Source organism: Zea mays, chromosome 1 (assembly GCF_902167145.1).
Source record: "Zea mays cultivar B73 chromosome 1, Zm-B73-REFERENCE-NAM-5.0, whole genome shotgun sequence".
NCBI lineage: Eukaryota > Viridiplantae > Streptophyta > Magnoliopsida > Poales > Poaceae > Zea > Zea mays.
Genome location: NC_050096.1, coordinates 27,147,052 through 27,219,140, shown reverse-complemented (window position 1 = coordinate 27,219,140; position 72,089 = coordinate 27,147,052). Strand labels below are relative to the sequence as shown.

The following is a 72,089-nucleotide window of genomic DNA, read 5'->3' as shown; positions in this document are numbered from 1 at the left end:
GTAAATTTCAGATTACGCCTATTCACCCCCCTCTAGGCGACTTTCAATTGGTATCAGAGCCAATGCTTCATTAAGAGTCTAACCAACAGACGAGGGTTGCAATCAACCCCTCTCAAGCGGTCCAAAGACCCACTTGAATACCACGGTGTTTTGCTTGCTTTTTCTCAATCCCGTTTGCGAGGAATCTCCACAACTTGGAGCCTCTCGCCCTTACACTTGAAATTCACAAAGAACACGGAGCAAGGGAGGGATTAGCAACACACACAAGACACAAGAACCAGAGTGTCAACACGCACACAAGTCGCAACAAGAGCTCGCAACACAACTCAATGAGTTCACAACTCCACTAGAGCTCTATATGCTATCACAATGAAAAGAATGCGCGAAATCGATGTCTTGGTGCTTAGGAATGTTGTAGGAATACTTGGTGTACTCCTCCATGCGCCTAGGGGTCCCTTTTATAGCCCCAAGGCAGCTAGGAGCTGTTGAGAGCAATCTAGGAAGGCTGATCTTGCCTTCTGTCGACTGGCGCACCGGACAGTCCGGTGCCCGATTTCCTTCCAAAAATGGCGCAGTTGACCGTTGACAGTCTGAGAGCCGTTGGCGCACCGAACATGTCCGGTGCACACCGGACAGTCCGGTGCCCTCTTCTAGCCGTTGGCTCGGCCACGTGTCCCGCGCAGATCGCGCGGCCGACCGTTGGCCCGGCCGACCGTTGGCTCACCGGACAGTCCGGTGCACACCGGACAGTCCGGTGAATTATAGCCGTACGTCGCCGGTGAATTCCGGAGAGCGGCCACTTCGCTCGAGCCATCCTGGCGCACCGGACACTGTCCGGTGAACCACCGGACACTGTCCGGTGCACCATCGGACAGTTCGGTGCTCCCAGACTCAGCAGAGTCTTGGCTGCTCGAGCCAAGACATTTACAATTGGATTTTTCCTGTTTCCAGCACTTAGACACAATACATTAGTCCATAAAACAATGTACTAGGTCTGAGAAACATACCTTTATCCTTGATTTGTACTTTGTCCACCTTTTACACTTAGGCACTTGTGTTGGACACTAAATCACCAAAATACTTAGAAATGGCCCAAGGGCACATTTCCCTTTCAATCTCCCCCTTTTTGGTGATTTATGCCAACACAACATAAAGCAAGTAGAACAAGTACAAAATCAATTCAAATAAGAACTCAAATTGTTTTGATTCAAATTTGACATATATGGATCACTCTTTGCCACCACTTGGTTTGTTTTTGCAAATCAAACTCAAATTTCTATCTCTAAGTCAACCACACATGTTAAGACATAAAGAGAGTTATTCCAAGAGAAATTGATTCAAGATTTCAAAAACTCCCCTTTTTTTCATAATCAACACTTCTCCCCACAAGAAGCCATCTTTTGACACAAGAGAGACAATAAAAAGTTTTGACAAACCAAAAGCTCTATTCTACTATTTTCAAAATTTCTCAAGTGGTAACTGATCCATTTATCGCTTTGGCCTTTATTTTCTCCCCCTTTGGCATCAAGCACCAAAACGGGATCAATCTTGGCCCTTTAACCCCATTGCCTCACCAAAATCTTCAAATAAGAACACAAAGGCAATAAGAGTATAAAGATGAACTTGGAAAAGTTACTCAATTCATCGGAGTGCAGTGGAAGTCTTGCATGGTCCAAGTCCACCTTTTCCCTTTCAATTCTCCTTGGAGACTAAAACAACCAAACTCAAGAACATGGTTAGTCTCAAAGGGTCAAGTTGTAGCACAGCTCCCCCTAAATATGTGCATCACTTGCAAACAGGACTTGTGAGGTCCAGGGAGTGTTTGTACAACTTGAGCACCACAATAAGCCACAACATGCAGAATGAACATGATCAAAGGCATAAACACATGTATGCTACATTTCAATCCAAGTTCCGCGAATCTAAGATATTGAGCTCACTACGCAGCCTACAAAAGGTCTTCTCATCTAGAGGCTTGGTAAAGATATCGGCTAGCTGGTTCTCGGAGCTAACATGAAACACTTTGATATCCCCCTTTTGCTGGTGGTCTCTCAAAAAGTGATGTCGGATGTCAATGTGCTTTGTGCGGCTGTGCTCAACAGGATTTTCCGCTATGCGGATAGCACTCTCATTGTCACATAGGAGTGGGACTTTGCTCAGATTGTAGCCAAAGTCCCGGAGGGTTTGCCTCATCCAAAGTAGTTGCGCACAACACTGTCCTGCGGCAACGTACTCGGCCTCAGCGGTGGATAGGGCAACGGAAGTTTGTTTCTTAGAGTTCCACGACACCAGGGACCTTCCTAAGAATTGGCACGTCCCCGATGTACTCTTCCTATCAACCTTACATCCAGCATAGTCGGAATCTGAGTACCCAATCAAGTCAAAGTTAGACCCCTTTGGATACCAGATCCCGAAGCAAGGCGTAGCGACTAAATATCGAAGAATTCGCTTCACGGCCACTAAGTGACACTCCTTAGGATCGGATTGAAATCTAGCACACATGCATACGCTAAGCATAATATCCGGTCTACTAGCACATAAATAAAGCAAAGAACCTATCATGGACCGGTATGCTTTTTGATCAACGGACTTACCTCCTTTGTTGAGGTCGGTGTGTCCGTCAGTTCCCATCGGCGTCTTTGCGGGCTTGGCGTCCTTCATCCCAAACCGCTTTAGCAAGTCTTGCGTGTACTTCGTTTGGGAGATGAAAGTGTCGTCCTTGAGTTGCTTCACTTGGAACCCAAGGAAGTAGTTCAACTCGCCCATCATCGACATCTCGAATTTCTGCGTCATAACCCTGCTAAACTCTTCACAAGACTTTTGATTAGTAGAACCAAATATTATGTCATCGACATAAATTTGGCACACAAAAAGATCACCATCGCAAGTCTTAGTAAAAAGAGTTGGATCGGCTTTTCCAACCTTGAAAGCATTAGCAATTAAAAAGTCTCTAAGGCATTCATACCATGCTCTTGGGGCTTGCTTAAGTCCATAGAGCGCCTTAGAGAGCTTACACACGTGGTCGGGGTATCGTTCATCCTCGAAGCCAGGGGGTTGCTCCACGTACACCTCCTCCTTGATCGGCCCGTTGAGGAAAGCGCTCTTCACATCCATTTGGTACAACCTGAAAGAATGGTGAGCGGCATATGCTAGCAAGATACGAATTGATTCTAGCCTAGCCACAGGAGCAAAAGTCTCCTCAAAGTCCAAACCTGCGACTTGGGCATAACCTTTTGCCACAAGTCGAGCCTTGTTCCTCGTCACCACCCCGTGCTCGTCCTGTTTGTTGCGGAACACCCACTTGGTTCCCACAACATTTTGCTTGGGATGAGGCACCAGTGTCCAAACTTCATTGCGCTTGAAATTGTTGAGTTCCTCCTGCATGGCCAACACCCAGTCCGGATCTAGCAAGGCCTCTTCTACCCTGAAAGGCTCAATAGAAGAGACAAAGGAGTAATGCTCACAGAAATTAACTAATCTTGAACGAGTAGTTACTCCCTTGCTAATATCACCCAATATTTGGTCGACGGGATGATCCCTTTGGATCGTCGCTCGAACTTGGGTTGGAGGTGCCTGAGGTGCTTCTTCTTCTTCAACTTGATCATCCTGTGCTCCCCCTTGATCATGCGCCTCCACTTGAGGTACCTGTTCGTCATCTTGGGATGGGGGATGCACCATAGTTGAGGAAGACGGTTGATCTTGCTCCAATTGTTCCTGAGGCCGCACATCTCCAATCGCCATGGTGCGTATCGCGGCCGTTGGAACATCTTCTTCATCTACATTATCAAGATCAACAACTTGCTCTCTTGGAGAGCCATTAGTTTCATCAAATACAACGTTGCTAGAGACTTCAACCAAACCCGATGATTTGTTGAAGACCCTATATGCCTTTGTATTTGAATCATAACCTAATAAAAACCCTTCTACAGCTTTGGGAGCAAATTTGGAATTCCTACCCTTCTTCACTAGAATGTAGCATTTACTCCCAAAAACACGAAAGTACGATACATTGGGTTTGTTACCGGTTAGCAGCTCATACGACGTCTTCTTGAGGAGGCGGTGAAGGTAGACCCTGTTGATGGCGTGGCAAGCCGTGTTCACGGCTTCCGACCCAGGGGGTCTTGAACTCTCCAAGCATAGTCCTCGCCATATCAATGAGCGTCCTGTTCTTCCTCTCTACCACACCATTTTGCTGAGGTGTGTAGGGAGCGGAGAACTCGTGCTTGATCCCCTCCTCCTCAAGGAACTCCTCCACTTGAAGATTCTTGAATTCAGACCCGTTGTCGCTCCTTATCTTCTTCACCTTGAGCTCAAACTCATTTTGAGCTCTCCTGAGGAAGCGCTTGAGGGTCCCTTGGGTTTCAGACTTATCCTGCAAAAAGAACACCCACGTGAAGCGAGAAAAGTCATCAACAATAACTAGACCATACTTACTTCCTCCTATGCTTAGATAGGCGACGGGTCCGAAGAGGTCCATATGCATCAGCTCCAGAGGTCTTGAAGTGGTCATCACATTCTTGCTGTGATGAGCTCCTCCCACCTGTTTACCTGCTTGACAAGCTGCACAAGGTCTATCTTTTTTGAAATGTACATTGGTTAGACCTATCACGTGTTCTCCCTTTAGAAGCTTGTGGAGGTTCTTCATCCCCACATGTGCTAAGCGGCGACGCCACAACCAGCCCATGCAAGTCTTAGCCATTAAGCATGCATCTAGAGCAGCCCCCTCTTTTGCAAAATCAACTAAATAAAGTTTGCCGTCTAGTACACCCTTAAAAGCTAGTGAACCATCACGTCTTCTAAAGACAGAAACATCTACATTTGTAAATAGACAATTATATCCCATATTACATAATTGACTAACAGATAGTAAATTATATCCAAGAGACTCAACTAAAAACACATTAGAGATAGAGTGTTCATTTGATATTGCAATCTTGCCTAAGCCTTTCACCTTGCCTTGGTTCCCATCACCGAATATGATTGAATCTTGGGAATCCTTATTCTTGACGTAGGAGGTGAACATCTTCTTCTCCCCCGTCATATGGTTTGTGCATCCGCTGTCGATAATCCAGCTTGAACCCCCGGATGCATAAACCTGCAAGGCAAATTTAGGCTTGGGTCTTAGGTACCCAACTCTTGTTGGGTCCTACAAGGTTAGTCACAATTGTCTTAGGGACCCAAATGCAAGTTTTATCACCCTTGTATTTTGCCCCTAATTTCCTAGCAACTATCTTCCTATCCTTTCTACAAATAGCAAAGGAAGCATTTAAAGCATGATATATTGTAGATGGTTCATTAACTTTCCTAGGAACATTAGCAACATTTCTCCTAGGCATATTATGAACAACATTTTTCCTACCAACATTTCTATCATGCACATAGGAAGAACTAGAAGCAAACATGGCATGAGAATCAAAAGCATCATATGCATTATAACTCCTATAAGCATTTCTATATTGTCTCTTGTCATGATACATAAAAGCATGGTTCTTTTTAGCACTAATAGCCATAGGGGCCTTCCCTTTCTCCTTGGTGGAGATGGGAGCCTTATGGCTTGTTAAGTCCTTGGCTTCCCTCTTGAAGCCAAGTCCATCCTTAATTGAGGGGTGTCTACCAATCGTGTAGGCATCCCTTGCAAATTTTAGCTTATCGAAATCACTTTTGCTAGTCTTAAGTTGGTCATTAAGACTAGCTACTTCATCATTTAATCTAGAAATTGCAACTAGGTGTTTACTACAAGCATCAATATCAAAATCCTTACACCTAGTACAAATTATAACATGTTCTACACAAGAATTAGATTTATTTGCTACTTCTAATTTAGCATTTAAATCATTGTTAACACCTTGTAAAGTAGAAATGGTTTCATGACAAGTAGATAGTTCATAAGAAAGCATTTCATTTCTTTTAACTTCTAAAGCATAGGATTTTTGTGCCTCTACAAATTTATCATGTTCATCATATAACGAATCCTCTTGCTTTTCTAAAAGCCTATCCTTTTCATTCAAGGCATCAATCAATTCATTGATTTTATCAATTTTATTTCTATCCAATCCCTTGAACAAGCTAGAGTAATCTATTCATCTTCATCACTAGATTCGTCCTCACTTGAAGAATCATAAGTAGAGTTTCGAGTACATACCTTCTTCTCCCTTGCCATAAGGCATGTGTGACGCTCGTTGGGGAAGAGGGATGACTTGTTGAAGGCGGTGGCGGCGAGTCCTTCATTGTCGGAGTCGGACGAAGAGCAATCCGAATCCCACTCCTTGCCAAGATGTGCCTCGCCCTTTGCCTTCTTATAGTTCTTCATTTTCTCCCTCTTGATCCCTTGATCCTGATCACTATCATTGTCGGGACAGTTAGCAATAAAATGACCAAGCTTACCGCATTTGAAGCATGAGCGCTTCCCCTTGGCTTTGGTCTTGCTTGGCTGTCCCTTGCGACCTTTAAGTGCCGTCTTGAATCTTTTGATGATGAGGGCCATCTCTTCATCATTAAGTCCGACTGCCTCAATTTGTGCCACCTTACTAGGTAGCGCCTCCTTGCTTCTTGTTGCCTTGAGAGCAAGGGGTTGCGGTTCGTTGATCGGACCATTCAAGGCGTCGTCCACGTACCTCGCCTCCTTGATCATCATCCGCCCGCTAACGAATTTTCCAAGGACTTCTTCGGGCGACATTTTGGTGTACCTGGGATTCTCACGAATATTATTTACCAAATGAGGATCAAGAACGGTAAAGGACCTTAGCATCAGCCGGACGACGTCGTGGTCCGTCCATCGCGTGCTTCCGTAGCTCCTTATTTTGTTGATAAGGGTCTTGAGCCGGTTGTATGTTTGTGTCGGCTCCTCGCCCCTTATCATCGCGAACCGTCCAAGCTCGCCCTCCACCAACTCCATCTTGGTGAGCAAGGTGACGTCGTTCCCCTCATGAGAAATCTTGAGGGTGTCCCAGATCTGCTTGGCGTTATCCAAGCCGCTCACTTTGTGGTATTCATCCCTGCACAACGAAGCTAGAAGAACAGTAGTAGCTTGTGCATTCTTATGAATTTGCTCATTAATGAACATGGGACTATCCGAACTATCAAAGTGCATTCCACTCTCTACAATCTCCCATATACTAGGATGGAGAGAGAACAAGTGACTACGCATTTTGTGACTCCAAAATCCGTAGTCCTCTCCATCAAAATGAGGAGGTTTACCAAGTGGAATAGATAATAAATGAGCATTTGCACTTTGAGGAATACGCGAATAATCGAAAGAAAAGTTCGAGTTAACCGTCTTTCGTTTGTCGTAGTCGTTGTCATCGTTGTCCTTGTGGGAAGAAGTGGACTCATCACTATCGTCGTAGTAGACGATCTCCTTAATGCGCCTTGTCTTCTTCTTCTTCCCATCTTTTCGTCTATGACCCGAGCCCGAGTCGGTAGGCTTGTCATCCTTTGGCTCGTTGACGAAAGACTCCTTCTCTTTATCGTTGATCACGATACCCTTCCCCTTAGGATCCATCTCTTCGGGCGGTTAGTCCCTTTGTGAAGAGAACGACTCTGATACCAATTGAGAGCACCTAGAGGGGGGGTGAATAGGTGATCCTGTGAAACTTGAAAACTTAAGCCACAAAACTTGGTTAATCGTTAGCACAATAATTGCCAAGTGGCTAGATAGGAATCCTCAACAAAACACAATAACCAATAAGGATCAATCACAGAGATGGCACGGTGGTTATCCCGTGGTTCGGCCAAGACCAACGCTTGCCTACTCCACGTTGTGGCGTCCCAACGGACGAGGGTTGCAATCAACCCCTCTCAAGCGGTCCAAAGACCCACTTGAATACCACGGTGTTTTGCTTGATTTTTCTCAATCCCGTTTGCGAGGAATCTCCACAACTTGGAGCCTCTCACCCTTACACTTGAAATTCACAAAGAACACGGAGCAAGGGAGGGATTAGCAACACACACAAGACACAAGAACCAGAGTGTCAACACGCACACAAGTCGCAACAAGAGCTCGCAACACAACTCAATGAGTTCACAACTCCACTAGAGCTCTATATGCTATCACAATGAAAAGAATGCGCGAAATCGATGTCTTGGTGCTTAGGAATGTTGTAGGAATACTTGGTGTACTCCTCCATGCGCCTAGGGGTCCCTTTTATAGCCCCAAGGCAGCTAGGAGCCGTTGAGAGCAATCTAGGAAGGCTGATCTTGCCTTCTGTCGACTAGCGCACCGGACAGTCCGGTGCACACCGGACACTGTCCGGTGCCCGATTTCCTTCCAAAAATGGCGCAGTCGACCGTTGACAGCCTGAGAGCCGTTGGCGCACCGGACATGTCCGGTGCACACCGGACAGTCCGGTGCCCTCTTCTAGCCGTTGGCTCGGCCACGTGTCCCGCGCAGATCGCGCGGCCGACCGTTGGCCCGGCCGACCGTTGGCTCACCGGACAGTCCGGTGCACACCGGACAGTCCGGTGAATTATAGCCGTACGTCGCCGGTGAATTCCCGAGAGCGGCCACTTCGCTCGAGCCATCCTGGCGCACCGGACAGTCCGGTGCTCCCAGACTCAGCAGAGTCTTGGCTGCTCGAGCCAAGACATTTACAATTGGATTTTTCCTGTTTCCAGCACTTAGACACAATACATTAGTCCATAAAACAATGTACTAGGTCTGAGAAACATACCTTTATCCTTGATTTGTACTTTGTCCACCTTTTACACTTAGGCACTTGTGTTGGACACTAAATCACCAAAATACTTAGAAATGGCCCAAGGGCACATTTCCCTTTCAAAGATGCCAAGAGGGAGATCGTGACCGGCGACAAGCCTGCAAGCTCGGGGAGGACTCCCTCAAGGGAGTCCAGCAACAAATACAAGGAGGAATCCTCTTCCTCCATCAAGTCCCATCAGAAGGGTGATAAGAAGAAGATGAAGAAGGTGGTCTACTACGAGACCGACTCTTCGTCACCCTCCACATCAAGCTCCGAGTCATCCATCGCTTCTAAGCGCCATGAGCGCAAGAAGTATAGTAAGATGCCCCTTCACTATCCCCGTATTTCAAAGCACACTCCTCTACTTTCCGTTCCCTTAGGCAAACCACCATATTTTAATTGTGAAGATTATTTTATGTGGAGTGATAAAATGAGGCATCATCTAACCTCACTCCACGAAAGTATTTGGGAAATTGTTGAGTTTGGAGCGCAGGTCTATACAAGGACTACGACTCGGATGAGGCGACCCAAATTAGGCACTTCAACTCCCAAGCCACGTCTATACTCCTCGCCTCCTTATGTCGACAGGAGTATAACAAGGTGCAAGGGTTGAAGAACGCCAAAGAGATTTGGGACGTCCTCAAAACCGCGCACGAAGGAGATGAGGTGACCAAGATCACCAAGCGCGAAACAATCGAGGGTGAACTTGGTCGATTTGTCCTCAACAAAGGAGAAGAGCCGCAAGCAATGCACAACCGGCTAAAGACCATGGTGAACCAAGTGCGCAACCTCGAGAGCACCAAATGGGATGACCATGAAATGGTCAAGGTTATTCTAAGATCTCTCGTATTTCGTAATCCTACTCAAGTTGAATTAATATGTGGAGATCCTAGATACAAACAGATGTCCCTGAGGAGGTGATTGGCAAGTTTGTGAGCTTTGAGCTAATGATCAAAGACTCCAAACACATTGTCAACTTGGAGCAAGGCGCCACCTCAACACCCAAGGTGCAACCCGTCGCATTCAAAGCGACGGAAGAAGAGAAGAGGGAGTCTACACCAAGTAGGCTTTCAATCGACGCCTCCAAGCTCGACAATGAGAAAATGGCGCTCATCATCAAGAGCTTCCGCCAAATCCTCAAGCAAAGGAGGGGGAAAGACTACAAACCCCGCTCCAAAAGGGTGTGTTACAAATGTGGTAAGCCTGGTCATTTCATTGCTAAATGTCCAATGTCAAGTGAAAGTGACAGGGACGATGACAACAAGGGGAAGAAGAAGAAGTACTACAAGAAGAAGGGTGGCGATGCCCACATATGTCGGGAATGGGACTCCGATGAGAGCTCCACCGACTCCTCCTCCGATGAGGACGCCGCCAACATCGCTGTCAACAAGGGCCTCATCTTCCCCAACGTCGGCCACAAATGTTTCATGGCTAAGGACGGCAAGAAAAAGAAGGTATACTCTAGAGCCACCCAAATATATAACATCTAGTGATGAGGGTAGCTCTAGTGAAAATGAAGATGATTTACTTACTCTTTTTGCCAACCTCAGCATGGAATAGAAGAAAAAACTAAATGAATTAATAGAAGCTATTCATGAGAAGGATGAACTCTTGGATAGCCAAGAGAACTTCCTTATTAAAGAAAACAAAAACATGTTAAATTGAAAAATGCTTATGCTCAGGAAGTAGAAAAATGTGAAAACTTAACTAAGGAGCTTAGCATTTGTCATGATTCAATTTCTAGCCTTAGAAATAAAAATGCGAGCTTAGTTTCTAAGGTCAAAGATTTAAATGTTTGCAATGATTCTATTTCTTATCTTAGAGATGAGAATGTTAGATTAAATGCTAAGATAGAAGAATTAAATGCTTGCAAACCTTCTACATCTACTGTTGATCATGTTTCCATTTGCACTAGATGTAGAGATATTAATGTTGAGGCTATAGATGATCACCTTGCCATGATTAAAAAACAAAATGATCATATAGCCAAATTAGATGCTAAAATTGCCGAGCATGAGCTCGAAAATGAAAAGTTTAAATTTGCTAGAAGCATGCTCTATAATGGGAGACGCTCTGGCATTAAGGATGGCACTGGTTTCCAACAGGGGAGCAATGTCAAGCTTAATGCCCCTAAAAGATTGTCTAATTTTGTTAAGGGCAAGGCTCCCATGGTTCAGGATAATGAAGGCTACATTTTATATCCTGTTAATTATCCTGAGCACATAATTAGGAAGATTCATGCCAGGAAACCTCATACTGTTTCTCACCATGCATACATGTATAAAAATGAGGCATCTAGCTCTAGGCAAACCACTCATGTTAAATTGCCTAGAAAGAAAATTCCTGTTGCATCAAATGAGCATAACATTTCATTTAAGACTTTTGATGCATCTTATGTTTTAACTAACAAATCAGGCAAAGTAGTTGCCAAATATGTTGGGGGCAAACACAAGAGCTCCAAAACTTGTGTTTAGGTACCCAACGTGCTTGTTTCTAACGTGAAAGGACCCAAGACTGTTTGGGTACCTAAGAACAAGGCCTAAATTGTTTGCAGGTTTATGCATCTAGGGGTTCAAGTTGGATAATCGATAGCGGATGCACAAACCACATGACAGGGGAGAAGAGAATGTTCTCCTCCTATGAGAAAAACGAAGATCCTCAACGAGCTATCACATTCGGGGATGGAAATCAAGGTTTGGTCAAAGGGTTGGGTAAAATTGCTATATCTCCTAACCATTCTATTTCCAATGTTTTTCTTGTAGATTCTTTAGATTACAATTTGCTTTCTATTTCTCAATTATGTAAAATGGGCTACAACTGTCTTTTTACTGATATAGGTGTTACCGTCTTTAGAAGAAGTGATGATTCAATAGCATTTAAGGGAGTGTTAGAGGGTCAACTATATTTAGTTGATTTTAATGAAAACAAAGCTGAACTTGACACTTGCTTAATTGCTAATACTAATATGGGTTGGCTCTAGCATTGCCGACTTGCCCATGTTGGGATGAAGAATCTTCACAAACTTCTAAAGAGAGAACACATTTTAGGACTAACAAATGTTCATTTTGAGAAAGATAGGGTTTGTAGCGCATGCCAAACAGGAAAGCAAGTTGGCGCTCACCATCCACACAAGAACATCATGACGACTGACAGGCCGCTCGAGCTAGTCCACATGGATTTATTCGGCCCGATCGCTTACATAAGCATCGGCGGGAGTAAGTACTGTCTTGTTATTGTGGATGACTATTCTCTCTTCACTTAGGTGTTCTTTTTGCAGGAAAAATCACAAACCCAAGAGACCTTAAAAGGATTCTTAAGACGGGCTCAAAACGAGTTCGGACTAAGGATCAAAAAGATAAGAAGCGACAATGGGACAGAGTTCAAGAAATCACAAATTGAAGGGTTTCTTGAGGAAGAAGGGATCAAGCATGAGTTCTCTTCTCCCTACACACCTCAACAAAATGGTGTAGTGGAGAGGAAGAATAGAACTCTACTGGACATGGCAAGAACCATGCTTGATGAGTACAAGACACCGGACCGGTTTTGTGCGGAAGCAATCAACACTGCTTGCTACTCCATCAATCGGCTCTATTTTCACCGAATCCTCAAGAAGACATCATATGAACTCCTCACTGGTAAAAAGCCCAATGTTTCATATTTTAGAGTCTTTGGGAGCAAATGCTTTATTCTTATTAAAAGAGGTAGAAAATCTAAATTTGCTCCTCAGGCTGTAGAAGGCTTTTTACTTTGTTATGACTCAAACACAAGGGCATATAGAGTCTTCAACAAATCCACTGGATTGGTTGAGGTCTCTTGTGACATTGTGTTTGATGAAACTAATGGCTCCCAAGTGGAGCAAGTTGATCTTGATGAACTAGATGATGAAGAGGCTCCATGCGTCGCACTAAGGAACATGTCCATTGGGGATGTGTGTCCTAAAGAATCCGAAGAGCCTCCACAAGCACAAGATCAACCGTCATCTTCCAACCAAGCATCTCCAGCAACCCAAGATGAGGATTAGGCTCAAAATGATGAAGATAAAGATCAAGAGCATGAGCTAGCTCAAGAGGAGGACAATGATCAAGGAGGAGATGAAGGCAATGAAAACAAGGAAGATGATCAAGAGATTCAGGGTCAAAGACCGCCACAACCAAGAGTCCACCAAGCAATTCAAAGAGATCACCACGTCAACTCCATCCTTGGTGACATTCATAAGGGGTAACCACTAGATCTCGAGTTGCTCATTTCTGTGAACATTACTCTTTTGTGTCCTCTATTGAGCCATACAGGGTGGAGGATGCACTAAGAGATCCGGATTGGGTGCTGGCAATGCAAGAGGAACTCAACAACTTCATGAGGAATGAGGTATGGCATTTAGTTCCACGTCCTAATCAAAATATTGTAGGTACCAAGTGGGTACTCCACAACAAGCAAGATGAGCATGGTGTGGTGACAAGGAACAAAGCCCAACTTGTGGCCAAAGGTTATTAACAAGTTGAAGGTTTGGACTTTGATGAAACTTATGCACCCGTAACTAGGCTTGAGTCAATTCGTATATTACTTGCCTATGCTACTTACCATGGCTTTAAGCTCTATCAAATGGATGTGAAAAGTGCCTTCCTCAATGGACCAATCAAGGAAGAGGTCTATGTTGAGCAACCTCCTGGCTTTAAAGATAGTGAGTACCCTAACTATGTTTACAAACTCTCAAAAGTGCTTTATGGGCTCAAGCAAGCCCCAAGAGCATGGTATGAATGCCTGAGAGACTTCCTGATCACTAATGGCTTCAAAGTCGGCAAAGCCGATCCTACTCTCTTTACTAAAACTATTGAAAAAGATTTGTTTGTATGCCAAATTTATGTTGATGATATCATATTTGGGTCTACTAACAAATCAACTTGTGAAGAGTTTAGTAGGATCATGATACAGAAACTCGAGATGTCTATGATGGGGGAGTTGAAGTATTTCCTAAGATTTCAAATCAAACAACTCCAGGATGGCACCTTCATCAGCTAAACAAAATACATTCAAGACATACTTAAGAAGTTTGGAATGAAGGACGACAAACCCATCAAGACACCATGGGAACCAATGGGCATCTCGACCTTGACACGAGAGGTAAATCCATAGATCAAAAGGTATACCGATCGATGATAGGATCTTTACTCTACTTATGTGCATCTCGACCGGATATTATGCTTTCAGTATGTATGTGTGCAAGATTCTAGGCTGATCCTAAGGAAGTTCACCTTAGGGACATGAAGAGAATAATGAGGTATTTAGTTTACACTCCTAAGTTTGGGCTTTGGTACCCCAAGGGATCCACTTTTGATTTAATAGGATATTCTGATGCCGATTGGGCAGTGTGTAAAATTGATAGGAAGAGCACATCAGGGACTTGTCAGTTTCTGGGGAGATCCCTAGTGTCTTGGGCTTCAAAGAAACAAAACTCTGTAGCTCTTTCCATCGCCGAAGCCGAGTACATTGCCACAGGTCATTGTTTTGCGCAATTACTTTGGAGGAGGCAAACTCTCAGGGACTATGGCTACAAATTGAGCAAAGTCCCTCTCCTATGTGATAATGAGAGTGCTATCCACATGGCGGATAATCCTGTTGAACACAGCCACACTAAGCACATAGATATTTGGTATCACTTTCTGAGAGATCACCAACAAAGGGGGGTATCGAAATAGCTTATGTAAATACCAAAAATCAATTTGCCGATATCTTTACCAAGCCACTAGAAGAGAAAACCTTTAGCAAACTTAGGAATGAGCTAAATATACTTGATTCTCGAAATTTTGATTGAAACATTGCACACATAGCCCATTTATATACCTTGATCATGTCTCTTTCATTCTGGTACAAATGCATATCTCTTATCATTCTTGTACCAAGGGTACGACTAATATGTTTTCAAGTGTATTTCTATACTAAGTCGTAGATTGAAAGGGAAATGGAGTCTTCGACGAAGACAAGGCTTCCACTCAACTCTAACGGTATCATTTACCCTTCGTCGTCACTCCACAAATCTCTCAAATTGGTATAATCCTTCACTCATATTTCCTTTACCAAAGGGGGAGAAAATATTCAAAGGGCTCTCAAGGTCTCCGTTTTTGGCGGTTCATGCCAAAGGGGGAGAAAATATTTAGCCCAAAGCAAAAGAACCACACCACCTTTATTTCAAAAAATTTCGAAATAAAGTTTTAATTGATATATTTCACATTGGTATCTATGCTTCACTTGATTTGTGAAAGTGAAATTTCAATTGGTATCTAATTTACAATTAATCCTTCAATTGGTATCCATTTCAAAAACCCTCTTGAAAGCTAAGAGGAGAATTTCATTCAGGGGGAGTTTTGTTTTAGTCAAAGGAAAAGTATTTCAAACAGGGGGAGAAATTTCAAATCTTAAAAATGCTTCCTGCAATCTTTTTCCTATACCTTTGACTATTTGCAAAAAGACTTTAGAAAGATTTTCCAAAAGGATTTGCAAAAACAAAACAAGTGGTGCAAATGTGGTCCAAAATGTTAAATAAAAGAAAAGCAATCCATTCATATCTAGTAAGATTATCAATTGGTTTAATTCCAAGTAACCTATGCACACTCCAAAATACAAACTAGTTCATTTCTGCACTTTATATATTTGCTTTGGTTTGTGTTGGCATCAATCACCAAAAAGGGGGAGATTGAAAGGGAAATAGGGTTAACCTTTTCCTACAATTAATTTTGGTGGTTGAATGTCCAACACAAACATATGGACTAACTAGTTTGCTCTAGAACTCATGTATTACAGGTGCATAAGGTTCAACACAAACCAATAAAAATTCAAGTTAGGGACTAAATTGAACCGGAGCAAAGGACTTGAGTGTGCTGTGGTCTGGCGCACCAAACTGTCCGGTGTGCCACCGGACAGTGTCCGGTGCACCAGGGCCATACATGAGCCAACCAGCCACTCTTGGAAAAATGCAAGCGCGCCCCGCTTTAATTCATCGGACTATCCGGTGGGCCATCGGACTGTCCGGTGGGCCACCGGACTGTCCGGTGAGCTAGCGGGCAATGGCTCTCCAGCGCGCAACGGTCGACTCTGACAGCAGGAACAGTGCAACGTAGTACGCAGTAGAAGTCAGAGCAGCTTGTCAGAGGGGCATCGGACTGTCTAGTGCACCACCAGACTGTCCGGTGCCACAAACAGACAAAGGCGCCAACGATCAACTGCTCCAGAACCCTAACGGTTGGGTGACGTGGCGGCACACCGGACACTGAACAGTGAGTGTCCGGTGGCGCACCGGACTGTCCAGTGTGCCATCGACAGCAGCCTTCCCAACAACTACCTTGGTGGTTGGGGGCTATAAATACCCCCAACCACCACAACTCCAAGCATCCAAGTTTTCTGAACATCACATTCAATACAAGAGCTCTAGCATTCACTCTAAGATGCAATACAAAAGATCAAATCCTCTCCGAGTCCCAAATTCACTCCAAACACTTAGTGGCTTGTGAGAGAGATTTTTGTGTTCATTTGAGTTCTTGTCGCTTGGATTGGCTTTCTTCTTTTCCCATTCTTACTCTCAAGTGCTTTGTAAGCAAGGCAAGAGACACCAAGTGTGTGGTGGTCCTTGCGGGGTCTTAGTGACCCGTGAGATTAAGGAAGAAGGCTCACTCGGTCTAGTTGACCGTTTGAGAGAGGGAAAGGGTTGAAATAGACCCAGCCTTTGTGGCCTCCTCAACGGGGACTAGGTTCTTTGGAACCGAACCTCGGTAAAACAAATCACCGTGTTCATCCGCTTGTTTCTCATTTGATTTGTTTTTGCCCTCTCTCCTGGACTTGATTTTAGTTCTAACGCTAACCCTGGCTTGTAGTGTGTGTTTCAAGTTGTAAATTTCATATCACGCCTATTCACCCCCCCCTCTAGGCGACTTTCATAGACAAACCAACGAAAGGAGGAGGAAGACAGGAGCCCCATCGCCAAGCCAAGACTTAGTTAGGACTCCAGTTCTTTAGCCCTTACCTCCACCTCCTCCGCATAAGAGACTTCGGTAGTGCGAGCATTGGTCAACAAAGGCGTCGGTAGTGCGAGCTACTAAAGACTAGATGTAAGGACGTTCTGCCCAAAACAATATAAATCTTACGCCCACCGCGCACACCGTTCTGAGCCCAAAACATGCATACAAATTTACTTGTCGGATCTAGGTTCAAAACACCGACAGTTGGCACGCCAGGTAGGGGCATTGTGTGTTCTTGATGAGCCCTCCAAGCTTTGGATGGCTAGTGACAACAGCGGCGCAGTTTGGACCCAAGAGCGACCATCCACTTTGGGAGTCTTGACTTCATCGCCAACAAAGAGGGGACAATAATCAGGGCCTTGGAAGCCCTAGCCTCTTCAACGAGTGGCCTGCCATATGTTGTTAGAGGTTTCAGCAACCTCTGGCTCGACCCCCTCTTAGTAGGAATGCGGGCCATGAAGCGCATTGCGACCCGCTCACGCTAAGGTCATAGGGATGTTGGACCCCATCTGGGACTCATACCTCGACATCCTCCTGTTGGAATCGAAGGACAAACTCACCTCCTCGCCCAGCGAGGCGAGTTGCAACCCTAGCTAGTATTGCCTTGCAACCAACACAACGGGGGACCGCTTCTCCCTCATGGAAAGCTCGGAGGGGACTTTACAATTGTTGAACGGGACAATTGCTCAATATGTTGAGTGTACTCACCCTTGCTTTACAACACCAACCCCCTAGGTTGTCCACACTACAACCACTGCTCAGGAGAAGATGAAGTCATGGTGGAGGATTTCTAGGAGTTCCAAGACTATGAGGAGTTCTAGGGTGGGTTAGCGGCAAACCCCCAGTTGCTTGCCTATGAAGGTCGTGTTTAGCTACATTTCATTTTCGCACTTTGATTTATGTTAATTACTATGTGGAGGTCTCGAGCATCATGATGTAATCAAACTATTACCTCTTTTATGTTATTATTTGAGTACTGTGTGATTATGTTCGGTTATGTAACTGTTGTGTACGTGAATTGCTGATCCTGACACGTACATGGTTCGTATTCGGTTTTCCTTCTAAAACCGAGTGTGAAATAAGTGGTATCAAAGTCGTGCTGACTGTAGGACCGCTAACCTAGAGTAGAATGGTCATTATAAGGATTATAGACCCCTATTCTCACCTTGACCTTGGTGTCACTTCAAAAGTTGGTCATCTCGACTAATTCTATGTTCTACTATATATATTGTACCTTGCTAAACTTTTTTATTTTATTTCCTTAATTTTTTATGGTTTACTTGTTGGTCATATTAGTTTTGTTCTTACTCTTATGCTTACGGTGTTTTTTGTAGATGGCTTGTCTTAGACACATGGCATAGAAATCAGCCATTCCTTTCTTGCCCTCTCGTCTTGCGAAGCGTCCTCTTCGTCGCCTAGTGACTGGCTAGTCCAGCCACTTGGAGAGGTTGCACCACCAACTGCACGCGGAGCAGGAGCGTCGGCGATAGGAGCTGGAGTAGCAAGGCTCTTCCTCCTCGCCTTAGTGGGAGGTAGAGTTTGCAAGGCATTACTCCCCTGTGCCCCCGCTAGAGGCGTCCCCTGCACCACCACTGGGCGCCCCGGCCGCTGGAGTAGCTGCTAGAGGAGACCCTGACGATGGACACGACGACAACAGCAGCTCGAGCCACAGCACCGACCTCTCAGAGGAGCAGGAGCTGGAGGGATGGGTCGCCCGACCCATCACTCTTGACGCCACTCACGGGTGTCACTTCCATGATGCGCTCGACACCTTGCTGTGTCGCGCACTTGACCAGCACACTTGGTCCATCGAGTATCGTTGTGTGGTCTATTAGCACAGTCGCGGGGTATACCCGGACGCTGGGAGGCAACTTGCTTGGTGCGCCGTTGGGAGGATGGTCTCTGGGCTGTGGAGGTCTACTCGAAGCATTATTCTATCTCTGAGCAGGACTCAGCTAAGGTGGCCATGCATAATGCAGCACGACGTGCGCTTTTGCACTACTGCGTAGTGCTCGGTGGGGTGGCCGATGGTCTTGACTTGAAGTATTACCCCCGCCGTCCATCTGGCAGCATTAGAGGTGTGGTTGTCTCACCTATTGGTGAGGACAATCCTAGGTTGAGCAGCTGTCATGCACCCGGGTTTTAGGGGCACCAGACCTGGGCGTGAATGTCACATTTGATGACTCATGGTACAGAAACGAATGTCACATCATTAATATATAACGGATTTATGTACAAAATAGTTAAGTAATTACATCATACAAAGACAACGATCTAGCAACCCAAAGTTGACTGGGAGACGATGGCCTAGACCACTCACGAACTCATCGTGACATCCTTCACGCGCCTCATCCTGTGGTACCTGTCCTTGACCTAGGGGGATGTGAGTACAACAAGGGTGAGCTCACATACGTTCATCGCTCAACAAGTTATGGGGAATAATGTACATGAACTCACCAAAGGTGGGAGCTCATGTGAAGTGTAAGGCTTACCAAAGGAGATGGTTAAAGTTGAGCATTGCTTTTAGAGTTGGTCAAAAGAATTTCAGCAGTTACTAAGTATAAGTAGATACCAACCCGAATAAGTAAGAGATCAAAATTAATAACAACACTCGCGATGCAATGCATATGACAGATTAAGTTTAGTTCCATAAATTACTCATATGAGGGTCCGAGCTGCTCATGACCGTGAGCATGACTGATATACCAGTTTTACACTTTGCAGGGGTTGCACATCTTTACCCACAAGTCGTGTATCTCGTCTAGCTAGGGTTTGCAAGGCCCTTAGACACTTCCGAGGTGAATGGCTAGGGGTCCACTATGAGGCCTTTACAAAGTTCCACTAGCTTCAAAAAATCTGCTACAGTTTCTGAGAAGGGCAATATAGGATTCCCTTGTCCGAAAAGCCATGGCAACATGATCGACCCGAGAACCTCCCTATATGCAGCTCCTCTACCGCCCTTGCCCCTTTCGGGTAAGGTAGTCCTTGACTAGCTTTCCTAATTAGTCAGCCAAGGGCGTCCCATACCACCCTTGTGGTAGCACTGTTTTCCCGGGTGGTTCTCCATGTTCCAATTAGCATAATGATCTTATCATGAACAATAATTAAAACAACAGCATAACTCGAACATGATCATAATGTAACATTAATTTTCCAAAACCAGGTAGAGCAATAGCAAAAACTACCCAATAGTTCTTTTATCTGTAAGGTGTGGGATAAACAATGCTAGGAAAACCTATTAGGTCTCATCAAATTAACCTGAGCATGTCGCAGTGATTAATAGGAACATTATTAGGTAAAGAAGAGTGATCAAGGGCACAACTTGCCTGTAACTCGAATTTCCAGGTAATTCACCAAGTTGGTCTTCGGTGACTCGTAACCTCGCTGCTACTCGTAGCAATACATATAAATAAACAAGGAGTACATAAAAATAACATTACACCAAACATGAGAACAAACCACGTAAGAATATTGTACACGTTGTTATGAGGTCGTAGGTTCGAGAACCACTAAATTTAGAGTTACGATTAAGAGGATATGATTTTTCAAAGATTTAGGTGATTAAATAATAAAAAATAAATTATATGTTAATTAATATAAATCATGTGAAATTAATTAAACTTTAATCCGAGATATAATTTGATTATAGGTTGTATTTTTAGTCGGGTTATAATCATGGACAGTTAACTTTGATTAGCAAGATAAATCAATAATCATAGGATAAACAATATAAAAGTAATATGTTGTAAATAATGTTGTTATTGCGTAGAAAAATTTAATACGAGACTAACACAACTTGAACGGACTAAATTTGAGTTAAAATGAGCAATATAGGGATTAATTTAGTTTTCGGTCATTTTTATAATTAAATCGAGCTCTAGGGACTTATTTACAATTCTCAGGGACTGCTAGGTAATCATCTTACCGCACAGGTGGACGGCGGGTTGATTAATATAGAGCACAGGGTCTCATTTGCAAAAGTAGACGGGCGAAGGAGTATGGGCTTTTGTGGATCGTTGGATCAATAGTCTACGATGCAGATTAGATCGAAGTCTCGGTCGTTGGGTCGGAGATCGACGATAGAGATTTTATGATATCAGACCGAATTTCCCCCGCCAAATTGGATTGGACGGCCCACGGTCTTGGCCAAATCGGTACACGACCGATCCCATCACTGTCGTCGGATCTAATATCAACGCTCGAGATTAAAGGATCCCACGATCTGATCTCGGCCAACAGAACTAAGATCAACGACTACGATTTTCAATCACGATGGGGTATTTGAGATTCAATCGTGAGCGCTCATTACTGAATCGATGGCCAGGGTCGTTTCTCCCCCGCACGATCCTATTCACGCCGGAACGGGGCTGCGGCATACTACCCGCGCTGGCAGGCCCACCGACGAGTGGTGGCTGCTGCGAGGCTATAGATGAGATGAGTCTTTGATTGATAGTTTGAGGTGTTATGGTGGCATGTATTTATATAGGCTGGAAGGTGGGTGGTTACATGATAGATCTAATCTGGTACTTATCTATTACAATCATATCCTATATATTAGGAACTTTAACAAACTCGAACCTAAAACTGTTACATGATAGATCTAATTTGGTACTTATCTGTTACAATCATATCCTACCTTTTAGGAACTCTAACAAACTCGAAACCAAATTGTTACATGACAGATCTAATATGGTACTTATCTGTTACAATCCTATCTTAGGTGGGTGGTTACATGATAGATATAATCTGGTACTTATCTGTTACAATCATATCCTATCTGTTAGAAACTCTAACTTATCTCTTTTATTCTAATAATATTATTGTTAATTTGTACTAATCATATTAGACCTTAAATTTAAATAAATCTTAGAATATATTTTTATTTAAATTTTTAAATTAAATTTTTAGGTGTTATACGCGAGCTGAAAGGAGTACTTTCTTAAATATCTTATTATGATATCCTAATTTGTATCGACATTACCTAAAGGAGGTCGTGCACAAACAAACCAACCAAACATACATCAATCCATTATATTAGCTTATATTTCTAATTTCTGCTTTCTATTTTAAATTTTAAATTCAAGTCTAATTTAGAGCTAAGTTAAATTTTAATATTTCAAACATAAATTGCAACAAACAAAAACTCAACATAATTTATACAAAGCATTTTTATTAATTAATTTATCCATTTAAGCAAATGAAAATTAGTATGAATAATTTATGTAAGATGTTTTACAATAATAATTATTGAAGAAAATAATTCAAACACATAGCCACATTATAGAAGTATAATAAAATAAATCTATAATCTTCACATATTTATTTAAAAGAATATAATTTCTTATGTAAACTCTATATTAAGAGATAGTTTAACTTAATTCTTTTTTTAAATATATCTTTAATACAAAGAATAGTTAACATAATAATATTTCAGGTAATCTATTATTTGAAAATATATTTATTTAAATCACGAAATAAGTTTCCTAATTTATGCAGAATGTGATTTTGGAGTGTTACAACAGCACAGTCAACCTAGCCACCGTGCTAAACACGAAGCTAGACCACGCTTTAGATGAGTTGAGTAGGGCTCGTGCTGAGATCGCTTAGTTGCGGGCTGAGCGCGTGGAGCGCTGTCACCTAGCGGATGGCTCTCCCACCGCCGTCGGGACTCAGCACCCTTACTGCTCGCCTCGGCGTGGACATCATGTCTATGGCAACCCCGACTGCAGGACTCAGATAAATTTAGAACCATAGCGTTAGATTTTGTAATTAATGCTTAAAATAGAAGTTTAGTCTTAGTCTTAGTCAGGATAGTTTGCTTATCATGTGTTTTTATGCTTGTCATGATGAACTATAATGGATTTGGATCTTTGTAATGACTGTCGCCAGAGTGTGGGTACCCCTGCATTTTGGTTTAGCTGTTAATATTAATGAAATTAGTTTTTTCTCGAATACGTAGGAGAGCTGCGTATCATTATATTAAGTAGAATAAAGATGGGATGAGGTGTTAAAGAACCTCATACAACTCTACACACCACCCAAAAAAAGAAAATGAGCAGGAGCACCAGAACACTAAGCATACTAGAGACCAAATCCTCAATTAGTATGTCGAGGTAACAGGATATCAGATAATCCGCGAGCCCCAGCCCTACACCAAAGATGAGACTCATCCATGACCCAGTTTATGACCTTGCTAGCCCTAGGCTGCTCTCCGTTGAAGACACATTGATTGCGATGAATCCAAATGGCCCAAGCTCCTAATATGATAAGGGAGTTCAGCCCCTTGCGCAACTTCTTATTGGAGGGGCTAATAAGGGTCATGCTTACTTCCTCCCACCAAACATCAAAGGAAGTAGAATTGAGACTGGGAGAGAGGTGCTGCAAACCGACCGTTTTCAGGATATTAAACCAGACTTCCCTTGAGAATACACAGTAAACTAGCAGATGATTCATAGTTTCTTCCTCCTGGTCACATAACAGACATCTTTGAGGGTGAGGCAGACTAATTAATGAAATTAGTTATCTAGTTGAAAAGCCTTTTTATCTCTACTTTCCTCTTTATCTATGAAGCTATGTTTGCATGTGTTGGGAGTCAATGAAGATGTTTATTTGTTTAGTGTTGTGGAAGAACCTTATACCCTTTTCTTATGCTGCAAGATTTGCAAGATCAGTTCTAATGTGTGATTACCTTCTGCAGATGTCAGACAACAGGCGCAGAGGAGAAAGACGTGCCTAGTAAGAACAGTAGGCACCACAGGATGAGGCACCCCAGCAACAATTGCCACCACCACCCCAATGACAATAGAGCATATGTTTCTGATGCAGGCTCAGGCAGTCCAAGCGATTGGTCACACTCTGGCAGCCATGCAACAGGTGCAACAACAGTATCCCCCACCCCAACCAAAACTGCAAGTGCAGATGCCTCAGATGCCCAGTGATAAGCGTGCGGAATTCATGAGAGGTCATACCCCTATGTTTGCCCACTCTACTGACCCCATGGATGCCGAGGATTGGTTGCGTACCGTGGAGCGAGAGTTGCACACCGCTCAGTGTAATGATAGAGAGAAGGTTTTGTATGGTTCCCATCCGTTGAGGGGAGTAGCTCAATCCTGGTGGGAGTCTTATCTCGCCACCCACGTCGACCCCGAAGCCATTACGTGGGAATAATTCAGAGATAATTTTCGTCGGTACCATGTTTCAGTAGGTCTGATGACAGTGAAGAAAGTGGAGTTTCTGGCACTAAAGCAAGGGCCCATGTCAGTCAGTGAGTATAGAGACAAGTTTCTGCAGTTGTACCGCTATGCTCCTGAAGATGTCAATATATATGCCAAGGGGCAGTATCGTTTTCTGAGAGACTTAGTCGATCCCCAGCACTATTAGCTGATGAATCATTAGGGATGAAAATGGTTTCAAAATTTTTCGGTATTCCGGAAACCGATTTCGAAATTTTTCGATCAGATTCACCAGTAATGGTATTTTTCGAAGACAGAATCGGTTTTCGGAATTTTTTATCGGAATCGGTATCGGAATCGGCGTGGTGTTTCACCAACCGTTTCCTTTGGTAACTGGTTTTTTCAGAAATTACCGGATTTGTGTCTCGGAATTTTCCAGAATTGTGTCTCGGAATTTTTCGGAATTGTGTCTTAGATTTTTCGAAATTTTCTAGCATGTGATTTTTTGCATCGCCTGTACGTCTCTAGATAAGGATTACTTATTTTGTATTTTTTTTGACATCTTAAGATTTTTTGGGATAGATGGTGTTGGAAGGCAGTTGGGATTAACGATTTGGTCTCTCGAACGAACACACGCTTTTCTATGTACATGTTATGTATTAGTAATATATAATGATAGAGAGCCGACAGTCTGTCTTTTCCACACACTAGGTTTTAGGGTTTTCCTGTGAGGTTATGAAAAACTCTTTATGTGAGGAAAAAATATTTCATAAGTAAGCATGTCATGTCAGCTAGATCGAGTGGATATTGTGAATTGTGAACTTTGAGTCTGTGAACTTGTGATCTTTATGAACTTGTTATATTGTGAACCTGTGATCTTTGTAAACTTTTTATATTATAAATTTGTGATCCTTGTGAACTTGTTATATCATGAATTATGAACTTGTGGTCTTTGTGATCTTTTGTCAACTTTGTTGTATTGTGAAGTTTGATATGTTTACCGATCATATTTTAGATTTCGACCGTTACCGGTGTATTTTCCGCACCAAACTTTCGTTTCCGATATTTCTGAAATACCGATATCGTTTCCGTTTCCGGAGTTACCATTTTCGATTTTGTTTCCGATCAAAAATATGAAAACGGTAATGGTTTTAGTGTTTACCGACCGTTTTCGACCATTTTCATCCCTATGAATCATACCTTCCCCGCCTTTCAGTGCCTGATCGATAGAGCAATCATGACAGAGAAGAAGCGCAAAGAGATGGAAGATTGAAAGCGCAAGATTGGTGGACCTCAGCCCAGGAGCAGCAATCGCCCCCATTTCTCAGGTAATCCACCTCAATAGTTCAAGCAAAGTCACCCTCAGGGATATCAGCAGCAGAACCAGCGTCCGCCTCAGCAGCAGTTCCCAAGGCAGTACCCTCAGCAGTGACAGCAGTACCGTCAGAATAGCCAGGCGGGAGGAAGTCAGTTCCAGAGGTAGAATAATCAGGCCTATCAGCTCAGTTTGCCAGAAGATTTGTCAGAGGTGCATGATGTCTTTCATGTGTCTCAGTTGAAGAAGTGTTTGTGTGTGCCAGAGGAGCAGCTGCCAGGGGAAGGTCTAGAAGTTCAAGAAGACTTGACCAACATAGAGAAGCCAACACAGATTCTAGAGACTGCAGACAAGGTCACCCGGAGGAACACTATCAGGATGTGCAAAGTCAGATGGGGTCACCACTCTAAGGAAGAAGCAACTTGGGAGCGTGAAGATGATCTGATGGCCAAGTATCCTAAGCTTTTTGCTGGCCAACATTGAATCTCGAGGGTGAGATTCTTTTAATGGGGTAGGTTTGTAACGCCCTAAATTTGGGGATATAAATTTTCTTCCTATTCCGCTCCTTCCTCCTATTTTCAAAGCAATATATAGACTGGTGTATGTATCGCGTGTAACCAAAACCTAAGCTGATATTGTTGTTGCATCATGGTGGGGCATATTTATTTTGTCTCATGTTGTGCCTAGGCGTGCGTTTGTCTAGTTTTGGTTTTCGATTCGTGGATTAATCTCGATTAGAAGCAGGCGAGATCGAGTAGAGGGTAGTCGGCACGGCCTGTGGCCCAGCCCAGCCCGCGACGTGGCCCAACCCGGCCCTGGGCACATGGCCAGGCGCCCCAGCCCCTCCTCTACGCGCCCCCCTCCCCCTCGTTCTCTCTTTCCCGTGCAGTAACCTCCCTCTCCCTCTTCCACCTCTCTCCTTGCCGTAGGGTGGATCCCAATGAGCAGTTGTTGCCGTCTGTCGAGCCCGTGGTGAGTTCCCCTCTCCTCCCTTCCCTCTCTCTCCTACCCCTGGTCGATCCCCTCTCTATGGCGCGCGTGCAGCCCCGGCGCGGCCCTCCCCCGGCGCGTAGCCCGCCCAGGCGGCGCGCGCTCGCCGGCGCGCGTCCCCACGGTGGCGCGGGCCCTCGCCGGTGCGTGGACCTCAGCGCGCGCAACCCTATCTCGCGTCATAATATTTAAAATTCAGTTTAGGTCGCGTGTGATGTCGCGCACTTCGTCGCGCGACAATCCGTTTTAAATTCAGTTTATGTCGTGTGTGGTGTCGCGCGACAATTCGTTTAAATTACACGTTGCGTCGCACGCTTCGCCGCTGAAAGCTCTCTTGTGGGTTTTGGTGTTTAGATGACAACCCAATTAAAGGACTAACAAGTGTGCTAAGTGTTGAACAGGTGCTGAATGCAAAGCGAACAGGGTTCAACACAAGTGAACAAGTGTGATGGTCCAAAGACTGAATTATCTCTAGATAATGGACATCACAAGAAAGATGGACATTGCTTAAGTGAGACTCGATGTGCATAACTCAGAGACAACCGATCAAGCCAAGGATGGAAGCAAGAAGAGCTTCGAGGTACCAAGTGCACGGGGAAAGTCAAGGAGACAAGGAACCCAAAGCTAGGGGTGAAGAATAAGACTTGCAAAGTCAAGGTTGATCTTGTTAAGAGTTATGGTGCATCAAGGAACACTACATAAGGACATGACTTACAACCAATGAGGTAACATCTACAATTATGTGGTGAAAGTCATAAGGCTCAAGATCAAGCTCAAGAAGTGAACAAGGTCACTAGAAGGAGAAGCTGTGTCAAAACCAGAACTAGAAGTAGCCCAAAAGAGCTAAGTGCACCTTGATCTTTAGTTTGGGTTGTTCCTATGTTTGGAGATATTCTATGTGACCTTTGCAGGATGTTGGAGCTCAGAAATGACAAATCTAGATCAAGTCAAGTTGACTTGATGGTTTATGAGTCTAACATCAATCTCAATCATGCCAAATGCTAAAGGAGTGCAAAACAAGAACAAGGTGTGATTCTAGACTTAGTGAATTGTTTTTGAGTACTAACATATTCTGTCTAAGTGCTAGAAACAGCGAAAAAAGAATTGCAAAATGTCTTGGCTCAGCACAGCCAAAACCCTGCTCAGTCTAGCACACCGGACTGTCCGGTGGTGCACCGGACAGTGTCCGGCGGTGCACCGGACAGTGTCCGGCGGTGCACCGGACAGTGTCCGGTGCGCCAGTCTGAACTCCGGTGAACAGGCCACTCTCGGGAAAAGTCTGGCGGCGTGTGGCTATAATTCATCGGACTGTCTGGTGGTACACCGGACTGTCCGGTGAGCCAACGATCGACTGCGCCAACAGTCGGCAGCGAAATCATCGGGCGACGCGTGGCCTGAGCCAACGGTTAGTTGGCGCACTGGACTGTCCGGTGTGCACCGGACAGTGTCCGGTGAACCAAGAGGACCGTTGCTCCAACGGTCAGCTGAGCCCGATGTGGAAGGAGATCGCGCACCGGACAAGCTACAGGACCTGTCCGGTGGTGCACCAGACTGTCCGGTGAGCCACCCGACAGAAAGCAAATATTGCCTTCTAAAATGAATTCCAATGGCTCCTAGGCCCCTTGGGTCTATAAAAGGGACCCCTAGGCGTCTCCAACAAGGACACAAGTGCAACCAACAATTGTATACATCATTTGGATCAATTCTCTCTCTCCCTCTTGTGTGTATCTCTCTAGTTTGTGTGAAGGCAAAGATATAAGCCTTTAGAGAGTGGAGAAGTGCTGCTAAGAGCTAGAGCAAAGTCTTGAGCGGATTGTTACTCTGCCGGAGTGCTGTAAAGAAGACTGTAAGCAGCCACGATGTTGTTGTAACCAATCTCAACATAGTGGAAGGCTCTATCTGTCATACTGACAGATCTGAGCAAACGGAGGAAGGAGGTGAAATAGACTCCAAGCCCAGGTGTGGCTAACTCCAACGAGGACTAGGCAAGCATTTCAGGCTTGGCCGAACCTCAGGATAAATCTCTGCGTCTGTGTGCTCTGCTCTGTGTTGTGTGCTGATTCTCTGTCTTACTTACTCGTTATATCTACACTTCAATACTTATTTGTGGTACAAGTTATATTTGAAGTGCAGGGCATTTTAAGATAGGATCTTCTATTCCGCTGCAACCTACTCGAAGGATCCTTCATTCAACTGCGATCCAGCCTTCGAGTAGAGTAAGAATTTAAGTTTTAAAAGTGATACTTATTACTCGCCTATTCACCCCCCTCTAGGCAACATCCAGATCATGTTCCCGGGCATAGGGAACTTTCAATTGGTATCGGAGCTAGGCCTCTCCAGTGTGGGCTTAGCCGTCCGGAGATGACGATGTCGTCACAAGAGGTAACTGTAGAAGTTCTTCTAGGCGATAGTTCTAATTATAAATCATGGTCTGTCTCTATTTATAATGCTTTCATGCATATTGATCCTGATTTGGGACATATCTTCAGTAGAAGTATTTTTTCCCTCTGATTTTAGTAGAGAACCTTCTAATGCTGAACTAAGATGTTTGTCTCTCAATCACCATGCTTGCAACATCTTAGTTGACTCTCTTTCAAGAGGTGCCTATTTTGCCATCATGAGTAGTGATAGTGATTTATTTGTTGATGCTCATGATCTATGGACTAAAATTAAGTTGAAATTTTTTAAGTCCATATGCACTACTTCTGCTCCCTCTATTGCTGGTAGTACTAACTTGTCCATGGGAGAATAACAAGAACGATGGACACCAAGCGGTGGATCCACCTCATCAACAGGTTCATCTCCCACTAGTTATACATGTCTTATTGCTAACAATGAGAGTGAAGATGAAGGCAATGATAAGGAGGAATATGCGTATGATAGCGAGGATGAGTCTACATCACCACAAGATACATTTTCCTGTTTTGCTTCCACTGATAATAATGACAGGGAAAATGAAACCGACAATGTGGAAGAAGAGGAGATTCGCCATTTCTACACCCATCTCAACAAAGAAGACAAAGTGCTCTTGGTTAAGCTGTTGAGAAGGAACAAGGCGAGACGCTTCTCAGGCTAGAGGAGACTCTCATCAAAACCAACGACAGCCTGGAGAAGATGACCAAAAAACATGAGGAGCTAAAGTGCTCTCATGACGATTTGGTTCAACGGTATGATTCAGTTTTAATTAAGCAAAGAAATAATGATGATGATTTATCTTGTGTTGCTCAACTTAAAATGGAAAATGTCATGCTTGAGAGGCAAGTAGAATTGCTAAGTCATGATAAACTTGCTCTTACTGAAAAATATGATTCATTGTCTTATTATCATGATAATCTCTTAGATAGACATATCATGCTTGATGTTGCTCATGAGGTTGTAATCGCGAACCTAAATTCATGTGAACCTCATTCTTGCACACGTGCACATTTAGATAATATATCACCATGTGCTAACCCATGTTGCTCAAAAGAAAGCCAACTTTTGAACGAGCATCAAGCTACAGGATCAAAGGAAAAGTGCTCATCAATAAAGAAAGGAACAAGAAAACAAAGCAACTAAGGAGAAGACGCATTGCTCAACCTTCTCAAGATATCCACGGGTGCGTGGTGAAGAAGCTTGAGACGGGAGAAACTGCAGCAAGTGTTAAGCTCCATAAGAAGGATGTTCCTAAAGCAAAAAATGAAGAAATCAACATGAACAAGGAAAAAGGTAAAGATTCAATCAGTCATGTTGTTTGCACTGACCATCTCTCTATGTCATCCAAGAACAAAAAGAGAAAAGGAAAAAGGAGGTGCTTTAAGTGCAATAAGTCAGGACACCTCATTGCGTCATGTCCATACAACGACAAGGATGAAGGGATGAGGAGATGCTTCGGATGCAATGACAAGGACCATATGATCACTCCTTGTCCGCTCATGAAAAATCAAGCACGTGCACTCTCCGGGATGACCCCCACTAAGAAAGAAGACAAATAGCAAGCGTCATGTCAGGTTAAGCGACGCTTCTGCTACATGTGTGGTGAGCATGGTCATCTATCCAAGGTATGTAAAAAGGGTAAGGGTCCTAAGCAAGTAAATTTATCTCAATCTTATTCGCTTAGGAGACCCAAACCATACACTTGTGCTAGATCAGTAATGAGATCACCTAGAACTAGCACAATTGCTATTTGGGTACCAAAGGCTCTTTTGGATGATCGTTATGGACCCATCCCGAGATGGGTACCAAACTATGCCAACTAGACCATGCAGGTGCCTCGAGATGGACTGGAGACCATGGGAGAGCTTAAGATGGTTAATTCAAACTCTATGCCTAAGTTGTTAATCTTTATTGTCTATTTATTAACCCAAGGTTGAATTATTGTGCAATACTAATCCCAAGTTCATCTCAAGTTAAATAAGTTGAAGAGGTCTTTAATCATTATTGGTGAATCAAGCAAAGGACCTTGATGAGAATCTGCAACTTGCTCTCCAAAGGACGGTACCCGTGTATCTTAAGAACATTATTGCCAATCAGTATTGCTCTTAAGTTGGATTGTTGTGCTACCTATCCTTGGAGTAGTTATGCTTTTGAGATTGCCTGTGTTGAATACCTTTCAATCAATGGTTCATGATTTCAAAGATCATAATGATGCTTGCTTAATCATGATTGTGTGTTCTATATGTTATATCTTTTGAATCATTCAATGGGTAGCTTTTCATTTGATATATTCACCATGATTAACTCTTTTTGTGTTCGTGGATAAACCTGTATCTTTTTGTAAGTCATGTTATATGGTTTTTAATGATTAACCTATGTGCCAGCATGACATTTTGTTTAGTCCATGTTTACATGATTACCCTATTTTGGTATTGTGTGTATACCAAATCCATGTTATGCCTCTAATGCACCTTCTTGAGCTATGAGGTGCATGAGCAAAAGGAGCCCTAAATTGGTGACAACGAGTGCTCTCATGGCAATTCAGGAAAAGGCAAAGGTATGGAGAATGGAACTATGCAATTTCATTGAAAATCTTGAAATTTCGTTGATTATGATCATAGCTATGTTCTTGCCTTTCAATTGGTAGTATCTTGGCTTAGGTGCCTTATGCCTTAAAATGTTGTTTCCTTTGGTGTACCTAAGAAAATACTTCTTAATCGTGGTATGCTTAAACATTGTGCTTTATATGCATGATCTTGTCATTTTTCAATTGGTATATGTGTTGCAATGATCATCATGTGTGAAGCGTGCCTAGGTTGCTTTTAAAATGTTATATATCTTGAGGCATGCATTGTTTCCATTAGTCATAAAGTGTATTATGTCATCTATTCAATTGGTATCTTTTTGTGATGCAATTGAGATATTATGCCTAGACCAAGGTATGTTGTGATCCCCTCTAGTTCTGAGGACGCTAGAATGTGCAAAGTGCAAGTCATTCAAATACTTGATGCACAACTTTAGGGGGAGCACACATAACTTATGTCTTTTGAGACTAACTATTTCTTGAGTGATCCTATATAGTCTCAAGGTGGAAAAGGGAAGATGAGCAAGTGGAGTAATCAGGACTTGGGTACCTCCACAAGTCGAGCAATTGGTATCTAAAGTTATGAGTAATTGCATATTTAAAGATTGCTCGTGCTCTATAATAGTTGGTGATCCAAGATGCTTATCTTTAAACATCATGGAGCTATGACAGTAATGATTTTTCGATTGATAGCCTTGGTAGTGTGCTTCAATTGATATCTTTTGGTCATCACTAGAATAGAAGCTTCATCTTGTGCCACAATACTATAACTTGTTCTAAGTCTGGTGTCTTAGCAACAAGAAACAGTCAGGATAAAGGATCAGGCACAAGTATGAAGGAGCTCCCTAGAGATTAAACTACATCACAACATGGTAAAGGTACAAAAGGAAGTATTGACCTTTTGCGTATTTGTATCTTAATTTTCCTCCAATGCTTGTGTTGCATATGTTTAATGTGTAAGGGGGAGTAATGTTAGTGTGTTGTATTTTACCTGCTAAATACCCTGCTAACCCTTGACATCATCCTATGTTCTTGCTTGAATATGGTTTTGGTGTTTGATGTCAAAGGGGGAGAATTTTGTGCATTAAAGCTTAGGTTTCCTTGAGTTCCTTTGGTCTTAAGGAAGGATGTGTTAATGCTTCTTGTTGTATTATATGGTGAGGATGCAAAATTAGTGCTTCCGTTGATATGAATCAATTGGCATTATCCTGTGATAGATATTCATGTGGTTATGGTGCTTTAAAATTGCTTTAAATTGGCATCTTAAAGGGAATAGTGGTAGGTTGATATTCCAGTGGTATATCCATTTAATTGGTGTTTAACTCTGATTCTGTGCATTTGTGTTTGACACAGTGCATCCCACAGGTGCTAAGGTGTAGTAATGCTTCGAATTAGCCTAAGTATGTGCAATTTGGCATATAAGGCCAAAATTAAGATTTTAATGTGGGCACATATTTAGGGGGGCATTCTATATACTTAGAATTCAAAATCTGTGCTTTAAATCTTATTCTTATATAAGCTTTAATTGTGTTGCCATCAATCACCAAAAAGGGGGAGATTGAAAGCTCTCTTGTGGGTTTTGGTGTTTAGATGACAACCCATTTAAAGGACTAACAAGTGTGCTAAGTGTTGAACAGGTGCTGAATGCAAAGCGAACAGGGTTCAACACAAGTGAACAAGTGTGATGGTCCAAAGACTGAATTATCTCTAGATAATGGACATCACAAGAAAGATGTACATTGCTTAAGTGAGACTCGATGTGCATAACTCAGAGACAACCGATCAAGCCAAGGATGGAAGCAAGAAGAGCTTCGAGGTACCGAGTGCACGGGGGAAAGTCAAGGAGACCAGGAACCCAAAGCCAGGGGTGAAGAAGAAGACTTGCAAAGTCAAGGTTGATCTTGTTAAGAGTTATGGTGCATCAAGGAACACTACATAAGGACATGACTTACAACCAATGAGGTAACATCTACAATTATGTGGTGAAAGTCATAAGGCTCAAGATCAAGCTCAAGAAGTGAACAAGGTCACTAGAAGGAGAAGCTATGTCAAAACCAGAACTAGAAGCAGTCCAAAAGAGCTAAGTGCACCTTGATCTTTAGTTTGGGTTGTTCCTATGTTTGGAGATATCCTATGTGACCTTTGCAGGATGTTGGAGCTCAGAAATGACAAATCTAGATCAAGTCAAGTTGACTTGATGGTTTATGAGTCCAACATCAATCTCAATCATGCCAAATGCTAAAGGAGTGCAAAACAAGAACAAGGTGTGATTCTAGACTTACTGAATTGTTTTTGAGTACTAACATATTTTGTCTAAGTGCTAGAAACAGCGAGAAAAGAATTGCAAAATGTCTTGGCTCGACACAGCCAAAACTCTGCTCAGTCTGGCACACCGGACTGTCCGGTGGTGCACCGGACAGTGTCCGGTGCGCCAGTCTGAACTCTGGTGAACAGGCCACTCTCGGGAAAAGTCTGGCGGCGTGCGACTATAATTCACCGGACTGTCTGGTGGTACACCGGACTGTCCGGTGAGCCAACGGTCCACTGCGCCAACGGTCGACAGCGAAATCAGTGGGCGACGCGTGGCCTGAGCCAACGGTTAGTTGGCGCACCGGACTGTCCGATGTGCCCTAGACAGTGTCCGGTGAACCAAGAGGACCGTTGCTCCAACGGTCAACTGAGCCCGATATGGAAGGAGATCGCGCATTGGACAAGCTACAGGACCTGTCCGGTGGTGCACCGGACTGTCCGGTGCGCCACCCGACAGAAAGCAAATATTGCCTTCTAAAATGAATTCCAACGGCTCCTAGGCCCCTTGGGTCTATAAAAGGGACCCCTAGGCGTCTCCAACAAGGACACAAGTGCAGCCAACAATTGTATACATCATTTGGATCAATTCTCTCTCTCCCTCTCGTGTGTATCTCTCTAGTTTGTGTGAAGGCAAAGATATAAGCCTTTAGAGAGTGGAGAAGTGCTGCAAAGAGCTAGAGCAAAGTCTTGAGTGGATTGTTACTTTGCCGGAGTGCTGTAAAGAAGACTGTAAGCAGCCACGGCGTTGTTGTAACCAATCTCAACATAGTGGAAGGCTCTATCTGTCATACTGACATATCTGAGCAAACAGAGGAAGGAGGTGAAATAGACTCAATGCCCAGGTGTGGCTAACTCCAACGAGGACTAGGCAAGCATTTCAGGCTTGGCCGAACCTCGGGATAAATCTCCGCGTCTATGTGCTTTGCTCTATGCTGATTCTCTATCTTACTTACTCTTTATATCTGCACTTCAATACTTATTTGTGGTACAAGTTATATTTGAAGTGCAGGGCATTTTAAGACAGGATCTTCTATTCTGCTGCAACCTACTCGAAGGATCCTTCATTCCACTGCGATCCAGCCTTCGAGTAGAGTAAGAATTTAAGTTTTAAAAGTGATACTTATTACTCGCCTATTCACCCCCCCCTAAAGGTGACATCCAGATCCTGTTCCCGGGCATAGGGAACTTTCAGCCGCACGACAATCCTTTTAATTCTGTTCGAGTAATGCGTTGTGTCGCGCACTTTGTCGCACGAAAATCCTTTTCATTTCCATTTAGATCATGTGTTGTGTCGCGCGCTTCGTCGCGCGGAGATCCTTTTAAATTTACCTAGGATCGCTTATGATAATTTAAGTGAGTAGTGTAACAACTATTAATCAAATACCAAGCTAATTAGGATCTAGTGCTAATTTTATTTATGCATTACGCGATTATCAATTAATATGATTATGTTTAGATAAGTGTTTTAATCCATAGCTGCTTAACGTAATTGCTATGTCTTTTGGTCGTAGCCTCGACCATTGTAGTTTCTTTTCTTGCATAGTCGTTGATATGAGCCCGACGCCTGTTTACTTGTAATATCTTATTGTAGAATGTATGTTTGAACTCGTATAGATAATGGTCCGTTGGCAGAGTCCGAAGGAGTTGCAGGCGAAGACTCTGAGCAGCAGCTGGTTGGTGAAGGTAAGTGTCCTCTGACCTATTTATGTCCTAATCATTTTATAATTCATCTCCCACATTTACACAATTTATACCTAAGGAGTTACTAGTTCTTGTTTACCCTGTCCTTGTTCACCTATTTGGGTTGGATCATTTTTGATTTAGCTCTATGCTAGCGCTTTACTTTAATCAATGAACATGATGAGATTATTTATGATGCGAAGTTTACCTTTTGATTATGATGATGGTATTGTGACATTTAAGGGGGCTCAAGCGATTTCTTGAGTGCCTCTCCATAAGGGCTGGTTTGTTGGATGACCACCCAGGAAAACGGTACAGCCATGAGGGTGGTATGGGATGCCCTTAGCCAAATAATTAGAGGAACTGAGGTGTTGTTTGCTTTGCCGTCGTACCATCAATGGGGCTTGGTGTATGCGGCTCGCTCTGCCGAGGGTGGTTTTCCCCTTGGGGAGGAGTGCAGTACATTTAGGAAACCTAACGGGTGGATACAGCCTCAGGGAATCTTTGTAAAGGCTACACAGTGAAACCTTGCCTACTCACCTTGATAGTGTTTAAGGGTTTGATCGGCCCGAGGCAAAAAGGAATCACGACTCATGGGTAAAGTGTGCAACCTCTGTAGAGTGTTATGAAACTGATATATCAGTCGTGCTCACAGTTATGAGCGGCCTTGGGAGCTCCATTGATTAGAGATGCTATGATTACAGATGATGATGAGGATAATTATGGTTTTGATGATTATGATTATGGTTTCTGGTATTCTTTCTATTTGGAAGGAGTACTTTTGGGCTAATAACCTGGGTTTAATGCTAAAACCTGGCTCTCTACTAGTAATAATTACCTGACCAACTAAAAGCAACTGCTTGATCTTAACCCCACATAAGGCTAGTACACCATAGCCAAACGGGACAATTGTTGAGTATGTTGATGTGTACTCACCGTTGCTTTACAACACCAAAACCCCCCAGGTTGTCCACACTGCAACCACTGCTTAGGAGAAGATGAAGTCATGGTGGAGGATTTCTAGGAGTTCCAAGACTGAGGAGTTCTAGGCGTGGGTTAGCCAGAAACCCCAAGTCGCCTGCCTGTGAAGGGCGTGTTTAGCTATGTTTCGTTTTCGCACTTTGATTTATGTTAATGACTCTGTGGATGTCTCGGGCATCATGATGTAATCAAAATATTACCTCTTTTATGTTATTATTTAAGCATTATGTGATGATGTCCGGTTATGTAACTGTTATGTACGTGAATTGCTGATCTTGGCACGTACATGGTTCGCATTCGGTTTGCCTTCTAAAACCGGGTATGACAGTCTGCTCTTGGAATCCAAGATGGACTCTAACTTGAGTTGGACTAGGCCTCCGAGTAGATGAGTTAAACATTGATACTAGTCCTCTTTGTATTCTTGGCTTGTATTTGAAGGAGAGATGTTCTTATCATCCCCTTCTTGAATTAAAGTCATTCATGACTTAAGTACATCTGCTTTGCTAATGGATGGCATCAACTATAGCTCCAAAACAAGATCATCGGCTTGGCACTCAATTCCTTGCAAATGTATCAATCATAATAGTCTTATAGTTGGCGGTATATCCTCATGCTTCCGCAAACCGTTAGTATTAATTATAGGCATAGAAATAAGAGTACGATGAATTGAACATATGACCCTTTTGCAAGTTAAAGCATAACATGGTCCAACGTGAACATCAATTTCAGTAGGGGAAATTTAGTAGCAAGTAAAACACATCACTTCAATTTAATGCTAGTTGATTATTCATTTTATGTTACTCTAGAATCTAAAACATGTTTATTCTTTTTTCTCAACAAGTTCCTTTCATATTGTTAAATTTCAGTGGGAGTTAATGGAAGCAAAGCAACTTACTTCCCCTTATGCATAAACATGTATTTATTTTGTCTACTATAGTGTATAACATCAATATCATATTTTCATTGGTGGCCTAACAAAACTGAACAAGCTTGCATAGGCACATCTAAATTAGCATAATCATTGTATGATCTGATAAAATAATGCACATTTGTAGGTTGTGTTATCTTTGCCATACACTATTGTTGAACCAAGAAGATGGTATGGATGTTTATTAGGACCTAGATGACTAAAAGAGGTAGATAGCTTATAAGAATTCTCCTACAAATTCACAATGCAAGCCCGCTTAACCATTCCAAGAGATTTGATCTTTTATATATTGGACGAAGAAGTTACCAACTAGCAAGAGATATCAAACAACAATTAATATTGCTAAGTTGAATCTACACAATGTTAGTTGAGCAAGTATTGTACCCAATCCCAAGTATGTACATATATAACATGAAATAATACAAGATATTTTCCTAAGGTTCGTTGCTTGCCGACAACCAACATCCTTATCGTGGTTAGCTATAGCTTGGTGGTTCACACATTATTTAGCATCGCATGCCAATCCCATAATAAGGCCACCATAAGAACCACTATAGAGAGACACTCCAACAAGTGTGTCGTGCTACTACTATGGTCAGTAGGCTCAGGCGGTTGCCACATGGCGCTTTCTGGTTTGTTCCATTTTGGAATTAAAAAAACTAAAGTAAATTTGAATCTACTCTATAAACAGAGAATAGGTTCTTGAGCTCATTCACACAACCCTCACTTCAAATTTTTATATCACCTCCTCATTCTCCTCCTACAGTAGTTTCCTTTGAATCATCTGTTGTCCTGATGTCTTCGTTCGACTCCGACATCAACATGACCAAAGAAGAGTTGTTCGAGTTGCTGCAGTAGGTGACAGAGGTTGTTGTCGAGTCTTCCATGTCGAGTAGGCAACTGAGGTAACGTCAGAGGTACATCGACTAGAATCGTGAAGCCGCCCACAAACAGTTGATGCAAGACTACTGCAACGACCCATGCGTCTACCCACCGCTCTACTTTCATCGAAGATACTGCATGCGGAGGAGCCTCTTCCTTCACATCTTGGAGAGGCTAGATGAGCACTCCTTCTACTTCACTCTTTGAACCGATGCAGTCAACCATGAATTCTCTCCCACCAGAAGTGCAGAGTTGCCCTACATATGCTTGTGTACGGTAGCATTGCTGACTCCATCAATGATTACATCAAAATGGGGGACAAGCTTCACCATATAATGTATCAAACCGTTCTATAGAAGTGGTATTGAATGTTTTGGGCCAGAGTACATGCATCGTCCCACTATTGATGACATTAGGTGTCTATTAGCTAAGGGGGAGGAAAGGGGATTTCCTAGTATGACAGGTGAAAGGGAAATGAGATTTAAGCCAATTATATATATATATATATATATTGGTGCTTGCTGACCATCACAACATTATGGACTAACTAGTTTGCTAAGTGAATGAATGCATGTTCATAAAAATAAAATGGAAGAATTTAATATGAACAATAGCTCAAAACAAGGTTAGAAAGAGCACAATTTGGATAAGATAAACTATGAGTAGTTCATATGTTTGGATAAGTTCTAAATGCCCTTAGAAACATATTTAAGCACCTTAGAGAGGTTGAAAAGATTGGACTCTAAAAATGGTGCTTTGGAGCTAAGTTTGAGCTGGAATTGGAATCTGAGATGGAGAATTCAAAAAGATGAAGAACTATGACTTAGACTAGTTGCATGGACTCAAGATATGTTTGTCTAAGTCATAGGAATTCTCAAGAAGACGGTCAAATGGATACAAAGAAGAAAAGTAAAAAAGACTTAAGTGTACTGCTCTACGACACACCAAACCGAGTTAGTTGTGCGCTGGACCAGTCTGGTGGGTCACCGGACCGGTTACACAGAGAGGTTTTATTCTATGCTTGTGTAGGATGGTGCATCGGACCAATCCAGTGGTGCATTAGACCACTTACACATAGATGCTTTTTAAGAGCCAAATACCATGGCGCACCGTACCAGTGAGAGTTCAACGACCGACTTCAGGATCCAACAGCTAGCTGATGTCGAGCTGGCATGGCAAGGTTCGATGCCACCTGACAAGACAACTCTCCATCAGAACAATCACTAATCTAGCAATTGTGGTAGAGGTCCGATGTGTACCAGATCTATATTATAGGTGGTCCGGTGCACCTGTATAAAGCACATTAATTGGAGATTGTCCCCAATGACTATTTGGGTGGTTGGGCCTATAAATACACCCCAACTAGTCCATTTAATACACAAGAACTGCACAATAACTCCTACAAGCTAGAGCAACACTCCCAAAGTGATAAAAGCCTCCCAAGTGCTACAATAGAGAGAATTGAGCAAGAGATAGCAATTCTAGTGTGATTTATGATATTGCAAAAGAGAAATGTGTGTTGTGATCTTGTGCTCTTGAGCTTGGAGATTTGACTACCATCCATTATAAAGCTAGCAAGAGGCATCGACGTGTGAAGTACCTTATGGAGACTTCGGTCTCTTGATCGAGAAAAACAAGAGGACTCAAGTTTGATCTTCGGAATCACTTAAAATTATTGAAAAGGGACCTAGTCCCTTGGGATGCCTCAATGAAGATGTAAGGTTTGTTTGGCAACCAAACTCTGGTAAACAAATCGTCATGTCCTTTATGTTTGCTTGTTTGCGATTTGTTTTCCCTCTTTCTCTCTAAAGTTCTTTTGCTTTGACCTTCATTCAAAACACTTGTGTTACTCCTAAGTTTAATCTGCATTCATTAAAACAACAAGTTGCAAGAACTTATCTCCCTACTCTGATTATCTTACCTCTTGCTCTAATCGACTAATTTAGAATCAAATTTGTTTTAAGTGATTAAATTTCAGGCTTCTCCTATTTACCTCCCTCTAGCAACTATCAATAGAGAGTATAGGTTACAAGCATTAGAAGTGGAGGAAATGTTCCATTGGATGGAGAGGACAGTACACAAGAGGGGACATGGGATCCCCGAATTTCATGCTCGAGGTTGTTGCCTCGTATGACTTGTGGATCTCGCATGTTTTTAGGGTGGTAGGATCGAACAAATTTGTGAACGTGCTCAACCAGTCACCATTGTTCACTGTCGTGCTTAAAAGGAAAGCACCAAACATGAAATTCACGTAAAATGGCCATGGTTACAACCAGATATATGGCCTCACAGATGGCATATACCTTCGGTGGCTGGTGTTCGTGAAGACCATTCCGCTTCCACATACTCCAAAGCTACGGATGCTTGTTGCATGCAAGGAGGGGCACATAAGGATGTGGAGAGGGCATTTGGGATGCTGAAGGCTTGATTTTCATATTGTTGCAACCTTAGGTCATTCTTTCTCCCAAAAACTACACATTGTTATCATGTGTGCACGTATCATTTTGCACAATATGATCATTAAGGATGCACATGGAAGATGATACAATGTGGATGACTATGAGATGGCCGAGTCATGCGTTGCAACCCTGACCGTGCACCTGAAGCACCAATAGGCTTTGCAGCTATTCTTCAGAGAGAGGCAACATTGCATGCAATGCATGCAAGTCTGTTGCATGATCAACTCCAAAATGATTGGAGCATATTTGGGATTTGCACCACGACAATTAGGTTCTATTCTTATGGTTTATGTATTTTTTTTATTTTATTCAAATAATGTTAGTTTTATTTTAATGCATTGTACAATTTTTATTTTAATTGGACTTATGTATTATGTAATTTTTTACGTAATGTAATGTTTTATTTTCTTTATGAGCCAAATAGTTTTTATTTGCTTTTTAAATGTCCAATTATTTTTTTCTTGCAATGAAAGACCACATTTTATTTGTAACAAAAATCTATAAAAGAAAAATTGACGTGACACTGATATCATTGTAGGATAACAGTAAAGTTGTGCACTCGAAGCGGTAGATAAAGGCTGATGTTGGTAGATACACAACGATCGATAGTGAGGTGGTTGTATATATAGATCCGATGCATTGGATCTCGTCTTAGGGCATGTACAACCCTGAGACTCTGGATTGGTTTTGCAAATACAAAAAAACAAAGAAACTGCATGATATATTTCCGAGCTCTAGAATCACAAATAAAATTAAGAGATAATTTACATGAAGAGTTGTGTAAAAACGAGCTCTTAATGAAAAGCCTATCTCTTATAATTTTTAACTAGGTGAGTGCCCGTGCGTTGCGACGGGAGTAAAAAAATTGTATGAAACATAGAAACGGAACGACAACAATCACTATGATAATGCAAAATCCATTAAAAATAAGAAACAAATTCAAATGATAAAACCACCAACTTCAATTTAGTAGATCTCTTCAACCCTACAAATGTGATATAAAATTTGTATTTATCCAACTCTAGTTCAAAAAACTATGTTTTTTAAAATCTATTTTTATACGTGAGCCATTTTTTTGACCGTGGTTGGAATTCGTTTTCTAGAATTGATGTTTCTAGAAATATCTCTATTTCTAGCTGTATTAGAGATGGTATTTAACACCAAATCCTCTACGCATAGATTTCCATTTCAGACTGTATTCTCATTCATCACATTTTCTGATGCTCAAATTGCATTTCCCCAATTTCAGTGGTGACGATCCTCGCTTGTGGAATGGCCACTGCGAGATCTACTTTGAAGTGTATGCCATCAGCGATACTCTGAAGCCAAGATTTTGCTGCGCTGAACTTTGAAGGGGCTGTAGCTACCTGGTTGCCATCAGTTGAACTCAGGGGGCAGGTTTGGCTCTTGGCCTCTTCTCTACGATGCAGTTTGTGCCTGTTTTGGTATAGATCAATATCACATTCGTATGAAGTAGATGGACAATATAAAGCAGGCTAGTTCTATCATGGAATACATTGAGCAGTTGGATCACCGAATTCTGTGTTATAGCTCTGTTTATGATGATGTCTACTTTGTGACTTGATTTCTTGGTGGGCTCAAGGAGGGTTTTTAGTGATCTCGAATCTATGACTGCCCAAGTTATTCTAGTTGTTCAGGAACAAAGTCCATTTGACCCTAGTCTACTTCAGTTAAGCGGCACAAAACTATGAGATTTAGAGGCTTTGTTGGTAAATAAGTGATCCTGACATTATGAGATTCAGGCAGTGTGGCTACTTTTATCCATGACACTTTGGTTGCTCAAGTCTAACATCCATAAGCTACTTGTGAATTGCTCAGGTACTCAATAACTGATGGTACTCTCATGGACTCCACTACTACAGTGCTTATCTTCCAAGGTTTCAGTGGTGCATCCAGGGCCACTCATTTAGCTTTGATGCCCGAGTTCTTCCACTCAAAAACTTTGGCATAAATCTTGGTGTTGATTGGTTGGAAGAACACAGTCCCGTGTAGGCTCTTGCTCATCATTTGGTGGAGGACCCCTTCTCCACAATTAGGAACATGGTACCCCCATCACTAGATGCACTCCCATCTTCGGAGCCACTATCATCATTAGATAATAATTTGAGTTCACATAACATTACACAAATTAATAAAAATGGTTCATGTAACAGTACACAAATTAATAAATAGATTTCACAAATTAATAAATAGAGTTCACATCATCATGTGCTACTTTCTACCTGTCCATATCATCCACCCAAAAAAATCCTAGACTCCCAATAACAGAAACTAAGCCAAACTGAAATAGGAAGCAAATTGAAATTGCTACTTGTTGCTTAAACTGAAATGCCAAAACTGAAGCAAACCCAAGATTTGAACAACACACATCTATGAACTTGGACTAAATTAATAAAACAGGAGGTGCAATTTCACTGGCATGTCCAATTGAAAACATATCATGAGCAGCAAGCATATCATAGAAACACAGGAATCACAGATTGAATTATTAACCAGAGGCGCATACTGTCCACTGTATACACTTTACAAGTATATTTTTCACAATCTGATAAAACACCAGATAGAGAGGTTTATTATTATTTGTGTTTTCTTGGAAAAGCACAAATTAATCAGAAGAGGAGGCTGGCCCAAGCAGCAATAAACGCAAAGCCCCCCAATGGTGTCGGTGAAGAAAACTTCCTGTCTTCAAGATAAGCCACGGTGTAGCACCTAACAAAATTATACATCCTCTATCAATAACGATTTTATGACACAATTCCAATGTAAATGAAAGATGTCAGAAGAACAAATTCATTTTTCTAATTCAATGTCTTTTGATAATTTACGTTTTGGTTAGGGGGGACAAATGCTGACATAGAACAAGGAATGTATGGTAACTGTGACATCACACACGATCTTCAATGCCCTGACTCTTTATGAAATGTTAACAAGCAACTGTAGGTTCAGACTCATTTGACCAAAATGGTAGGAAAAGAATATACCAGGCCTTCTATTGGCAGAATATTGGCTGAAACCAGCCATTGGTTTGTGGTGCTCCATTCCAGTAGCTCGTCGCACTCTATGGTAAGATTCAGGAGCCATATCTGGGTGGCTTTGATCATCATAGCTTAAGTATGTCACACGATCTGTGCCCTTTACCTTCAGTAGAAATAAATACAACAAATCAATATACTACAAGGTGCCATGTGGACACAAGTAGAGCTAGAAAACAAGATCCCACTGTATTTACAAAGGGAAATGGATAAGCTTGCTTCCTCATGAACTGGAGTCAAGCAACCACAGTCAAAAACTTTATGAACAAATGATGCACCAGAATCATCAACATCAGATCCTGATTCAGCATTTGATGTATCACTTAACAAGCCCTGCCACTGAAAGAGGCAAATATAGTAGTAGTTTAGAACAAGAATCCAAAAAGACAATCAGTTTCCTACAATATAACTAATAAAGTTTATATAGTTTTACAATGTTACTTTCATCTGTTCCAACTGAAAGGAGGAGTTGTTTCTTTCTTCCCCCTCAGAAACAGGTTTGATTTCCCTAGCGCATCTAGCTTCCAAATTGTGGATCAGCGACAAATGATATTATCTATCAGCACGTAGAGAAACATGGACAACATCCAGATGAACTATTTCTACGTAAACACAAAACGTTAAATGGCACCTTCAATATATAAGGATCATTCCACGACCCTTTGTTCGATCCTAGACAACCACCCTTGTCACTACATGTGCATGAACCGCCAAGGAATTATGGTAGCTCACTGAGAAAAAACAAGCAATATTAAATGTTGGTAGGCTAAAGCTAGGAAACAGCTAAAGGGAACAAGTTCAGGTGAACACAACTACGAGTACCTCGAATCTATTACTTCAAGAAGCCTGCTCTAGTAGTTCGAACCAAGCACCTACACGGAAGAAACAAAAACTAATGATTGTGCTACCAAACAAGTGTCCACTAAAGGATGGTATACGATCTATGGGCCTTACATGAATCTTGGATGAAGTTTTTGGGTCAAGGAAGCCCTTCACGCTGTTCCAGATCCACTTAAATCCACTGCCAGCGTTCACAACAAACATTTGGTGGAGTGTCTGCATTCATCACATATTACTTAACTGGGTCAACATGGAAAATACCATAACATATTACCCATTGAAAAGAATAATTACCTCAGGATAATAGTCGCTATCAATCTTCTGCATCCGGTGCACAAGTTCTCTTGCAGTCTTGGAGAAATTCTTAAACCCCCGAAGAAATCAATAAAATCAAACTGAATAAACTACAAACAAATCTGTATTCTTTAAGCACAGCACAAACTGAACCGTTCACATACCACACCCTGGACGTCCAAGATGGTAGTGGTGGAGTCAATGTGCCTCTTGGCAGCCAATGTGCAGGCAGGGAACCTCTCCCTGAAGGCTCTCTCAAACTCCTGGACATGGTACTTGATGTAGCGATCCATAGAGGTGATCTGCATGAGTTTGTTGGGATCCACCTTCCCTAGCCTCTCAATGTACACGGGCCGGCCTTCGCGGTCCACAGCATGGTAGCCCTGAGGGTAGTAGCGTATCACATCATCCAGCTCCTCGAAAACAAAATCCTGAACACATGGAGCAATAGAAGATTATTAGTATATACCAAACAGAGATTAGTATCTCCCAAGTATTGCTTGCGGTCCAGAATTGGCTGGCAGTGACCACCTCGAGGATGGTGTCAGTTCCAAACTCCTTCCTCCATTTCAGCATCTTCGACCACATCAGCATCGCCTTATCGGCTTTGAACTTCCTGGCCTCGAGGAACCTGAACCAAACCGCAAGTTTCAAGCACTGGCATAGTGGCATTCAACGAACCGCGTCCAAATGCAGCGCAGGCAAGGAAACAGAGGGGTGGGCTTTAATGTGACCTGAGCATCATGTGGTAGTCATCGTGCTTGTCGGGGAGGAGGCCGTGCGCGGCGAGGTGGTCTCAGAAGGAGGCGACGGCGCGCTCCACCTCGACGTCGCTGACATCCTCGATGGAGACGGCCGCCGGCAGGAAGCGGAAGTCGACGCAGCGCCTCCCTCGCTTCTTGAGCGTGTGGATGGCCTTCCGCCGCAGCGAGCCGATCTTGCGCCGCCTCTGCTCGTCCTCCGAGTTGTCGTCGCACAGCGATATCTCGACGTCCTCCGCGTGGCTCACTATAGGCAGGCAGAGATTAGCACGGCGCCGCGCTAAGCATCCCAATAAGAAAAAGATGGTTGTTTTTCTTTCCAAAGCAAAGAACAAGACTCGCTTCTCCTCCTACCCGACATCTTCGCCGTCGTCGATCCTGGGACGTCGCGCTCTCGCATCGAACCTTGAACCGCCACCACTGTCGTCTGCGTGGTGGAGAGAAAAGAAACGCTAGGAACGATCAGGTCCGCTGCAGTAGCCATTAACAAAAAGGAAAAACAAAGCGCATTTAGCAGCGCGGGCGGGCAGGAGCGCGAGCCCTCCCATGCCACGGACGCGCGCAGATCTGAGCAGAGGAAGAAATGGAGGGAGGCGAGGACTAGATCTCGTCGCCAAAAAAAACAAAGAAGGTCGCAACTTCTTCCAGACCCTGAGGAGGAAGCTGCATTGGTTACTACTAAAAGCAGCGCCGCGTCCGAGTCGCCATAAATTCCACCCAGTGCAACGACATGTATCGACTGACAGTGGGGAGGCGGCGCGCGGCCGCTCATTTACTCCTCCCCTCCTGCAGGCCAGGAACCGGTTCTGGGCGGAATGTATCCCAAACGGAAGATGAAGAAGCCTAACAGACAGCTCTAGTCTGTTTTCCATCCTCGTGGAGTCACCGGCGTCTTGGCGCCCCGCTCTATGTCCTTGTCCCGCGGCTACAGCTTCTGGAGCCAGCTCCAGGCGGAATCCATGGGGGTAGGTCCGCGATTGTCGGCGGTGGCGGGATCGGATCAGCGCCAAGGGGGTGGCATTGGCGGGTGCGGGGATTGAGTTCAGTCAGAGGCTTGAGGTCCCGCCCGCGCCCGCACAGGATCTCCAGATCTGGTGGTTGCGCTAGGGTTCGGCACGGGAGGCACGAGCACGAGCGCTGCCACGATTTGCTCAGGGTAAAATTGGCGCTCCAGGCAAGTGAACACTGCTGCTGCTGAGAGAGGGAGGCGGGGGCATGCCGACAGTCTACACTAATGCCTTAATAGTTAGTAGAGATAGAGATAGAGATTAACTACGAGAGACTCCTCATGAGACCTTGGGCCGAATCCATTTGGGGCATCATAATCGGTGGGCCGGATTGGGTCGTTGGATATACAGCTAAAATGAAGCAGAGAAGAAGAGCCGTCGAAGCCGAAGCAGAGCACGACGGACAAAAATATGGCAGGGAAAGCCGGCGGACTCAAAGGGGTTGCCCTCATCGGCGGCAGCGCCAACAGCACGGTCGCTGGGGTCATTCACTTCTTCGAGGACCCCTCCACCAGTAGCCGCTCTCTCGAGCTCTCTTTATCTGTGTTCCCTATGTTCATCAGAATTCCTACCTTACCTCTCGCTCGCTCTCCTGTGGCTGCCAGGGTACACCGAGGTGAGGGGCAAGGTCACGGGCTTGACTCCGGGAAGGCATGGATTCCACATCCACGTCTTCGGCGACACTACCAATGGCTGCAACTCAACCGGTTCGCCGCCTTCTTTGTGTATCATGGTTGCTTATTTTGTGACTTTTGCTGTCGAAACGGGAATACTACTGCATATATAATAGTGAATCGCAATTGTACTAAAGTTTTTAAGCGGCTCCGCTAATCTATGTAGGTGTATAATTGGGGATTAGAATTTCGTCAACCAAATCAGTTGTACAGTAAGATGTAGCCATATGGTAGGTTTATAAGTCAAAGATGTTAAACAAGTGTGTGCAGAATGGTCCTGTGCAGAATTGCCGGTTATATGTATGTTTACATTAAACAAGTTTTGTGCTGAATTGCTGGTTATATATATGTTGTTGCTGCAGCAATTACTGTAAGGGCTAGTGCCCTATGTCTCCAGCAAAAAAATTATTAAACTTCAATAAGTTCATCTCATCTGTTACACATTCATCGTTGCTAGTGAATGGAACTACTTGATCAGCTATTGATGAAATGGAAAGTCACTTAACATTTGTAAGAATAGAGTTTGTGAAATTCAATGTTTGCTATAGCTTCCACTATTACATCATCCTTTTGTTATTACTGCACTATCAGACCACTTACTACTGCCCTTGTGGTTTTAGTGTACTAGAAATTAGAATCCTACTGCAGCTAGGTGTCAAGTTTTGCCTCATTGCTTAGTTGGAATTTATCATTTTGTAACATTAAGCATGATCAAGGGATAATGGGATATTGAATGCCTTCTTGAAAAAGCGACTCCCTCTATTTCAAATTATAAGGCGTTTTGGCTTTTACTGTGTATCTAGACATAGTGTATACCTAAGTGCATAGAAAAAAATACGTATATAGAAAAGCCAAAATGTCTTATGGTTTGGAACAGAGTGAGTATATTTGAAGTATATTCCTTAGTATCTCGCCATGGTCATGCTATATACATGCTGATTCCACCAGTTTTATGTTGTTCTGACAAATTTGTTGGCTTCATAGGTCCCCATTTTAACCCTCATAATAAACCCCATGGAGCTCCATTTGACGACGAACGACATTTGGGCGACCTGGGAAATATAGTAGCCAATGAAGATGGTTAGTACTAAGCCTAGTCTAAGATCCTTTAGATGGTACGACAGATGTATGTTTATGAAATATTCTCTGTATCCTAATAATGCTTTGCATGCTTATTTCAGGAGATGCAGAAGTGTTCATAAGAGACTTACAGGTTCGGTCATCTTGAAGGATGTATATATAATCCTATTAATTTTGATCAACTGATAACCTATTTCTGCTGCTTTCTGAAGATTTCATTGAGTGGGCCTCATTCCATTCTGGGAAGGGCAGTTGTTGTACATGCTGATCCTGATGACCTAGGGAGGGGTAAGCATGCTTGTATTACCATTGCAATTATATTGTAGCTCTTTAAAAATTGAAGATCTCTCCCCCATTATGCCTTATATATTCATCATTAATTTAGATGGGACCTTATCTTTCCTAAAATATTGTTACCCCCTCCATGCCAAAAAGAAAGCCATTGTAATTGTCAAGTTTGACCAGGTTTATACAAAAAAACACTTATATTTATGATACAAATTACAAAAAAAAGTATGATTAGATTCATCATGAACTATATTTTTGTGGTATGTATATTTGATTTCATAAATGTTGTTACTCTTCTTTATAACCGTGCTCAAACTTAAGATTGTTTGACTCAGGTCAAAACTAGAGCGGCTTTCTTTTTGGGACAGAGGTAGTATTGAATGCTGGATGTAGACACTAGACAGAATAACTCATATTGCCACTTGCTCAATGGAGATTTTGTTGCCAATTAATACCAATGTCTTTTGGTGCTCATCAAGTGTTATCTCATTCAATCATGGCTGTTGTGGCTTCAAGGTAGCACCATTTGCAGCATTAGCATACCATTCCCTGCATCATGCAACACTTGGAAACCACGAACCACTAGTCAATATTTTAATATCTATTTCTTTTTTACATAAAATTGGCTTTATGAGATCATGTCCTTCATTCATTTCACATTAGTAGTCGGTACAAAGATATCATTGGCTAAAGAAAAGCATTTATAACAGCACAACTATAAAGCCTTTTAGTTTCAAACAAGTTGGGGTAGGCCAAATAGAAGCTACAAATCAAGGTTCAGACACGTGGATAATTGTTTTTCATTCGCTTCTATTCAATGATAAATCTTTGGGTATATCCATCCTTTCTAGTCTTCCTGTACTGCCTCCCATGTCAACTTCAGTCTTTCCCGCCTCTCTTCCTGCTACTATCGCGTCTTAGGATCTCAATATGCACCGGTGTCTCTAGAGGTCTCCGTTGGATATGTATAAACCATCTCAATCAGTGTTGGACAAGCTTTTCTTCAATTTGCTAGCTCTAACTTATCATGTATATCATCGTTCCGGACTCGATCCCTTCTTGCATAACCAAACATTCAACGTAATATACATATTTCCGCAACACTTATATGTTGAACATGACACCTTTTGTAGGCCAACATCTTGTACCATACAACATAGCAGGTCTAATCATCGTCGTATAAAACTTGTCTTTTAGCTTCTGTGGTACCCTCTTGTCACATAGAACTTCGGATGCTTGGAATCACTTCCTCCATCCTGCTTTGATTTTATGGCTAACATCTTCATCAATATCTCTCTCTCTCTCTCTGTAGCGTTGATGCTAAATACCGAAATATATCCTTTCTAGGCACTACTTAACCTTCCAAACTAACATATCTTTCTCATACGCAAGGTTTTAAAGTCAGCTAGTCGACTCTAGTCGTCTGAGCACTGATAAGGTGACTAATCGCGATTAGTCGTCGATTTGCTCGATTAGTCGAGCCTAGTCGACTCCTAGTCATCCTATAGTCGTCCACCTATAACATGACCATATGTGTGTGTGTGTGTATAAATCAATATATATGAATATATATAACTGTAGCTGCCTAGCTGGACTGCAGGACTGCATGAACTGTACCAGTGCCACTGCCAAAGTTCTGGGGCTGGGGCAACACAGATTCTGGGAAGATGACTTCAACATTATTACGCCGCCTTCATCTGTAGTGGCACAACAATAAAGTGAAGCACAACTCAAGAGGAGGCCAAGGCGGGTACAATACTGCTCAGTAAGTGAACAGAGAACACTGAACAACCAAAATGTCAGAGCAATTACCGTCTGAAGAGGTCCTCATCTCGGTCTCTGAATTCTAAACACAGGAGGAGTGGTCGCCTACTTGCTTGTTCAGTCGTTGAACAGACAACAGAGGAGGACGGGAGCGCGCTGGAGGGGGGGCTCTATAGACTATAGTAGCCGCGCGATGGAGGGGGCGGCTGCTGCTCGAGCAAAGGGTTGCCAGAGCACAACAGGGCAGCAGGAGAGGAGGGTAACGACGATGGAGAAGGGGTGGCGGCGCTGCCGAAGGGCGCATGCGCAACAGTGTGTACCGTATTGGTACAGGTAGGGGCGTAGGGCAACATAGTGTTTGTGCTGTGTACAGATGGTGGGCCGACCCACATAATAGAGGCTGAATTAGTGGCCTAAAACAGGCATAACTAGTCTACCATAACCCCTAATCGGATCACTAATCACGATTACTCGGCGACTAGGACGACTAGTCGCTCTAGTCGAGTCAGAGACCCTAATCGAGATCTGAATAGCAATAAGGCCAACTAATCGCGATTAGTCGCACGACTTTAAAACCTTGCTCATACGTACATGCGTAGTAGTTTCGAAGTCACATCTCATGTATTAGTTTTAGTTCTACTGAGTCTAGAACCTTTGGACTCTATAATCTCATGCCACAACTCCAGTTTTCTATTTACTTATGCCCGACTTTCGTCAACTAGCACTACATCGTTTACAAAAAGCATGCACCAAGGGATATCCCCTTGTATGCCCCTTATGGCCTCATCCATCACCAAGGCAAAAAGTAAGGGCTCAAAGTTGACCCTTAATGTAGTCCTACTGTCCTTCATCACTTGTTCGAACATTAGTCAAAACATTATTGTACATGTTCTTAATGAGTCCAACGTACTTCATTAGAACTTTATGTTTGTCCAAAGCCTACCACGTAATATTTTTTTGGTATTTTGTCATAAGCCTTTTTCAAGTCGATGAGAATCATGTTTAGGTAATTCTTCTGCTCCCTGTACTGCTCCATCACTTGCCTTATTAAAAAATAGCTTCCACGGTTAACCTTTTGAGCATGAATTCAAATCGATTCATAGAGATCCTCATTATTTCTCGCAGACAATGCTCAATAACTTTGTTCCATAGCTTCATAGTGTGGCTCATCAACTTAATTCTCGGTAATTAGTACAACTTTGAATATCTCTCTTATTCTTGTAGATCGGTACCAACCTACTCCTCCACTTGTCAAACATCATATTCGACCAGAAGATATGTTAGGAGAACTTGGTTATCCATACGATAGATATGTCCCCAAGGTATCTCCTTGCCTCAGTTGAGAAACCATCAGGGCCCGTCACCTTACCTCCTTTCGTCCTTTTCAATATCTCTCTAACCGCAGATTCTTGGATCCTACGCATAAATTGCTTATTTGTGTCATTAAAAGAGTCATCCCATTGAAATGTTGCGTCCCTATTCTCCCCATTGATCAATTTGTCAAATACTCTCGCCATCTATGTCTGATATCATTCTTCTTCAGAAGAGATGCTCTGTTTCATCCTTAATGCATGTAACTTGATTGAAGTTCCTTGTCTTTCTCTTATGGTCACTAGCCATCATATATATGTCCTCTCCTTTGTACTTAAACAACACCAATATGTGAAAACCCATTTCCAAAGTTGTCGAATAGTAAAACATTGTAGTTGAATGCTTACGAGTGCTGGTACAGCAGTACAGCCTACAGGTTGAATTGCCACACATTGTAGTTCAATGCTACAAGTGGGAAAAAGGTTCGTTCCCTTGTTTTTTCGGTCATTTTATTTAATGAGCACTTTGTTTTACCTTGTTTTGCATTTTTTCCTTAATACTCTTTTCAGCTGCCCATTGCCCTGCTGCACTTCAAACATCGAAGTATTTTGATTCTTGTTTCCCATTTTCTGGAATAATCAGCACACTTCAGATTCCTGAATAGTTGTTCCAGTGTTGAGGCATCCTCATATGTTTAATTGCTCCTGACCATGTTACTTCAATATTTTGAAGGTGGCCATGAACTGAGTAAGTCAACAGGAAACGCAGGAGCTAGAATTGGATGTGGTAATGACAAGCCTTTTAAATTTGTAGTGTTGCAAATTATTGCAAAGAGACTGTCATTTTTTCTTAATATCAAGTTTTGAAGCCACCATAACTGAAAGTTCAAAACCAGAAGTGGAATTGAGTAGATTCTTGTGAAATGTAATCTGCTTTATTTTGCATAAATAAGTCGTATGATCGTTGACACTTACAAATACATTTGGCTGTCAATAATTTGCAGGTATCATTGGAATTCAGTCATCAGTTTGACAAATAACGGCTTAGTAGCACCAGAAAAAGAGGGGGACATGATTCCACAGTCCGTGCAGTGTCGTGGTTTAGGGATATGGAAATGGTGTTCGTTGTTCTGGACCGTTTGAAGACTAAATATCTCCAGTCATGTATACAATAATCTTACAGTCGGTGAGGAAATTGCTTGTAAAATCTTGCATTGACTTATATCACTGGTTACCAGCAGCAATAAGTCTATATGTAAAACTTCTCGATTTGTATATGCTATGCTTCCTGTGGAGCAGGGAAGCGAACACAAGTCAGCCTTTTGTGAGTGCATTCTGTCCAGTTTTTACTTGGTCATCTCGTATTCTCGTGTGTGTCATGACCAAGTGGCAAGCTCAATCCTGGTATTGTTGTCTTGTCTCAAATTAAATCGGGTTCCACAAGTTAACCAGGGAATCATTTTTCTTCCCTAGGATGGCAAATTTGGCGGTGGATTTACTTGCAGTGTCCACTGATACGTGTCCGTCTTATTCGCTTGCACCTATTATACCAACTTCAAACTAGCTTGCGGTAGATGCCGGTGCTAACTGGTTTTAAAATGTCCATTCACTGACCCACCCCCTTTTATTTTTGTCAGCCTTCTTGTTGCACAGGAATCAAACGGCAGGCAGGAGGCAGCTTATGACGTCCAAGCACCAGCTAGCCTAGCCGGCCACTCATCCTTGCGAGGCAGGAAAGGATTACAGTCCCAAGACACTGAACAATACAGCTTCGCAAGGGATCGAGAAGCAGACAAGAAGAAGAGAACGGGCAACGTCGATACGGCTAAAAGGACGGTAACTGGTACCAAGGTCAGCCCTCGCAAGAAATGCCTCGACGGGAACCGGACACCCGGGAAGACGTCAGGCGCGAGCCGTGCCCGCCCGTCCCGACCCAGGCGTGCCCAAACAACGATGCACGCCGTCTCGGCGCGACGCGCGCACCCGTCGGCATCAAACTGTGCGCTGGACGGGACCGGTCGGCTGAGCCCGGGAGGATCGGTGGACGGCCTTGGAGCCTTCTCCCTTGGCCCCGGGCGGACGCCGTGCGGGCGCAACGGGATGCCGCGGGGCCGCGACGCCGGCTACGGACACCGCCCGCGCCCCGGGCCGATGCCGCCACGGAGAAGCGGCTCGTGGACTTTCCGCGTTCGAGATGAACCAAGTCACGAGCCGACGCGCCCAGCTCGCGCGCGCTACTCGGAACGGACGGAGCGGAGGCCCCCAACCGGAGCGAGCGCGCGCCCGTGGGCCTGGCTCGCTCGTTGGAAGCTTGAGACGAGTAAAGAAAGAAAGGAACACGCCCCCGGGTGTCGCGCGCGGGCGTACGTGGTGGGCGCGCCCGGGATGCCTGGAAAACGGCTGGGGGAAGGCCGGGCGCGCGGTCGACTGCGTGCGAGCCACGGCGCGCGTCGTCCGTGCGCGACTGGGCGGGGCGATACTATTATTATCGCGTGTCCTCTCGCCTGTGCGTCCGTGCACGCATGGCTGTTGCCGTGGCGACACCGGTGTTACAGGGCGCGCGTGTGTCCTCCGTCCGATGCGCCGGGCAGGCAGACCGACCGTTTCTGCGGTTCGAAGCCTGTAGCCTGGTGCTGCACGACCGTAGCGTCGTGTCTATTGAGGCAGTACGACGGGACTGGTTGGCCCGTGACTTCACGTTTTTATCCAGCTCTCACGCATTTTTCTTCTCCTCTGTTTTCCCGCGAGAGATCGGGCCAAAATCATACGGTACATGTATGTTCTGCATTTTTTTTTCTTCTATATGAGCATACGTGCCAAAAGCTAGTACTACTACCTAGAAAAGATGATAATCTATATACATGCATGGCACATACCAATGCAAGACGAGAATTGATATAACAAGAATTATAGCAACACAAAAAGTACTGCATGGAGATACTACACGCGTGGGTATGAAAGGAAGAGCAATTAGTCAAAATCGCCTTTCGTTTCTACTGTATTCTTGTTTTCGATTTGCTTGCGGGCGTAGTTACCAAGATTGAGCTCACTCACAACACAGTTCAATTAATTGTCTCTTCTTCATCTTTTGAGATCCCTTTGGAAGTAATCAAGGTGGACTTACCCAGAGTAATGATCAAATCCAACTGTGTGAGTGCAGTCAGTTATCTATCTCACATGTGTGGAAAAGGTGATTTACACACACACACACACACTGGTGCATGTAGAATTGTAGATACTATGCACACAGCACACTCATACTGTATCTGGCTGAGCTACATGTACACGAAATAAAAAAAACAAGAATACTTTGAATTTCCAGCACGCAGCATGCAGCAAGGGAACGTTAGCTTCGCATTAAAAACAGTTGTTCAAGCTGTTACAGCTTTAATCTGTAGAGACAAAATACTGTACGTATTAGATTAAAGATATTTGTTAGAAGTCGAGACGGATTAAATGAGAGGTAAATAATCTGAAAAGATGGGGGGCTGTTCAGCAATTTTCCCTCTCTTTTTTCCAGCTCACCTAAATCGAGCGAGAATGCATAGTGAATAGTGATCTTTCTCGGACAAAGCCAAAGATGGATCCAGGCCGGCCCACACGAATCAGATCCTGCCTCTGGATCAGTGAAAGCAACTGCATCGCCGTTGGGGGCGATCAATTGTTTTAGCAGCAGCCGTCGCAAAAGAGGGTTCAGGATTGCATCCCATGCACCCTGTGCTTTTGCATTGCCTAGCTTTACCAGAAGTCGAGAAGTGGGGGAGAAAAAAAAAGGGAGACCAAGCTGGTCACGCCTATGTTTGCTACTACCTCTAGCTCTAGTTTAAATTCCAGCTTCCATCAGCTTGGTTCATCATGGCTTGCTTTGCTTTTTGTAAGCTCTCGTAGGAAAGCACAAAGCGTGGACCCTGATCATCTCAAAGCAAAACAAATTTTACACGGGAAAAAAAATTCAAAAGGTGTTTGAGCATAGCGCTAGCCGCTAGCTTATGGAGTAATGGATGCTTTGGGCGTTTCACGGAGTGGCCGACAAGGCCGGGTTACGGCAAAAGCTCGAAAAAGGCAAAAACCGTCGCGGCTCTCCACGTCACTTTCTTCTTTCTTCATCACCCAGCGTTTCAAATTTCTCAACGGTACGTGACCTCAGAGGCCCGTCCTAACTGATCCGTGCACGGTGCATCATCACCCATGGAGCTTTATTTGCTCGCTGGTAAGTTTCTTCTGCCTTGAACTGTGTGGGAGGCCGTGGACTCGATCGTGCTGTCGTGTAGCATTGTTGCGTGCTTCATCAACATTGAAACGGGTCAAGCCGGTACGAGCATCTTTAAATTTCGGTTCGAGGCAAGCGCACGCTGACAGCTGAATTGATCGGAAATAATGGTGATCACGATGAGATCAGCAAAGAGTCCGGTGCAGAAAGGGGTCGATTTTACTCACATTTTTCGGGATGTTATTATACATGGATTCAAGAATATCATAGGCACTAAGCACTGGAGGGGAAAAAAAGTTGGAACTTGGCATAATATAGCATCGGATCTATGGTGTATGGAGAAAAATTCTCTGGTCGCCATGCAGCGACGAGACGAGAATCAGATCCTCTGCTGCTGCTGGTAATGGTGCTGGTGGTGGAGCCCAGCGTGGCGACGCAGCGGCTGCGGCTGCGGCACCGGCTTCTGCCTGAACTTGTCGCCGACGATGGATATGAGGCCGCCGAGCGGGGGGCGCATCTTGGCGCGGTAGGAAATCTCGTCGTAGGGCCGGCGGTAGAAGCGCAGGTACGGGAGGAAGGACTCGCGCTCGCGCTCCACGCGGCTGGCCTGCCCGTCCTTCCGGAACGCGAACAGCATCGACGGCGACTGCAGGAACGACGGGCGCGGCGTCCGCGGGAACTGCTGCGGCTGCGGCGGGGTCTTCTGGGCCTTGGCGGCGGAGGACGGCGTCAGGGGCGCGCCCGCGCCGCGCGGGAACGGCGGCGGCGTGGCGACCGTGGAGCGCAGCGTGGCGGGCGAGGCGAAGGAGAAGGAGCGCGCGGAGAGCGGGGACGCGCCGACCAGCGACGGGCTGCTGGAGGTGGGCACCACGGAGCGGGAGCCCACCGAGGTGGGGATGGTGGAGAGGTACCACGGCTTGATGGGGTTGTCGGTGGGGGTGACGGAGAACCGCGACGAGACCGACCCCACGCCCGGGTTCTTCCCCACGACGGCCGCCGGCTCGAACCGCAGCGACGCGGTCCGCGGGTACGCCGTGAAAGACGCGTCCTCGAGCGAGTCCTCGAAGTCCAGGGAGCACACCACCGCCGTCGCTGGCGCCAGCTCCACGAACGGCCGCACCCCCTGCACACACACACATCCGCCCGAACGACATGCATGCCACTGTTACTTTCATTTCATCCCCTAGTTTTTTTTTTTGATCAATGATTAGTTGCTGCAATACGATACGATACGACACGGCACGTACCTTCCAGAGGACGGAGAAGAGGGAGGGCGGGTCGATGACGAAGGCGCGGTGGAGGCGGCCGGGGTAGTAGTCGGCGACGATCTTGAGCGTGCCCATGAGTAGGTTGAGGAAAGCCGACGCCGAGCGGAAAAAGCCTGCGCCGCAAAGAGATTCGCATCGTCTCGTCAATCATCGGTCAACCAACCTACTCACTCATTCTTCCCCTCCTTTTTCCCGATTCCACGGCTCGCACTTTCCCGCAGCCGCAGCGAGCTCGACCACCAGTTTTGCTACTCCTATCATATCACACTACTCGATTCAAACCGCACCGGCGGGAAGCCAGCGAGCTGCCGAGGGGAGGAGAAGAACGGCCTCCCCCAAAAGCGGTGTCTGCCAGCCACTGTGCAAGCCAAAGCAAGCAGGCTACACCCAAAGCGCTCGCCCAGTCAAGGCCCGGGGACCACGCCACGCCACGCCACGCGCGGAAGCAGCAGCGGGCACGGCAGCGCCGGCCCGACCGGACCCGAGGCCGCGGGGGACACCAGGCGTAGTGCCGACGCAGGGCAGCGGCTGGTGTGTGTGTGTGTGTCTCTCGGTGTCTGTCTGACCGGGCCTGAGAGCAGAGGCTTCACCGAGCCAGCCGCATGTGCGCGTCTGACCTCCAGACCAGCCGCTGCACTGACCGAGAGTGTGCCTGGCTGGCTCCCGCTCTTGCAAAACAGCAAAAGGCATGCCGACGAATATGAATGCTGCTTCTCTGCCTTGGTTTTTTCTTTCGCTTCTGGAGGAGTAGCGGACAAATGCTCCACCAAGAACGAGAATGGAGCGTAGCGCACGCACTGTGTTTTGTATCGGTCCTGACGGTGACAAGGATCGGCGGCTTACTTGCGTCGAAGAGGACGACGAACTGGTCCACGAACCGGGACATGCACGCCACGGCCACCTCCAGCGTGAACACCAGCAGGCGCACGAACCTAAAGGGAAGTGTAAGAAGAAGACAGTGTGTGGCAGGGAGAGACGGAAGAACGGAACGGAGGAAGAGGAAAAGCAGGGACGCGTGCTAGTTCTTACGATTTCTGAGAGTGGAACTTGGGGTAGTCCTGCTTGATTCGAAACACCTGCAAACACAGAAGCAAGTTTCAGTCAGAGCTCAGTCAACAGTTTCTCTCAATACATTCGGCAGGATCTTCGTGTCCCGCGCGCGAAATGGCGTACCACGACTGGGCGGCCGTCGTCGTCGTGGCCGGAGACGAAGGCCACGCCGTCGGCGAGCTCGGCGGAGAACTCGTCGGCCATGATGTGATCTGCTTGGCACAAGCACAAAGAAAGGCCCCCGGCTCCGTTAGCACATCGATCTTCACGAACGAACAATCATTCCAACATAATAGCACCAACGATTGTACTGTTCCGGGGGGGGACTGTACTTTTGAAAACACTCCTACTGCTAGGAATGAACCAGATCGGCAGCGCAATAAATTCGGCGCGGCAGGCACAGTAGCTTGACTAGTAGAAATATATACACTGTGCTGTAGGTATCAGTGTATCACAGTCACAGCTGCAAGAACAGGCCACGGCTCCGGCTCCCGCTCGAGCAGAGCAGCAGAGCAGCGCAGCGCAGAGAAGCATTAATGGATACACTAGCTTCCTTTTGTTCACGGCCCAACCACCACCACAGATTTCTAGGAGTAGAAGGTCCAGCACGGAAAGCTTTCGGCGAACGTGGTGCGAGAGCGAGAGTGCGAGACGAATGGAAGCTGAGCGAGCCTACCAGCTCCGACGCTCTCCCTCCATGAGAGGACGGTCCTCAGGTGCTTCGCCGCCTTCTTGACGCTGTCCCCCCGCGACCGCAGGAACCGCTCCAAGCACGCGTCGTTGCAGTACTGCGCCTGCTCGCCCGCCATTGGCGCGCCCAACCAGGCAACAAAGTTAAAGGAAACGGTCGAACGGAGCCGGAGACGATGGGTATTGTACGCAAAAAAGCAAAGCTGGGTTCTCGGGCGTCACCTGCTTCGCGGAGAGCGGCGCCTGCTTGCACAGCAGCTTGCGTACGGCCTCGATCTTCTCCCTCTCCTTGGCGTCCACCTTGTCGATGGCCATCTCAGCAATTTTCACGGAGAGGGAGGTGTGGACGGCGAGGCGGAGTGGCGAGAGAGGACTGAGAGGAAAGGCCGAAAGGGGGGCAGTGTCGGAGCGACGGACCGAGAGGAAGAGAGAGAGGGTATTATAGCCCGGGCGGGCGGGGTGCCGTGTTCAACTCAGGAGCTCGCAGTCGCAGCCGAGAAACAACACCACACGGCAAACGGGAACGGAACAAACGGCAACGGACGTTTGCTTTGAGCTTGCGCATGCATCCACCGTTTCCACGTCCACTTTTGCCCGTTTTCTTTTTCTTCCTCCACCCCCCCCCCCCACCCCCCCCCCCCCCCCCCCCCTAACACCCCACCACCACCACCACCACGTTTCTCATCTAGCACGACTTACATGCAGCTCATTGGCCATACTCCTACGCAGCCGCCCTTTAATTGGATATGAAGCTCTAGGTGCCAGACGAAGCACAAAATATATATATTTTGAATTCTGTTGAGGAATCGGTTTAACACCAAAAGCATTCTCAGAAGAAAATTAATGTACTACCTCCTACATATACTTACAAAAACTGCATTCTCCAACGGGAAGAGATGGTGACTAATCTTTTCTTCGGTTGCAACTTTGCTAAAGCTTACTAGAGATCTATTGCAACCCCCCCCCCCCCCCCCCCCCCCGTCCTCTCGGGTTACGGTAAGGTCCACCACCAGATTGAAGAGACAATTAAAAGTGGAGATCCTAATTCTCATGACCTAGAGCATTTGGAGATGGCAGAATAATTGGATCTTTCATAATACCCCCTAACGATTGATTAGTTGCATGTCCTCTTTCAAGCATGAGCTTTTGCTTTTACTTCATAGAACTAGTTCTAGAAGCCATTTTAACTCGGACATTCCTCTTTGGCTCTCGGTCATTGGCTTGGACCCCCTCCTGTTTTCTTTCAAACAAATGTCATACTAGCAAACGTGTTTGTGCGTTAAAATAAAACTTATATTACACTTTCACATCATACATATTGTAGATTCACACTCAGATGTCAGATGGGCCTATTTGGTTCAACTTTTTTTGAGCTTTTTTTGATAATCTGCAGAATCTAGCGGTGTGGAGAATATGAATATCGTGGATACTTACGTGCAGAGTAAGATGAAGAGCTCCATAGGCTTTACGATTTAAGAAGTCTTAGATGAAAGGGAAATATGCCATAGGGTCATTTCTACATGTTTTGGTGATTAAGTGCTCAACACACCATATTAGACTAACTACTTTGATATGAGCATGGGCACATGTTCTAGCAAGAGAAAATTGAAGAAAACAAGTCCAAATGAGTAGAAATGAAGTTCAAAAGTGCAACTTTGGGCAAAACTACAAAAACATGAGTGTCGGTACCCTGAATCAGGGGTACCCCTTACTACAGTATGAAGACACGGTGCCTGTACGGTGATCTCTAGCCGCACGAAGAACAGCACCCAACCCCACCACGTGGACGGCTCAAGGAGCACCATGTGGCGGGAAAAGATGATACATCCCAGGATGTGTCAGTTGGACCGGACCTCCGTGAGAAAGCACCGGACCCCTATACGCGCAACCCGGACCCCCGAATACGGCCCGGGACTCCCAAGTAAGCGTGTCGGGTCCCTTGGATAGGGTCCAGATCCCTCCGAGTAAGGTCCAGGCCACAACGAGGTCTCGGGACATGAGATACCCTAGCATAAGCAAGGGTCCAGTACTGACACGTGTCAGGCCTTATCCTATGCGCTTGCGCTCCCCGCTCATACGGAGACCCGCTGCTGCCGCGTGGCTTGTTGCCCGTGACGTAAGCCAGCGGGCGGGGCCTGACGTAAGGCCTCTAGGCTGCGTGGTCTCTGCATTTATTGCGGAGAGGACGCGCCGTCTGTCCACCCTGCTGACAGGTGATGTGCCCCCTCAGCATTTAATGTGTCCTGTCCACTCCACTGGCACGCAGAGCCAGGGCCATCCTGCAGACGGCGCACCTATCCAGTCCATTGTCAAACAGTGCGCCCGTGCCGCGCGACGCACTGTGCTCATCATCCCTTATACGAGAAGCTTCCCCTGCACGCCGATACTACGCAGATCTCGGATGTCAGGGCGCAAGAAGATTGCTTGAGCGACGAACATTAGTAGCTCCAAGTACTACATCCGTTATGTTCCTGGGCCCACATGTCGGGGCTCAGCACCCTTGTACATGCCCCCTTAGCTATAAAAGGGGAGGCATGCAACGTTACAGGAAAAAGGAAAAAAGGCACCAAACTTAGACTTAGACTCTCAGCTCTCAAGCTTCCACAGCAATCCAACACACAATGGAGTAGGGTATTATGCTCCGGTGTCCCGAACCACTCTAAATCCTCGCGTGTTCATGTGCTCGGTGATCGCTTAGCAAGACAGGCAAAACGCTTAAGCCCCTTCCTCATCTTAAGATTTAGGGTGGGTGCATTCCGCCACCCCGCCGGAGAATTCCCTCTCCGACATTTGGCGTGCCAGGTAGGGGCCTAGGCATTAGGTTTTTGCTTATTTCCTCGCTCAGCATGATGGTGCAGAACGTGGAGCACCGCGCCGAGACTTCAACGGATTTCCTGGTGGAGGAAGAAGTTGTTTCTTCCACGCCACAGGTTCCCAACCGCCCAGTGCCGGGCACTACTGCTGTGCACGATGCACGGCAGCATACAACTACGCAGACATCCCGGACTCCGTCGAGGACGGCACTGGGAGCATTGTCACCGGCCAGGGAGTTGCTGCGTCACCCTCCAAGCTCCACAGCCTCACCGGGGGCCATGAAGCAGTGGCGGGACGACGTCGAGCGACTGCTCGGCATGGCACATTCTACCTCGACCCGATCGAGGCCACGATCATCCCGGTGCCAACATGAGGCGTCGGCGTCTGTGCGCTCGCCCTCAATGAGGGGCGCACAGACCAACAACCTCCGGGCAGAACTCAACCGCAGGCGTGCGGGAGAGGACGCCCGGGTCTCTTTAGAGAGGGCGCGCGAACACCGCCAAAACATCGAGGGTCGCAACCTCGATCAAGACTTCGCTGTGGTAGCACCGCAGGCCCCAATGGACACCCGGTCCCAAGCGGGTGTCCCCTTGGCCGGCGTGGGCTGCGCCGCACTCGCGATTCATCTCCGCGCGACATCATGGCCACCCAAGTTTCGGCCACACCTGCTAGAAAAGTACGATGGTACGTCAAACCCGTCGGAATTCCTGTAGGTGTACGTCACCGCTATCACAGCAGCAGGTGGAAACACCGCTGTGATGGCGACATATTTTCATGTCGCCTTGTCTGGACCTGCCCGGACTTGGCTCATGAACCTCTCCCCAGGGTCAATCTACTCCTGGGAAGAGCTCTGCGCGCGGTTCGTTGCGAACTTCGTCAGCGCTTACCAGCAACACGGTGTGGAGGCCCACCTCCACGCAGTGAGGCAGGAGCCCGGGTAGACTCTCCGGATGTTCATCTCCCGCTTCACCAAGGTGCGAGGTACTATACCTCGCATTTTTTATGCTTCCATCATCACGGCCTTTCGCCAGGGAGTACGTGATGAGAAAATGTTGGAGAAGTTGGCCACGCATGACGTGGAGACTGTCCCCACACTCTTCGCTCTGGCCGACAAATGCGCCAGAGCCGCCGAGGGCCGTGCATGGCACTCGGCCCCACAGACCGGGGCTGCCCAGTCGGGTGGCTCGGGTGCCACCCCCCAGGACGGTAAGAAGAAAAAGAAGAAGGACCACACTAACAGAAGCCGCGGTCCACCGCTCTAGTCGTTGCAGCCACGAACGGGGGCCGGGGTGACCGCAACAAACGCCCACGGCCACAGAGGGGTAACAACGGCTCATGCCCTGTGCACCCCAACGGTCGCCACAGCGCAGCGGAGTGTCGCGAGATCATCGACCTCGTGAAACGCGTCAGCGAGCGGCGCGAGCAGTCTTCCAAGGACGGCTCCCTACCTCGTCGCCGACCTGGCAAAGAAAAGGTCGACGACGGCGAGGTGGCCGCGACTGAACGGGACCTCGGGTATCAGTCACCCGAGGGGGACCTGAAGGATGTCTTCGCCGGAGGCTCCTACTTCGGTGGGGACAACTAGATGGACCCCCAGAAGGACCCCGTGCTCACCGGTCTACGGGGCCGAAGCCTGCCTTCCCCCGGAAACCCTTCTGGACTCCCCACGGGTCCAGGCTTCTGACAAGTCCATGCAGAAATGGCTACAGCACGAGGACGAGGACTCCCTCATCAAACGCAGATGGGAACCTAGGGTCAGGACCTAGTCCTACGGCAAGTACCAAACCAAGAAGGGCTTCGCAACTCTCCCCCAGCTGGGAAGGACCCTTCAAGGTGACGAGAATACAGCGACCCAGGGGTGACTATCTTGCTATGATAGAAGGAGTACCTCTTCCTGGCTACTGGAGCATCTCTGTAAGTTCTATCCATAGGAGCAAGTCTGAGGGGTCGAATTTTTCTCCCTTTTGTAACTAGGTAACGCATACGTGTAGGCCAACCCGGTGAGGTCCGCCCTCATAAGCCCGGCCTGTTGGTCTGCACCCATGCATGAGAAGTTATAAAGAAAAGATTTACCCCCTCAGATGTGCCTCTATGATAGTTTTGTCCTACTGCTCCATGGTCTTACCTTGCAGTTTTTCGGATGTTGTTTTATCTAACCCACCCAAACAGTTCCCATTCCATCAGACATAATGACATCCGTATTGAATAGCCAGGTCTGAAGTTTAGGACCTCTCTGTGAAAGTAGGAGGGCCCGACAGCCTAGGGGCCGGTTCTAAAGAACGGGAGCCCGTTCCATGGGGTGGTCTGGAGCCTGTGTGGCCGCTTAGCCTGGTCCCGTACCTGAAAGCATGTACACTCCACCACTCCGTGACGGGTACCCTAGTATTTGGAGCTATAAGTCCTATGGGTCCGGCAACCTGGGGTCCGGAACTAGAGAATGGACACTTGTCTCCTAGGGTGGTCCGGAGCCCGTGTAGCCGCTCAGCCTGGTTCCGTACCGTGGGCCTGCATGCTCCACCACTCTGCGACGGGTGTCCTAGTACCTAGAACCACCTTCCAGGGATTCCGGACGCACAACTTGGCTTCCCAGACTAGACCCTGCAGGTCCCGAGCGTGTATCAAAGGATGGCTAGTGTCAGATGGCGGGTCTTTGGGTGTACTACTAATACTCCCTAGTCGAAGCTGTGTGCAAGCCCAGGTCCCAGTCGAGGCTACCTCCTGGGGGCCATTGCCAAATCTTTCTTAGGTATGCTGGTCTGCAGCCTCGACAAATCGAGCCTACATCTCAGGGGGGCAGGTACCAAGGAGGAATCCGTTACACCACACACAATAGGGACAAGTGGTACATAGATAAGTGCTAATACTGCTTAATAAATAGTACTCAAAAGTACCTTACAAAAAGCAAAAGTATCACATCCGCCTTCAAGCGGAGTTCTAGCTCCATTTCTGCTCTACAGGTATGAACTACCTCCACACCAGTAGGGCCGCGTGGGTAGCTAGCTTCGAGCGGCTCGCCAGCGGAGGCGACCACCTCTACACCGACGGCTCGCCAGCGGCGACGACTACCTCAGCTCCGAGCGGCTCGCCAACAGAGGCAACCACCTCTGTAACGGGCAGCCTCACTAGCGGAGGCGGACACCTCTGCACCGACGGCAGCGACCACCTCTGCGCCGGGCAGCCTCCCCAGTGGTGGCGACCACCTCAGCATGCGCGCCATGGCGAAGAGGTCCTCACCTCCGTCCCCCTACCGGGGTGAGGACAAGACCATCCAAGCCATGGAGCTAGGAGCGCGGCGGAAGGCGGTGCTTGCGGTCTGGCCGGGACCGCGTAGCAAAAGTTCGCCTCATTCACAAGGCTGGTGATCATCCTTTTCCTCCAAATGCTAGAGGAAGAGGCAGGCACCAGCCCATGTGGGAGGCGAAGCCACGGCTCAGCTCGCTCCTCACCACCGCGAGGCTGATAAACATCCTTGAAGCCAAGCACCGGTGGAAGAGCGCCGCTCCCGCAAGGCCACGCACCTCCAGCAGAGGGAAGACAAGACCGGTAGCACCAGCCCGCTAGGGAGGATAAAAGGCACAAACTCTCTAGCGGCAAGCTCATCGGGGTGGATGACGCCGGCGCAGATCCTTCCGCCGAGCGCCGGCACATTCCATCCAAGCAGGCGGTATACCATTTCGAGCACTCACTCAGTCTGGGCGCACTCAGGATGTAGTCACAAGGCCATGGCAAACTACGGCAACGCGAAGCAGAGACCTTGAAGGCAAAGGGGCGCAGAGAGCTCAGAGGCGAAAGGACGCCGCGAGTGGGAGAGAAGCAAGGCATGGCTGCTACTCGAGGGATGAACCCCTCTTTAAAGGCAGACTCTCCTGCTCCCGCCTCGAAGCGCCGCGAGAAGTCTCCCCCGATGCACACCGAGGTATCCATCCCATGACACGGGGGCTCGATCCCACAGGTCATACAGCTGGCGCGATGGCCTTCGAGTGTGAAGAAGGCGAACTACCGCACAGGAAGCATGCTACCGCCCCGCGGTAGTACGCCTCCTTCATCTTCGCTATGACCAACGGTCAAGAAGGCGAACCACCGCACAAGGAGCATGCTACCACCCCGCGGTAGTGCGCCCACTCGTCTTCGCTGCAACCAGCGGTCCAACCTCTGGCATGGGGGCCCAGGCCCACATGTCATGCATCCGGCGCGCCAGTTTCTAGGTGCAGAGAAGTCGCACCGCTGCTCGCGCCAGTACCGCGTCTCCTCGGGGCCGTCGCAGAAGACTGAGAAGATAAATTTTCAAAACTAATGCAGCGACTCGAGGCACCCCGCGCATGGCCCAACAAAGACATTAAAGTGCGGAGGTCACGAGCCAGTTAGCCGCGGGGACAGGCGTGACAGTCAGCGTGACTAAGGACGGACCGACAGTAATTGCACCGAACGGGCGCGCGGAAGCAGCAAGCTAATTAGTCAAACTTTGGCCCCACCTGCAGGCTCATATCCTCCCCTGAGGCGGGCCCGGGGGCCATAGTCGGTACCCTGAATCAGGGGTACCCCTTACTACAGTATGAAGACACGGTGCTCGTACGACGATCTCTAGCCGCACAAAGAATAACACCCGACCCCACCACGTGGATGGCTCAAGGAGCACCATGTGGCAGGAAAAGATGATACATCCCAGGATGTGTCAGTTGGACCGGACCTCCGCGAGAAAGCACCGGACCCCTGTACGCGCAACCCGGACCCCCGAATACGGTCCGAGACTCCCAAGTAAGCGTGCCGAGTCCCTTGGATAGGGTCCAGATCCCTCCGAGTAAGGTCTGGGTGACAACGAGGTCTCGAGACAGGGGACACCCTGGCATAAGCAAGGGTCCGGTACTGACACGTGTCAGGCCTTATCCTATGCGCTTGCGCTCCCCGCTCAGGCGGAGACCCGCTGATGTCGCGTGGCTTGTTGCCCGTGACGTAAGCCAGCGGGCGGGGCCTGACGTAAGGCCTTTAGGCCGCGCGGTCTCTGCATTTATTGCGAAGAGGACGCGTCGCCTGTCCACCCTGCTGACAGGCGATGTGCCCCTCAGCATTTAATGCGTCATGTCCACTCCGCTGGCAGGCAGCGCCAGGGCCATCCTGCAGACGGCGCACCTGTCCAGTCCATTGTCAAACAGTGCGCCCGTGCCGCGCGGCGCACTGTGCTCATCATCCCTTATACGAGAAGCTTCCTCTGCACACCGATACTACGCAGATCTCGGATGTCAGGGCGCAAGAAGATTGCTCGAGCGACGAACATTAGTAGCTCCAAGTACTACATCCGTTATGTTCCTGGGCCCACATATCAGGGCTCAGCACCCTTGTACATGCCCCCCTTAGCTATAAAAGGGGAGGCGTGCAACGTTACAGGAAAAAGGAAAAAAGGCACCAAACTTAGACTTAGAGCATGTTCGGTTCCCTACCTAACTTGACACACTTTGCCTAACTTTTCTGCCTAAGGTTAGTTATTCAATTCAAACGACTAACCTTAGGCAAAGTGTGGCAGATTTAGCCACGAACCAAACAGGCCTTTAGACTCTCAGCTCTGAAGCTTCCACAGCAATCCAACACACAGTGGAGTGGGGTATTACGCTCCGGTGGCCCGAACCACTCTAAATCCTCGCGTGTTCATGTGCTCGGTGATCGCTTAGCAAGACAGGCAAAACGCTTAAGCCCCTTCCTCATCTTAGGATTTCGGGTGGGTGCATTCCGCCACCCGACCGGAGAATTCCCTCTCCGACTTGCACCTTGGTTTGGATACTAACTCCTTTATGCGAGAAAAGTCACTTTTGGGCTTAGTTTTGGGTATATTGCAAACCCTCATGAAACAATGACAAAAGGTATGTTTCCTACAATTAGGAAATTAGATTATATGCTAACTATGATTGTATAAGTTGTAGGGAAGCTCACAAGAAATTCCTAGTAAAAAGTAGAAAATCTTGGAATAAAAGGACTGAACTCATGTAGTCTGGGATCATCGGACCATGGTCCGGTGCATCGGCTGGCTTGTACGGCGAACTCGCCAGTTTCAGGAAAAGACTTAAAAATCCTTAGACCATGGTCCGGTGCACAACACACTCTTTTTCTAGAGAAGGCTCTAGACTACTTCTTCGACCAGGGCCATCGGGGTCCATGTTGAAAGGGAAATATGCCCTTGGGCTATTTCTAAGTATTTTGGTGATTAAGTGCCAACACAAATGGTTTAAGTATTAAATTGTGCCAAAGACTAAAGAAGTGCAAATCAAGGTGCAAGGTATATTTCTAGACTTAGTACATTGTTTTGAAGACTAATATATTGTGTCTAAGTGCTAGAAACAGGAGAAAACAATTTGGAAAAGAGCTGACAGTGTGCAGCTAAAGACAGCTTCGGTCTGGGTGCACCGGACTGTCCGGTGGTGCACCGGACAGTGTCCGGTGCGCCAGGACCAGTCTCGGTGAACAGTCCGCTCTCGGGACTCGATGGCGGTGTACGACTATAAATCACCGGACTGTCCGGTGAGCCATTCACGGCGAAGTCGTCGCTCTCGGGAAGCGATCAACGGCGTGCAGCTATAATTCACCGGACTGTCCGGTGGTGCACCGGACTGTCCGGTGAGTCAACGGTCGGCCGAGCCAATGGTCGGCCGCACAATCCGCGCGTGACGCGTGGCCGGGCCAACGGTCTGAAGGGGGCACCGGACTATCCGGTGTGCACCGGACTGTGTCTGGTGCGCCAACGGCTCCAAATCATCAACGGTCGGCTACGCCAGAATAGGAAAGAAATCTGCACCGGACAGTGTCCGGTGGTACAGCGGACTGTCCGGTGCACCAGTCAACAGAAGGCAAGATTTGCCTTCCTGGATTGCTCTCAACGGCTCCTAGCTGCCTTGGGGCTATAAAAGGGACCCCTAGGCGCATGAAGGAGCACACCAAGCATTCTTTGACCATCTCTTAGCACCAAGACATCTCTCTAGCGCATTTGATTTGTTGTGATAGCAATTTGAGCTCCTCTTGAGTTGAGAACTCCGTGTGTGATCTTAGAGCTCAAGTTGTGACTTGTGTGCGTGTTTGTGCTCATGCTTTGAGGCTTGTGTGTGTTGCTCTTCCCACTCTTACATTTGTGCTTCTTTGTGATCATTTCATTGTAAGGGCGAGAGGCTCCAAGTTGTGGAGATTCCTCACAAACGGGAAAGAGTAAAGGAAAAAGAACATCGTGGTATTCAAGTTGATCATTGGATCACTTGAAAGGAGTTGAGTGCAACTCTCGTCCGTTGGGACGCCACAACGTGGACTAGGCAAGTGTTGTACTTGGCCGAACCACGGGATAAATCTTTGTGTCTCTTGTGCTTGTTCTCACTGTGTCAATTGTGGTTCACAAGAGCTCTCCTTAGCCATTTGATTTCATTGTGCTAACACTTAATCAAGTTTGTGGCTTTAAGTTTCAAGTTTTTACAGGATCACCTATTCACCACCCTCTAGGTGCTCTCAATTGGTATCAGAGTCGTTCTCTTCACAAAAGGGCCTAATCGCCCGAAGAGATGGATCCTAAGGGAAAGGGGATGGTGATCAATGACAAGGAGAAGAAATCCTTCATCAATGAGCCAAAAGACGACAAGCCCACTGACTCGGGCTCAAGTCAAAAGAAGAAGGATGGAAAGAAGAAGAGGCGGATCAAGAAGATAGTCTACTACGACAGCGACGAGTCTTCCTCTTCCCAAAAGAACGACGAATACGAAGAGAAAAAGAAAACGGTTAACTTGAACTTTTCTTTCGATTATTCTCGTATTCCGCAAAGTTCCAATGCTCATTTGCTTTCCATTCCACTTGGTAAACCTCCTCACTTTGATGGAGAGGACTACGGATTTTGGAGTCACAAAATGTGTAGCCACTTGTTTTCTCTTCATCCAAGTATATTGGAGATAGTAGAAAATGGAATGCGATTTGATAGTTCGGATAACTCCATGTTTATCAATGAACAAATCCATAAAAATGCACAAGCTACTACTGTTCTTTTAGCATCCTTGTGCAGGGAATAGTACAATAAGGTGAGCGGCTTGGACAACGCCAAGCAGATTTGGGACACCCTCAAGATCTCACATGAGGGGAACGATGTCACCATGCTCACCAAGATGGAGTTGGTGGAAGGCGAACTAGGAAGGTTCGCAATGATCAGGGGAGAGGAGCCAACTCAAACGTACAATAGGCTCAAGACCCTAGTCAACAAGATAAGAAGCTATGGAAGCACGAGATGGACGGACCACGACGTCGTCCGACTTATGCTAAGGTCCTTCACTGTCCTTGATCCTCATCTTGTAAACTCTATTCATGAGAATCCTAGGTACATCAAGATGATGCCCGAGGAAATACTCGGAAAGTTTGTAAGCGGGCGAATGATGATCAAGGAGGCGAGATACGTCGATGAGGCATTGAATGGCCCAATCTACGAGCCTCAAACTGTTGCTCTCAAAGCAACAAGTAGCAGGGAGGCGCTACCTAGCAAGGTGGCACAAGTTGAGGCGGCCGGGCTAAATGAAGATGAAATGGCCCTCATCATCAAGCGCTTCAAGACGGCGCTCAAAGGTCGCAAGGAGCATCCCAACAAGAGCAAGACGAAGGGGAAGTGCTCCTGCTTCAAGTGTGGTAAGGTTGGTCACTTTATTGCTAACTGTCCTGATAATGATAGTGACCAGGATCATGAAAAGAAGAGGGAAAAGAAGAAGACTTACAAGAAAGCGAAGGGCGAGGCACACCTTGGCAAAGAGTGGGACTCGGATTGCTCTTCATCCGACGACGAAGGACTTACCGCCTCGGCCTTCAACAAATCATCGCTCTTCCCCAACTCTTCCCCAACGAGCATCACACCTGCCTCATGGCAAAGGAAAAGAAGGTATGCACTAGGGATACTATTACATATGCCTCTTCAAGTGATGATGAATCTAGCGATGATGAAGTAGACTATGCTAGTTTATTCAAAGGTTTAGATAGAACTAAAATTGATAAAATCAATGAATTAATTGATGCTTTGAATGACAAGAATAGATTGTTAGAAAAGCAAGAGGATCTTTTGTATGAAGAGCATGATAAATTTGTAGATGCCCAAAAATCTCTTGCTTTAGAAGTTAAAAGGAATGAAATGCTTTCTTGTGAATTATCTACTTGCCATGAGACTATCTCTAGTTTAAAAGGTGTTAATGATGATTTAAATGCTAAGCTAGAAGTAGCAAATAGATCTAATTCTTGTGTAGAACATGTAGTGATTTGCAATAGGTGTAAGGACTTTAATGTTGATGCATGTGTTGAGCACCTTACTTCTATTGCAAAACTAAATGGTGAAGTGGTTAGTCTTAATGCCCAACTTAAGACTAGCAAAAATGAATTTGATAAACTAAAATTTGCAAGGGATGCCTACACTGTTGGTAGGCACCCCTCAATTAAGGATGGGCTTGGCTTTAAGAGGGAAGCCAAGAACTTAACAAGCCATAAGGCTTCCATCTCCGCCAAGGAGAAAGGGAAGGCCCCTATGGCTAATAGTGTTCAAAAGAATCATGCTTTCATTTACAGTGATAGAAAATTCTCTAGAAATGCTTATAGGAATTATTCTTATGACTCATATGCTATGCCTGCTTCTAGTTCTTCTATTGTGCATGATATGCCTAGAAAAAATATTATTCATCATATGCCTAGGAGAAATGTTGTTCATGTACCTAGGAAAGCAAGTAATGAACCTTCTACAATTTATCATGCTTGCAATGTTTCCTTTGCAATTTGTAGAAAGGATAAGAAAGTGATTGCTAGGAAATTAGGGGCAAGATGCAAGGGAGATAAAACTTGCATTTGGGTCCCTAAGGCTATTGTCACTAACCTTGTAGGACCCAACAAGAGTTGGGTACCTAAGACCCAAGCCTAAATTGCCTTGCAGGTTTATGCATCCGGGGGCTCAAGCTGGATTATCGACAACGGATGCACAAACCACATGACGGGGGAGAAGAAGATGTTCACCTCCTACGTCAAGAACAAAGATTCCCAAGATTCAATCATATTCGGTGACGGGAATCAAGGCAAGGTTAAAGGACTAGGAAAGATTGCTATTTCATCTGAGCACTCCATTTCTAATGTGTTTATAGTTGAGTCGCTCGGGTATAACTTGTTATCCGTTAGTCAACTTTGTAATATGGGTTATAATTGCTTATTCACAAATGTAGATGTGTCTGTCTTTAGAAGAAGTGATGGTTCATTAGCTTTTAAGGGTGTACTAGACGACAAACTTTATTTAGTTGATTTTGCAAAAGAGGAGGCTGGTCTAGATGCATGCTTAATTGCTAAGACTAGCATGGGCTGGTTGTGGCATCGCCGTTTAGCACATGTGGGGATGAAGAACCTTCACAAACTTCTAAAGGGAGAACATGTGTTAGGACTAACAAATGTGACTTTCAAAAAAGATAGACCTTGTGTAGCTTGTCAAGCAGGTAAATAGGTGGGAAGTGCTCATCACAGCAAAAATGTAAAGACCACATCAAGACCTCTGAAGTTACTTCATATGGACCTCTTCGGACCCGTCACCTACCTAAGCATAGGAG

At 45.6% G+C, this 72,089-nt stretch overlaps 2 protein-coding genes and 1 pseudogene across 4 annotated transcripts; 1 reads left to right on the top strand and 2 right to left on the bottom strand.

The window, feature by feature from the left end:
• Positions 1-43,352: 43,352 nt before the first annotated feature.
• LOC103644516 (phosphatidylinositol/phosphatidylcholine transfer protein SFH8-like) lies at positions 43,353-45,850 on the bottom strand (annotated as a pseudogene).
• An 861-nt stretch (positions 45,851-46,711) lies between these two features.
• Positions 46,712-52,846, top strand: LOC100282741 (superoxide dismutase 2). 3 transcript variants are annotated; one of them, XR_004857683.1, is made up of 7 exons: positions 46,712-46,887; positions 46,979-47,080; positions 48,032-48,127; positions 48,229-48,260; positions 48,340-48,415; positions 48,751-50,180; positions 50,272-51,044. XR_004857683.1 is itself a non-coding variant. In NM_001155647.1 (7 exon segments), coding segments are annotated over 7 exon segments (492 nt in total). In that variant the 5' UTR covers positions 46,744-46,784; the 3' UTR covers positions 52,523-52,846.
• A 3,056-nt stretch (positions 52,847-55,902) lies between these two features.
• On the bottom strand, positions 55,903-59,094 carry LOC100279446 (Sec14p-like phosphatidylinositol transfer family protein). Its single transcript, NM_001326538.1, has 7 exons — positions 58,930-59,094; positions 58,694-58,811; positions 58,141-58,229; positions 57,997-58,043; positions 57,811-57,899; positions 56,947-57,080; positions 55,903-56,822 (listed from the first exon to the last, which is right to left on the bottom strand). The coding sequence occupies exons 1-7, from the start codon at positions 59,020-59,022 to the stop codon at positions 56,079-56,081; spliced, it is 1,314 nt and encodes a 437-aa protein (NP_001313467.1). The 5' UTR covers positions 59,023-59,094; the 3' UTR covers positions 55,903-56,078.
• Between the last annotated feature and the right edge of the window lie 12,995 nt (positions 59,095-72,089).

What these genes read in the sequence shown, in the direction of transcription:
- LOC100282741 (XM_035967198.1), top strand. Translation starts at nt 46,785, where the DNA reads ATGGCAGGGAAAGCCGGCGGACTCAAAGGGGTTGCCCTCATCGGCGGC. An exon ending in CTTCGAGGACCCCTCCACCA is followed by an intron (nt 46,888 to 46,978) that starts GTAGCCGCTCTC and finishes TGTGGCTGCCAG; the next exon opens with GGTACACCGAGGTGAGGGGC. An exon ending in TATAGTAGCCAATGAAGATG is followed by an intron (nt 48,128 to 48,228) that starts GTTAGTACTAAG and finishes TGCTTATTTCAG; the next exon opens with GAGATGCAGAAGTGTTCATA.
- LOC100279446 (NM_001326538.1), bottom strand. Translation starts at nt 59,022, where the DNA reads ATGGCCATCGACAAGGTGGACGCCAAGGAGAGGGAGAAGATCGAGGCC. An exon ending in CGCCGCTCTCCGCGAAGCAG is followed by an intron (nt 58,812 to 58,929) that starts GTGACGCCCGAG and finishes GCGGGCGAGCAG; the next exon opens with GCGCAGTACTGCAACGACGC. An exon ending in ACGACGGCCGCCCAGTCGTG is followed by an intron (nt 58,044 to 58,140) that starts GTACGCCATTTC and finishes CTGTGTTTGCAG; the next exon opens with GTGTTTCGAATCAAGCAGGA.